Raw genomic sequence first — 72089 nt, 5'->3', positions numbered from 1 at the left:
CTATTAGAACACAAGCCTGACTTAATGCTTTGATAAGTCCCAAGGATGTTGCTACATTAGGTGCATACAAAAGCTTCCACAGCATTGCAACAATGGTTGGCACCTCTTCAACCAACCAAGGGGAATGTCAATGAACTCCACCCAAACAAGACACCTCTTTGAACAACCAAGGGGGAATGTCAGTGAGCTCCACTTGCTACATTAGGTGCACACAAAAGCTTCCACAGCATTGCAACAATGGTTAGAACCTCTTCAACCAACCAAGGGGAATGTCAGTGAACTCCACCCAAATAAGACACCTCTTTGAACAACCAAGGGGGAATGTCAGTGAACTCCACCCAAACAGGACACTCATGATTGAGGATGCTCTAAGGCAAGAAAGATGATGACTAGGGAATTGTGTAAGCTAGAGTTCCTTTATACTCGATAATAGAAGCAAGAAGCCAATCTCTCTCCACCTTCAAGCCCAAGATGGACAACCAACAAATTTGTACTGCACTTGAGCCACTTTGCCTTGATAGGTAAGGTTCGAACCAATGATAGAAATTGTCTTCGACAAGGGGCCTACCCATGAAATACAAATACACACCTATAGCAATAAGGATAGCATACATCTATTTGACTCTCTCATGAGAGAGTGCAACTGTTGCTCGGAGGATGCTTGATCCTTCATTGAACTTCAACTTACAAGCTTCATTGTGCTTATTCTCATCATTCCTTAAAGCTTTTTCTACTTCAACCATGTCCTGTCCATTGTGTTGCAGCACTTGTCCTACTACACTTGCTTGACAAGCTAACATATTCTCAATTCGTCCTCTTCCCTTGCATCTATTGCATGCAATCAAGACTACCGTGTGGGTCAGTTAATACTTCCAATCCCACATCAGGCCATAGCTCATTCCTTAATGGTGGATTGACAATAATTGAGACACTTAGTTTAGAACACATTTTTGGTAGGAATGCTTCAAAATTTTTAAAAACCGTTATGACTACAAGTTCTTCTAAATGTCTAGTCTGATGGGAACATAGAGCATGCAAACTTTGTTTTAGAGGATATCCAATCTCTGTGTGTGTGTGTGTGTGTGTGTGTGTGTGTGTGTGTGTGTGTGTGTGTGTGCGTGCGTGCGTGCGTGCGTGCGTGCGTGCGTGTGTGTGTGTGTGTGTGTGTGTGTGTGTGTGTGTGTGTGTGTGTGTGTGTGTGTGTGTGTGTGTGTGTGTGTGTGTGTGTGTGTGTGTTGGGGGGAGAGAGAGAGAGAGAGAGAGAGAGAGAGAGCTCCTTGAAGGAGCTACAAATAATCTATCGTCAAATAGAACAACTCAGCCTACTCATCACTCAACAAAAATCAGCTTTGTTTTAAACACAAATTACAGCCACATTATTTGTCTATGAAGTTGCATGCACCCATTCCCAATCTAACATGGTATGCCACTCGATAGCTACTACAAATCATCACATGCACATGTTCTCTATTTGATACAACTTACCAATTGATAGCTTGCCAATTGTCGCTTACATCTCCTACCCCCAATAGCTCAACATATAAATATCATTATTTTTAAATCTTAACCATTAATTATTTCAATATTCACTAGCCCTTGTTCATGCATAGCCCTTTGCATGCATAAAATTTGGGGGATTTTTCCATAAGACATCAATTTCTACTTCTTCAAAAAAAGGTAGGGCTTTTGCTCAAAACCTCCAAAATTCACAAAAATTTTGGGAATTTTTTGTTCAATGTGCAATATTGCCTAATTTCTAGTAAAAATTTTGGGACTTTTCACATTCAGCCCCAAACTTCACCAGATAAATTTGGGACTTTTGTGATATTTTTCCAAATTTATCAACAAACCAATTTCATCTTCATCGATGTTTGGGAATATTGGAGCCTTCTTGGTTGAAAATTTTTCTTCAACAATGTCAATCATGCATAAATTTGTAAGTTTTTTAAGCTTTTCCTTGTTATTTTATATTATTGCATGTTTAGGTACACATTTAGTTGTTGTTGTGGAAATGTACACAATGAGCAATGGAAGCCAAAATGACTTGTTTGGGGATTTCAACAAATTGGATGGCACAAATTATTCAATATGGACATACATGATGAAGCATGTTTTGGTTGCTAAACAACTTTGGGGCTATGTATCTAGTTTTGAGGATAGGCCTATAGGCCCAGTTGCATAAAATATTTCTGATTCATCCAGTTTATCCACTATCACAAGTGGACCTTCTGCTCTAGCTCCTATTGCACCTCCCATTACTAATTAGTTGAGATGGGATGGGAGAGATGCCTTGGCACATGCTTATTAAACTATCATGTATAGGACAAGTTGTTCCATACATTCTATCATTCACAATCCTAGGATAAGCCTACTTCTTTGTATCAAGCGTACAATGAGGCTCGTGTAGTCTACTTGCGGAAACAAGTTGAGATGGATCAATTGATGAGGTTGATTCTATGGATGCCTACATTACACATCTAAAGGATACAACAAAGGAGCTTGCAAATATTGCTAAGATTATTCATTATGCTTCCCTTGTTTCTACAATCTTGGCTAGCCTACCTAAGTCTTATCAAAGTTTTACTACTACACTTTGCTTGCTTGCAAAAGGATAACATTGATGCATGCACATTTGATGAGTTGGTGCTAGTGTTGTTGCAAGAAGAGTAATCATGAGTGAATCACTCCAACAAAAGTATGGAAATTCAAGCATTTGGAACTAGCCATAGGAATAAAGAAAAATCATGCTAGTTATCAAACTCAAAAGGCAAAAGCAAATCGGCCTCCTCCATGGACTCTTACAACACATGGCTTTTTAGTGGACCAACAACAACAATACATGGCATTTTCATAGTGGTACTTCTGAGCACAAAATGTCCTTTCATGACTTGTTTGTATCATATACAAATGTACAAAAGGGCTGATCAATTGTACATGCTAATGATGCTTTGTGTGCAATCCAAGGCATTACATAGACTCCCATTGTTGCAATAGATGGGAAAAATTATCATGCTTGAAAAGGTTTTGTATGAGCCTATCATCATAAAGAAGAACTTGCTTTCACTTTTAGCCATGGCATGTGTCAATTTGTGGTTAAATTCCACATGGATTGATGCAATGTTTATGACTACAGTGATGGAGATACCCTCGTTGTCACTAGCACATTATACAATGGCATATATTGACTTGATGTATACGAGAGGAGAGCATTAGATGATGCATTATATGTTGATGCTACCATTATGGATGACATTGAGTTGTGGCATGCTTGATTTGATCATCTCAATTATGTCATTTGTTTTATTTAAGAAGCAAAAATCTGGTGTTTGATCTTCCTCCTTGAAAGCACTTGCTCATAATGTATGTGAGAGTTGTACACTTGGCAAAATGCATCGTGCTTCATTTCCCAAAAGTTGTAATAACCCCCCCCCCCTCCCCCTTTGCATGTTCCATAAGAAACCCCCTCTATAACTTTCCACTAAAATTATTGCAAATTTTTTTATCTCCTCCCCCCTTGTCGACATCGAACAGGTGGGGGGAGGGGGGAAGAAGAGAAGATGACAATGATAATGATGAGGGGGAGGCCACGTGGCCTACCACCCCCTTGGCCATCTCACCCAGTCTGCAGCCATGTTGGGGGGCTAAGAACTCCCTAGAGCCATGCACAACACCGACAAGTGGTGGGTGGGGTGAGACACCACCACCACCACCCCATACCACCTTCCCCCACCTCCCCATTATAAAACCACTATCCCCCTTCCCCCCCCCCCCCCCCCAATCGCAATAGGAGGAAGACGCATGGGCATGTTGTCTCTCTGACGAGAGAGAGAGAGAGAGAGTTCTGGAAGGTTCCAGAATATCCCTTCCATAAGAGGGGTTCATACACACAAGCCCGTATTGCATATGTGCATATAGTCCCACCCTCCATCACTTGCTCTTGTTTGGGAGGCCTTAATTGCAGAATCCCTACTCCCACTTTGTGGAATTTCTTTGCAAGGATAGGAAGTCCAGTAAGGTCCCCTACCAAGGATGACACAACTAGGCAGTTTTTCCAACACGCCTCAATTTATCGATTGAGTCCTTGGAGAGATAGTACGAGGCTTCATCTTTAGTCAAGAGATTCCTAAGCTGAAAATATGGCTCCAAAACGAAAAGTGACACACACCAATGGAAATCCTGCATCCAACAATAGAGCCACCGGCTAGGGCATTGCAATTAATACAAATACAAGGTTGGGTATGGATAATTCGTCTCCAAATACCCACGTACTAATTGCCATCTCCTCTAATCATTGAGTCATAGATTGTATCGCCCTGGCATGTGCATGAATTCATTTAAATGAGTAGCTTGAATTTATTTTTTAATGGTTTATGAGCTCGTAGGGAATCATAGGATAATTTTTTTTCACATTAGGTCCTCCATAACCATAAATGACCTTGCATAGATTTGTGCATATGATGCATTGAAATTCTCACAAATCCTTGTATGAGATAAAATCATTGAAAGAGATAAACTTCATCTCAAATATTTGCAAGATTGAGTTTTCAAAATGCGTGTATCAAGAGGAGTTAATTGCATCTAGGTGCTATGCGATAAATTCATACATAGCATAAACATCATATAAGGTTCCAAAGTATTGCCAACTCCCCTTTCTTGCAAATAGTAGATATGTTTTTCACCACATTGAAGGTATATGTTGTAGCTTACACACCTAATGGATTGCATGGTAAGAAACCTAGTCTAAAAGAAATTCGTTTTTGAAACTCTAGATCTTTGCCCAAGCTCTTGCTAATATCATGAACTAATAGCTCAAGTTTAATAGTTTGGGAACTTGATGATGTGCGTAGTTAGTACAAGTAATGATCATAAGGATTAAAACTAAAATGCCTTGAGATTCGTCTGATAACTACTATTTTCATCAAGCCAATTCCTCTGATAACTAAGATGCCTTGAAACCCTAAGTCAAAGGAAAGACTAATACTTTTATCCTTGTTTGGGAAGAATGTTGGATTGATGATCAAAGTAAGTGATCAATAGAGCTTGCATCTTGTGTAGGTGTAAGAGACCTTAACATACGTCTTAGCCGAAGGAAGGGAGTGTTAAGTAAAATTTTGCATAGTATTCCTCTCGCATCCAAAGGGGGAGAGTGAACATGAGGAAAAAGTGATATTATACTTATTCACGTACCTTTTGAAAAAATGCAATGGTCTTGATAGTTGTACAAACATCTGTCAAAATAGTTGTCCTTCCAAACCAATTATTGGTTGCAGTTTTGGGCAATCGTTCAAGTGCTTGATTAGTTATATAATTTTGTGGCGGAGTCTGTGATGACAAATTTTCCATAGGGATAAAAGGATGCTTTTTCTTAAAGAAAATATTAGGGTTGAATGCCTTGATTGTGCTTGATTCTTAACTAAATTAACTAAGGAATGATATTTTGCACGGGTGGATCACCTCCATGATCACATCGCGGATCAACTCGAAAAGGGCACTACTCGATTCACGGGCCGAAGGTTGAGTGGTAAAAAGGCCAACCACAAGAATAATATTTTACTCCTAGGCAACTTGCAGGTCAGGGGAGCTCTGGACACCTCTTATCAAGACCGAAAATGAGTTGAAGACCTCCGTGGCCCCAATGTCTGTGGTGTTGGAAGATCCTATTCTAGATAAAGGATGGAAATTGTGATACCATGTGATTTGAACCAGTTACTTCTACAGGGAAAAAGGGACATGTAATTTCTCCTGCATGGGCAGGAGACAAAGATTAACTTGAAGATAAGTGAAGGAACTTGTTTGTCAAAAGGACTACTTGCTCTGTATTCATGTCTATACTATAAATTGTGCAAATGAACCCTGTTCCTTGAAAGGCTTAATTAAGGAAGCTAATTTTAAATGTCACACATAATTGTGGTAGGAGCTAATTAAATAACTAAAGAATGCCTATTGAGGGAAGTGGGTGGCAGAACCCTCGATGGGTCCTACCTTATGGCAAGGTGGTCCTAGAGAATTGGGACGCTTCTCACAAGGTTTTACCGATGTCCCGACCCTTAGAAGTTATTAGGTTAGAACCCCGATGCAATTTTAGGGGACCGGAATGAGATTTTGCCCTACAGGTAAAGAGGTCGAGCGACACATCCCTCTCGTTTCCCATTCTCTTTGAACCAAGTGTGGCATGGATGTACTTCGACCTGGTGTCTTTGTGTAAAGTAGAATATCCAAGATCCGACACCAGAATGCTGTCAGGAGACCTTGACCATAAGGAACCCAAATTTTAGGTCGATCCTAGTGGGTTCGGCTGTGAACGTTCCATTGCAAGGCAGACTCCAGAACCCTAGGTAACATTCCATGGGAGTGCCAGTCAGCGTCGCTTAGATACATCTCTCGATGGAATCCTAAAAACGTGCCCGGACAAAGGTACGTTACAAAAGTGAATCTATGTATGCTGATAAAAAATTGTAGCTTGGGAATAATGATGTTTGTGAATCCATGTGCATCAAATCCATTGAAGGGTACTTGTATTTTGTTACCTTCATTAATGATATGATTGGCCATTCTTGGACATATGCTTTGAGGCACAAATCAAAAGAGTTTGCATGCTTTAAAATCTTATTGGCCTTGGCTGAAAGATGGCAATGTGGATGCAAGTTGATTACTCTCCATATAGATCAAGGTGGAAAATCCATGTCATGAGAGTTTAACTCTTTTTTGGTAGAAAGGAGTATTAAACATCAGTATACTACACCTAACATACTACCTCAACAAAATGGCAGTATACTACACCTAGCATACCTCAACAAAATGGTGTGGCTAAAAGAAAGAATCTGACTCCAATGGAGATGGCACATTGTATGTTTTCACACAATAAGCTTCTCCCAAAGTTTTGGCTTGATGCTATTATGTGTGCAACATATATGTTGTAGCCCCACCAAACCATTGATTGAATGTATGGCTTCTGAGGCTTTACCAATGCTTTGGTACCATAGCCACAGAGGCATATGTTGTAAGATAAGGCTATCAATGCATTTTCATTAGTTACAATGTAGAAAGTAAAAGGGTGCCACTTGCACCAACACTCTACAAACAATATTTTCATCGGTAGAGATGTGGTATTTGCTACACATCCTGGGTAGCTCTCCATGGATTGCAAAAGTCGGCCCAATGTGGGGCTTGTGGATATGTTTGACAATTTGCAACAATTGTTTTAACAAACTATACTTGTGTTTGGTCAATTTCAACAACCTATAGAGGGCTAACAATAGTAAACACATGGTCAACAACCCTGATTTTTAGCCCATTGATTAGGGCACTATTGATGATGAAGTGAGAGGGCTATTATTCGAGAAGTTAAAACAATCCCTAGATGACTATTGGATAGCAAAAAATATTCTAGTTCTCCATAGATCTAGATAGCTAGTTGCCATGCACAAGGTAACTTGGTTGCACAAGCGCATTTAGGCATAGCATGCAACAAAAAATGACACATTGAAGGTATGTGACTTGGCTATGACAAGCATATTATTGGCAAAAAGTGGGTTTACAATTTGAAATACAAATTTGTTGGTAGCATTTATCGCTACAAGGCACGTCTTGTTTCTAAATGGTGTGCCCAATAGCATGGGATTGACTATGATGAAACATTTGCACTCACCTGATGTATGACCACCATCTATCGAGTCATTGCTTTGGCTACCCATTTTGTTTGGCATGTGCATCGGGTGAGTGTGAAGTTTGCTTTTCTAAATGGTGATATCCACGAGGAGGTTTATGCTACTCAATCTCCTTACTTTGTTCAAAAAGGCATATAGAGTAAAGTGTGCCCATTATTTAAGGCCCTCTATGGTTTAAAATAGGCACCTAAGGCATGGTACAATAAGACACATGCGTATTTGCTTACTCTTGGTTTCAATAATTCACACAATGAAAGCATGCTTTATGTCCACAAAGATGGAGATAATCTCTTGATTCTTGTTCTTTATGCAGATGATATGTTATCGACCAAGCCTCATGAGGCACTAGTTACAACCTTAAAGGCTAAATTGCAACATGCATTTGATGTCACTAATCTTGGCCACTTACACTCCTATCTTGGCATTCTATATACTATAGTTGATGCGGGCATTGTTATGTGACGATCTAAGTACATTGGGTTGCTCTTTTAGCATTTCAGATGCAAGACTACAAGCCTATGTCTACTCTAGTTGAGACATGCCACAAATTATGCCTAAGAATGCATGATATCCTTTTGATGCTTCTCTCTATCAATAGGATATTGAATGTCTATTTGATATGCATAATACATGGCTAGATATTGAAATTGTGGTCTCTTAATTGGCATGCTTTACACAAAGCCTTGAAACTATGCATTGGAAAGTATTCAAACATGTCTCTTACTAGTTTAAGGGCACTTAAACATCATGCCATCATAAAGACACTTCTCTTTGCTTGCATGCATTAACATACAATGACGGGCTAGATGTTTTGGCACATGGGTGTCAACTAGTGGTAATTGTTTCATGCTTGGTGATTCGTGTATCTCTTGGTTGAGCAAGAAGTCTACACTAATCACATATAGATAAGAAGTTGAATACATGGAAGCATTTATAGCTACATTGGGATGTGTGTGTCTCAAATACCTTTTGGTTGATCTTAGTGTGGGACAACAATCACTTACTCCTATATATAATAACAATTAGATAGCCATGGTAATTACAAGGAATCCAATTTTTCATGCTTGCACTAATAAATACATTGAGGTGCATTATCATTATGTTTGAGAGAGGCTCCATGCAAGAGAGATTGACTTGGTTTATGTCCATTCATATGACAACTTGGCATACATGTCTACAAAAAGCTCTCTCTAAGGAGGAGATTGAAGCTTTTCACAAGGCTTTAGGCTTACTATGATTTGGGGATTGATCTTCTAATTCTTGAATGCATTCATTTTATTCACTCAAGGGAGTTTGTTACACTCATCGTGTTTCTTTGTAGCTCTAGTGTGAATGCTCCCTTATCCACATGCACTTTTTACTTTCTAGCTAGAGAAGGGTTTTTTTTTCATGTGAATAGCATCAGTGAGTGTGATACTTTAGTACCTTAGGGATTGTACTTCCATTATCATTCTCACATATTGGATGTGACCTTCTAGCAACTCTATTCTCTCTTGCTATTCACTTGTTCGCTATGAGAGCTTACCCATGGTTTGGCCATTGTTCTTCCTAGTGGCCCTCATCTTTTGCCACTTAGTTATGTAGTATGTTGCTAGTGTGTGTTGTGGAATCCTAACCTAGCAACCTTCTTCCAATCCACACCACAATCTCTCCAATGTTAAGAAAAGGAGATATAAAAGAAGAAGGAGAAGAGCTTCTCCAAATAATTCCCTCGCTCTTCACACTCTCCAATGCTCAATCTCACACACATTCTCTCTTTGTCACTCTCAAGCAATGGAAGCAATAAGGAAGGAGAAAGGATAATGGAGAAGTGGTAGACTCAAAAGTTGCATACACAAGAATGAGCTCATTATTCAATACTACATACTATATACATTAAAATTAGGGTTCCACTTAGGGTGGGCACCTTCCACCCTTTTCCACTCATGATTACTCCTTCTCCTTTTACTTTCTACTTTAGGTATCATAGATACAAATTGGGCATTGTGGACATGATTTGAGAAAAAAAAAAAACTCTCACTAAAATTTTAGAAATGTATAACAAATTTTTATCCATTATACATTCAGTGCTTAAATTTTACTCAATTATGAAAATAAATTTCGATATTTTTCATTGATCTACTATGTGTTGAGAGACAAAGAGAAGGGTTTTGAGCAATAGAGAGGAGTAGTGTGCTCTCATCTTCTTTCCTTCATTATTCCATAACACATAACTGAAGTGAATACAACACACTAAAAGGTCTTACAGACCATTCATACACAACTTAAAGTCACAGACTTATTTAATGTCCCACACTTGCTGATACAACTGGACATATGACAGGTGACAAAGTGTCGGTTACATACATACTAAAGATAAAAGAGCTTGAAGTCTTAGCACTCCCCCTCAAGCTCAAGATAGCCTTTGCACACTAAGTAGTTGTCAAAAAACACTGAACTTATCTGTACCCAAAGACTTGGTAAAGATATCTACAACCTGTTCATCAGTCTTCACATGCATAAGATCTACTTTCCCTCCAAGAACCATCTCTCTGATAAAATGGTAGTGTACCTCAATGCGTTTAGTCCTAGCATGATAAATTGGATTTGTTGCCAGTACTACACTACTGAGATTGTCGCATAACAAGGTCATTGGAGCATCCACTTGTATGTCCAAATTAACCATAAGCTTGAGCAGCCATGCAATCTCACATGCTGCCAATGCAACACCCTTGTACACTTTGCCTCAATGCTAGACAATGCAATCGTAGGTTGCTTCTTGCTACTCTAGCTGATCATTCCACTTCAAATCCAAAGGCATAACCACTTGTAGATCTATGGTCATATGAGCATCCTGCCCAATCCGCATCCATGTATCCAACCAGTATCAAGGGCTTAGCTTCCACATAAAACATCCCATAATCTACGGTGGACTTTACATATCTCATAATCTGCCTAACAACATCCAAATGTGGCTTTTTGGGCTTCTGCATGAATTGACTTGTGAGCCCAACAACATAACTCAAGTTAGAGGCCTGGTGATGGTCAAGTAGATTAGACTTCCAACCATCAGCCTGTACATAGTCACATCATCAATTTCAACTCTAGTGCTAATGTCCAACTTGACATTTTGATCCATAGGTGTATCCAATGATTTACATTCAGCCATGCCATATTTATTTAGCATTTCCATGGCATAGTGTTTTTGCATCAGCCATAAACCATTTTCAGCCTTGATCACCTCAATACCCAAGAAATAATTCAGTTCACCTAAGTCTTTCATATCAATTTTAGATTTCAGCATCCGCATAACATGCCGTATCCCCAAATCATCATCACATGTGATGATCAAATCATCAACATAGATAACTAGCACTATCAAATCTTTGTCTGTCTTTTTCGTAAACAGACTATGATTAGCCGTGCCAATAGTGAATCCCAAACTTTGCAAAAGTAATTACTAATCCTTGCATGCTAGGCTCTCAAAGCCTGCTTCAGCCCATACAATGCTTTTTTCAACTTACATGCATAATGCTGAAAGTCAAGGTGTGCATACCCTTCAAACTGATCCATGTAAACATCCTCTGCTAAATCACCATCGAGAAATGCATTCTTCACATCTATCAGCTATAATTTCCAGCCTATAGCAATAGCTAATGTGATCATTGTTCGTATGGTTTCCATCTTGGCAATAGGGCTGAATGTTTCCTCATAGTCTAACCCATACTGCTGAGCATATCCTTTAGCGACCAACTTGGCTTTGTATCTCTCTACACTGCCATCCAACTTGCATTTAATCTTGTAGACCCATTTGCAACCAATTTTCTTCTTTCCTTTTGGCAGTGGTACAAGATCCCATGTTCTATTTTTAGCTAATGCAGATATTTCCTCATCCATAGATGTACACAAATTTTTATCCATCATTGCTTTAGCATATGTAGTAGGTTCTTTGACCTTCGTCACTTTTGTCATGTAAGCATAATGCTTCGCAGAGTAACCACTATAAGTCAACCTATCCCCACAAGGTACCTGACTCTCTGCAAGTGTCTAAGCTGCGGTGCACTACTTGATTCCCCTCTCTCATGAGGCGGTATACATGTTCTGCCTAGTGCCAGGTGTATACATAGTCAGAATACCAGGCTCGCTATCCTAGACTGTCGGCTGAGTCATAGCCTGAAGTCATCCTGCCATGTGTCATCACACTAGATGTATCATCAGAAGCTTGCTCTTTCCCTTTGTTGTCCACCACATCATATCTTCCCCTTACTGACATAGTGGTGTCAATGGACGGTGAGCCAGAGCTCTACAATCTCCTTGGCTATGGAGATACCATTGTACCACTAGGGCTTGTCAATGCAGTACTCTATTGCAAATCAACTGTAGAAACATGTGTAGAAGGCATATTCGATGGCACTACAGTAGGTGGTGCATACCAAGGTGCCATCTCATCAAAGATAGCATCTTTGCTCCACTAGTGTCTCCTGAGTAGAGGGATCATAGCATTTATGCCTTCTTCTCTTACGAATAACCAATAAAGACACACTTATGTGCTTTTGGATCTAGCTTCTTCCTCTTCTCATCAAGGATGTGCACATAAGCAAGATAGCCAAATACTTTCATGTTACTGATATCAGGCTTGTAGCCATACAACTTCTCAAATGGTGTCATATCATGAATACTTACAGTGGGAGTCATGCTCAAGATATACATGGCTGTCATAACAGCCTCAGCCCAATAATAGAGTGGCATCTTCTTCTCATTCATCATTGCATGAGTAGCTTCCATTAAGTCCCTATTCTTCCGTTCAACTACCCCATTTTGTTGTGGAGTGTAGCTACATGTAGGCTGCCTACATATACCATTTTCAACCAAAAAACTATCAAATTCATTTGACACATACTCCCCACCACTGTTTGATTTCAAACAAGAGATGTAGTAATCAAATTCCTTTTCAACTTGCTGCTTAAATTGCTGAAAAACAACAAACACCTCATCCTTTGTTTTCAATATATAAACCCAAGTATAGCGACTAAAGTCATCAATGAATATCACATAAAACTTAGAGCCTCCCATAGATGCATTATGGGCTAGCCCCCACACATTAGAGTGAACCAACTGCAATGATCACTTACTATTTCTTACATGCTTGACAAATGGCAACCTTGACTGTTTACCAAACTAATAAGCATCGCAAACATGACCAATATTTGTGTAGGCAAACTTGGGTAGACATGCAACAAGCTATATCTTCTACATGCAACCACGCTGAAAATTAACATGTCCCACTCTCTTATGCCATATTTCTAAATCTTTAACTATGCCAAAGCCATTGGGCAAACATGGCTGATTTCAACTGCGGCAAAGTGGCATCAAGAGTAAACATCTTGCCATACCTATGACCACAAGCAATCAATTTGCAACCATTACCAAGCTCCTCAAGGAAGTAGCCATGCTTATTAAACCTAACCTGCTAATTGTGCTCAGTCATCTGGCCCACAAATAATAGATTTTTAGTAATTGACGGGATATGCAATACATCATGTAAGTTCTTCTTCTTGCCATCATGGATTACAAAATACACTTTGCCTTTATGTTCAATGCTATGCCACGTGTCATCCCCTATGCATACATAGCCATTCCTCTCAGGCACCATGTCAATAAACGAGTCTAATCAATATACCAAACAACATCCTTAGTAGACTTCTCAGTAGCCCTATCTTTCATATATGTCATGGCAAATAGTCTATCCCCAGAAGCATCATCTGTTTGATTGGACGATGCATAATGTCCATGCTACTTGCCCTTTTGATTGCCCTGCTTCTTCCAATAGTCCTTGGCAATATGACTATACTTTCCATAGTTGTGACAATCCTTATCCTTATTAGGATTGTCAAATGGATGTTGATGTTTCCAGGAGTTTCCATAAGATACATTTTGTTGGCCTCCTATACCAGAACCATAACCTCTACCACGGTTGACACGGCTGCGTTGATGCAAATAAAATACATTTTGTTGGCCTCCTATACCAAACCCATAACCTCTACCACGGTTGACACGGCTGCGTTGATGCAAATAAAATATGGTATCCTTGCTCTTGGAGCTGCTAGAGCTTGTAGCTAAGCCAAGTTTAACTTCCTCATGAATAAGCAATGCAACCAACTCATTGAAATCCGGCATTTTAGCTCGCACAGATATGGAAGTATCAAGTGACTTATATTCATATCCCAAGCCATTTAATGTCACTGCGACCATGTCTTCATCCTCAACTTGTGTGCTAATGGATGCTAGTTGATCCGCAATAGTCTTAATATCTATGACATAATCCTATATAGATCTACTTTTTCTCTTCATATTGTTGAATTTCTACTTTAACTGTATCTTCATGCTGGCACTGGTAGTTGTGCCATAATACCTGATCAATATGTTCCATGCATCTGCTAGTGACTTGCAATTCGTGATTTGCATTACATAGCATTCGAGATACATAAAGATAACTAGTGTAGCACCTTGTGAGCTCTTTCCAACCAAGCTCGGTTCGCTCGTCTTTGATCAGATGTAGGATTCCTCTCTGAGATTTCAGATTCAGCTTCAACACCTATCACACGGAGTCCCAATATCCTTTACCTATCAAGAAGTTCTCCATGCAGAACTTCCATATGGCATAATTATTACTGTCAAGCTTTTTCCTCACTATCTGGGTTACGTTGTCGGTCCTGTTTGCATTTGCCATATTGTAACAAACAATGGCTAGTCAATGCATGCTGTGCTGATTTCCTGCAAGCCAACAAGTCTAATTGACCAACTCCAATATTTGATTGTTTGTGACAATTTTTTGCAACAAAATGTCTATTGTAATTAGGATATTTCAACCCATTATCTTCTCAAGACCATCCACAAACATGTGGCATAACTTGTAGGTACATTAGTCAACACATAGACCATGTAGTTGCTATAACTTAGTATCATGCAACCTCATTGCAGTTTGAAATATGTACACTATCAATGATCACCAGCTCTTTCAAGGCCAAAACTGAGATGTATACATGTCATACATTCTCCAAAAACTCTCAGACATATGCTAGTACATATAGGAGTCCATAAATGATCATGCGGGCACAGTTTAGTGCATATACATCAAGTACAAGTGTTAAATACATTGCTTGCAGGTTTCATTCAGCCAATACTCAGTAAAAATAGGTATATCCATCTCCAAAATGTCCTCAAAGTACTTCATACATGTGCTATCAAATGTAGGGGTCAATACATGACCATACAGACAACCATAGACACTCTGTCTTCAATAGACAATGTCATAGAATGCATTCCCTGTTTGTAACCAGCCAAAACAATATCAATGCATTTATTTTTAGCTTCAAACTTTGGCTTTCATGAGCATTCAATGCTCATCTTAGTCCTCTAGACATTCAGCAGACACATGCCATGTCATACATTTGACAGGAGTTAATCGATGGTATGTAATGCTTCAGGACCGATGAGTGCTTGTTGTCCATAGTTTTATGACAGTTTTTAGCATGTCCTACACTCTCAAATCTGAGTGTTTTGTCCAAGAAATTGCAACTCAAATGTATAAGACACAATATATATGTCTTCCAAGATGTATCTACACTTCAATGGAGCCAAGAATGCACGTCAGATAGCTTCAAGGGATTAAGCCAAATTGACGAGGATAGGGCTGCATTGCCCTGCCTACTAAATTTAGGAGACCAGTCAGATTGTGAGATGACGACTTGCCAGCTTCTTACTAAACTTTGGGATGTTGCTGATTGCAGGATGTGAATCATTTTCTGGTAATTACAGACCATGTCAGTCCAGACTACCCCAGTCCATGCTTGTTCAGCTTCCTTGGAGGCCGTGATCCATGTCTTCAATACTACTGGCCATGGTTGGTTGTCATTCAACCTTGTGAGTACTCTGAATGCCGGTCGATTGGCCTTGTCTGCTAGGGCTTCTATACCAACACCCCCTTCATCTCTTCTTGAGGTGATTAGGTCCCATGAGATTTGGTGCATTGCAGGGCCTTCCTTCTTCTTCCACAAAAATTGTCTGAGTATCTTTTCGACTTGCCCCCAGGCTGTCTTCCCAAACACAAGGAGGGATGCCATGTACACAGTATGTGAAGAGAGAACATTCTTGATCATGATGACTCGCCTCGCCAATGTCAAGGATGAATTCATCCACTCGGCCATTTTCTACTGAATCTTCTCCAAATACCATTTAAACCTTTGAGTAAGAGTTATGCCAACCCCTATTGGAGCTCCAAGGTAATGTACAATTTCCCCTGGATTAACCACCTTAAATCCATAATCAAGCATCCAATTTTGTGGGTCCCCCAGAGTAAGAGGGATGAGTTCAGTCTTGCTTCTGCTTATGACCGAAGAGCAAAGTAGTGCAAAGGCATCGAACGTGCCCATCAGTTCATCCATTGATCTTTTCTCTGTAGCCACCAGAGATCTGTGATCAATTGCAAAGAACTGAGATGGTGAGCATGATCTGTCAGGCAAGGGGATCCCTTGGATGGTACCATCCTGTACTTTCTTCTCTATGTTGTGAAGGAGTGGGCCAGTAACTAATGCAAACAAAAGCGGGGTCATAGGGCACCCTTGATGGATCAATCTCTTGAGGGAGAAAGGCCGAGTCACTGAGCCATTAATGCTGATGGAGGCCATAGCATTGGTGAACAGAGCAGTGATCATATAATTTGAAGATAACCCCAAATTTGAATGCTTCCATGACCTTCCTGATAGAATGCCAGTTGATTCAATCATATGCTTTGTCTAGGTCGATATTGATCAAGTCAGACTTGTGTGTCAAGGCCAGGTCCACTGAGAATAGAAGATTTACCATTGCATCCTGAATTTTCCTTCCATTCACAAACCCGTACTGCCTCGGGTGTACAATCTTACCCATTAGGTTTTTGACTCTAAGAGTAAGAGCTTCAGACATTATCTTATAGCTGAAATTAAGCATGGTGAGTGGGCACCAATTGTTTACCTTATTTCTCATAGAAGACTTAGGCACCAGCTTGATTAGGCCTTAATCAATTTCTTGGGTGACGCATCCAGACTTCTGGATGCTATTCATCATGTCTAGTAGGTCTTCCTCGCACGATGTCCAGAGGGCTTGGAAGAGCTCAGATGGTAGGCCATCAGGGCCAAGAGCTTTGCCCTTCTTCAAGATGGCTTGCTGGACTTCCTCCAGAGTGAACGACCTGTCTAAGGCAAGAGAGTCAGTTGATCTGATGGGGATCACAACTCCTTCTAGATATCTAGCAACCTGCTGATCATAGTCAGGTTCCGCCCCTACTATGGAGGACATATGCTTCTCGAAGAGTCTCGAGATGGTGTGCTCATCAGTGTGGAGTGTTCCATGCTCACCCTCAATCCCTGTGATGGTCTCTGTGATCTGCTTTGCTCTAAGTGATGCAAAGAAGAAAGCACTAGGTGCGTCGTCAAACCTTTCCCGTTGACCCTTGAGTAGGGTTTTGGTAGTCTGAACTGAGTAGTCCTCCTATGTTTTCAAGAAATGCTCTGTTTTCCTTAGGTGGCTCTGAGTGGTGAGGTCTCCAAGGACTATTGCTAGAACCCGCAGGAGGTGTTCTCTGGCATTTACAGCAGCTTGGATGTCCATCTGCCTTCTCGCTGTGATCATATGATCGTGCTCTTTCTCAGTTTTGATGGTAGCATTCATGCATTTTTGCCATCTAAACTCCAGTGCTAGGGAGGAGTCTTGGGCCATCTCCTAGGACTCTTGCAGTCTGCCCATAAAGGCTTTATCCTTCATAAATGATGTGTTGAAATGAAATGGCAACGGGCCATTCTGCATGTGCCCTCTTAGGACAAGACGGCAAGAGATTAGAATCGGAAGGTGGTCAGACGCTGTTATCTCGCTTAGCATGTGGTATTTAATTCTCCCACACATCCACCATGCGCCATGAGTGGCATAGAATCTATCAAGCCTGCATGCACACCACGTGTTGTTCTACATGGCGATTATGCCAAGTGTAGGGAACTTCAGTTGTGCCTAAGGCAAGTGTGGCCACATCTCTTAGCTCGCACGAGGTCTCAAGCATATGCCATGCTTCCAATTCCTCTTGGAGCATACACCGTATGCCATGAGAGCGGTCAGTGGGGAGGACCATCATATTCCAATCTCCAGCTAAAAGTGCAGGCACATCCCCAATATTCTCCTTCATTAGTCGCCAGTGCTTAGCATGCTGGGCAGAATCGTTGGCTGCATACAGAGCAATGAGTATGAGTTCAGTGCCATTGGTGTCTACTCTGGCTGCCACTGTGATTCTATCTCCGAGCTTCCATTCGTGTCGAGGTTTGAGTGAGTTGTGTATTAACATGATAGTACCACCTTTGCCTCTGCCTCTGAGGTCGTGCATGACAGTGAAATCATTGATAGACATAGCGCTGACAACCTCCTCATCCATTTTCACTTCCTGTAATGCTATCACATGCAATTTGTATTTTTTGATTATTCCATAGCACACTTGTTTGCGTAGGTCTGAACTGAAACCTCTTACATTCCAGGAGATCACTTTTAGCCTAGGTGACCACTTGCTCTGTTCAACACAATACATCATGGGAGTCCATGAGTTCATGGTCATCAATGGGAGCATAGAAGTTGGGATCCACCAGTGGCGAGCAAGCTGCTTATTAATGGAGGGTTTGCCATTCTTCTTGTTGTCGCCCTTCTTACTTGACAATAAGTTCTCCTTATTTTGTGTTGAGGAATGATTGATGGGTTTTGGTGCCGCCTTCGAGGAACTAGGCTTGTCCTTGCTAGGGGCCTGGGCACCAACAGGGGGCTCACCTTGCTTTTGCTTCCCTTTGCTAGGGATTGGACTTGAAGCTTTCCCTTTGCTGTCTGTTTGTGGCTGAGCATTGGGGTTTTGGGGTGAGCTATCCTTCTTTTCCTCCTCGCTTTTCTCGTCAGTATGAAGTTGGGGGCACATTTTGGCGAAGTGCCCGCTCCCATGACACAAACAACATGAGTCGGGGAATGCCGAGAACTTAAGTGCAAGGGTGATCTCCATTCCTGACGCATCTTGTAGCTGGAGAAACTCCGATGGAGGGTTTCTACGGTCCCACATGATGCAAAACCGATGGCCGTTGTGAAGGAGTCCCCATGCATTGGTAGTGGTTGGGGTGTAGAGCACCTTCCCAAGTGATGAGGCAATGGAAGCTAGTTCTTTATCTAGCCAAGGAAGTAGGTCCATACATTAACCCATATAGGGCATTCATGAAGAAGCACTCCTTCAAGGGAGAATGTGAGTGACCACGGTAGTGTGTAGACAAGGTTACCACGGTAGCCGACGGACGATGTAAGAAGCCAATCCCACTCTGACTTGGTGGCAAGGATGACAAGATAGAATCCTTTTCCAACGAAGCGGAACTGAAGGAGAGTGGCCTTACCTTGGTATGTGCCTTCAAACCATCGGGTGAACTCTTCCTCCATCAGGGGTCTCCCCAGAAAGTACAGGTAAGCAGCAATAGAAAGCACATCAGAGTACCTTTGCTTGATCTTGTCAAAGGACAGGGAGACGCTTGCTTTGTGGACTTTAGCTCCTTGTTCAATCTTAGCCTTACAATTAGCGCTTCTTTTGGACTGGTCATAGTGCAATGTCTTCTCCACTTCTGCCATATCCACCGCATTGGATTTCAGAGCCTGTCTGTAATCTTACTTCTCATTCTGCAAGTCTGAACTCATGTCCTTAGTTCGTTTGCGTTTTGCAGGTCCCTCCTGTATGCATGCAAGGTTAGCACGTGTCACATTCTTGCGCCATGATGAGGTAGTCGACGTGGTACCAGGCGTCTTAAAGATGAAAGGGAGTGCCAGTTCTCTCTCTCTTTTTTCCAACCATGTATTGGCACGAAGGAAGTTCACTTCCTTGGTGGTTGGAGCTCAATTCTTCTCTCATTGTTCTTCCATCTCTTTCCCCTCGAGAACCATTGTTACTTGGACTTTATGGACTCGTGCAACTTGAATGGTCCTTACGAGTTCCAATCACTACAAACATGTGCTCCACATAAAGAGCGGTCCGGTTGAGGTGGTTTTTTGATTTTGAAATTTGAAAGCGAAAAAAGGAAAGAGAAAAGGAGAAAGAAGGAAAAGGAAAAAAGAAAAAAACTCAGTGAGAGAGTCAATCGACTCATCATCTTCTTTGTGAGGAGCTTTCAATCTTCTCGGCAGCGCAGGGAAAACGGAAACACTATGCCACATTGCGCTCTTCAACGACCGCCAAGGCTTACTCTTAGCAGGAAAGGAGCGGACGAAGGAGGCCGAGAGGCAGAAGCAGTGAGACGAACAAGAGGAAGAGGAAGAAGTAGAACGGAGCACTAGCAATGAACCATACTGGACATACTGCTGCTGCTGCTGCCGCCGCCGCTCCTGTCACAAGAAGATTTTCCCTCCCAGACTCCATAAATGCGGACTCCTCGCCTTGCAGAAGAACTCCGATCTTCCTGAACGTTTACGACCTGACTCCCATCAACAACTACCTCTACTGGCTTGGCCTTGGCATCTTCCACACTGGCATTGAAGGTCACCTGAATTCTTCACTTTGTGATTAAGTTCCCGTTAATCGTTGAATCATTTCTTTTAATGCCTTTTCGAAATCCAGTCGCATTAGTGTCGAGCGATTCTATTTACGGCCCGAATCTTTATTAGCATGCGGAGTTTTCCATATGAAGTCTTCTACTCCCTCATTTTTTCGTAATACCGGTGTTAACCTCTGAGGTGACACTTTTCTTACACCCCGATGCAACTGGTATCTTTCTCTGAACGAGCTGGAGTAAGCTTTTTCGATCACTGTCAATTTCTGAGATAGCAGTTTTTTTGCACTGCGATGATTGTTATCTGGACAAATTTCCAAGTTTGCAGCAAGCTTTTTAGAGCAGTGTCAATCCATGAAGCAGCACCATGATGTTAATGGAATTCTTCTCTGAAAGTCGGAGGAAGCTTTTAGAGCTGCTGTGATGCGAAGGAGAAATCTGCTGGATATTGGATCCTTCTCCTTTGTAGGCTGAATACCTATGTTCACATGGTGTATTCATAGAAGTTTGGGCTTTTGTCCACTTGAACACTTGGTTGGTCCTTCTCCTTAATAGGGTTTTTAAGCATTGTACAATGTAGTTTGCTTAACAGTTTTATAGTGTCTTATTTTTGAGGCTTAAAATTTCAAGAAATTGAAAAGGACAAATACTTGAAACTAAATATGAAAATTATTCAAAAGTTCTTGACCATGGACACATAAAGGAGATTGAGATAAGTTGTGGGTGCAAAAAATGTATTCCTGCTCAACCTAAGTTTCTTAAGAATGGGCTTAGTTACAATTAGCTTGGGAGTAAGGAGAGGTATTTCTCATTCTCACAAGATCATGCATCTTAAAAAAGCTTGTCAACTAAGCTAAAGCAAACACTTACTTAAATGAGCCAAAGTGGATGTTACTATATTGTTCATTAAAAGAGAAGTCCATCACTGCAAAGTACTGCCCTCAAGGAAAGTTGCAGCCTTTTGCACTTTTGATGACTCCATAAAGTTACTCCCAAAATAAGCTGCATCAAACTACTAAATAGATGTCAATGCTTTCAGCTTAAAGTACCATTGCAAGTATTAAACTTTACATCTTTGTCCCTATATGTAAAGTCCTTAGCCTTGTCCTTAAGCACCAAGTTATCATAAATAGGTGGCTGCAAATATGGTGCATTTGTTGTTGTACCGCTTTGACCAACATTAAACTTGGCATTTTGTGGACCAGTCTCAATTCTGTGGACACCAAATATACTAGGGGCTCCATAAACATTGCCAAACATATTGGTTTGAATGCCATGTACCATGCCAGTGTAATTATACATGGGGATTTGCATATTGATTGCTACACCATGATATTGCTGTCCAAGAATTCAATGCATTCTTGGCTGAGCACCAAAAGCAGTAGTTCCATGCATTCCTAGTGAACCAATACCGTGACCAACCATGACATGAAATGGAGATGCACCGCTGAAGTATCTTGGGTGTTTGACATGTAACTTATTGAGACATAGGTTGCTGTTTCGAATGTTGTAGAGTATACATTTTCAAAATTTTCATGTATGTCTGGACCATGTCCCACAGCAAACATTTGCATCTTAGATGCATTTCGTGCTTCTTGAGGCCCTATCTCATTCACTTTCTACGTTACATGTTGTCCCCAAGCATCAAGAGGTCCTTCCCCTTTCCCCTTTTGATCCTTGCTGCCCATCTTTAATAATTGCATAAATTCAGCAAAATGTGGGCCTTTTCATAATCTAGGATGAGGTATCCACTACTCCCACAAGTTGGGCTTTGAATTGGGTATGTAAATTCTCTCTTGCTGATTTTTAGCATCTTGAGGCATTGAAGTTCCAACTTCATGAACCAAGTTAGTATTTTCAATGTGTTGCCCATCCTAGAGGTCCATTTCATAACTGGGCAATGCATTATGTCCATTGCCTTTTGATTCCTCAGGTAGAGAGGCATCATCATAACGAGATCCTTCATTGCTTGAAGACATAATTGCTGAATTCTGTGATAGTTGAGAAAAAATCCAGCAATTTGCTTGCAATTTGACTTGCAATCAAGTGCTATGGGTCCATCTACTCAAGGGACATGATGTGTCTTGGCAATAGAACCATGGAACTAGTCTTTCTTCTTGAGAAGGATGGTGAGACCTTGATTTTTCAAATGATTGCTGCAAGTAATTGTTACGTAAAATTAATACTTATTTGAAACACGATACTTCACTAACTTTGGGCTACACTGCCCTTATGAACTAAGGTGAGCTAACAACGATTGACCCCAAAACCTTGGTGCCCATTGTGATATTTATTTGATCTTGGTTCTAGATAGTACAAAAGAGAAAGGTTGAAGCTTTAAAAATGCAGGAGACTAAGTTGAGAACTCAAAATTCCTCCAAGTTCTAGCAATAGACATTTCCTTCAATTCCAACAAATCAAGGTTCAATCCTTGACAAAATCCAGATCAACTTGATGTACTTTGTACCTAGCAACCCAAATCCTCAATTTGCCCCTTGATTTGGATGCTTGGGGAGTAAATTGAGTTTCCTTCTATTGCATTTAATTTACTCTTGTTGTAGACCACCAGATATCTTTCAATTTTCAATCAATTGATTGAATTACAGCAACAACGCTTATGCATAACCCGTTAATACACAGTGATTTGGAATTAATGCATCCACCCCCAATCGGACTTGACTTGACAAAGGTCTTGATAATGGAGTTCACTTTTCTAAAAAGAAGGGAAATGGCCATTATTGCAAGATGCTTGGTTATTATATTGATGAGTGTCGAAAGAGATTGGCTAAGGAGAAGAAGAATGACTTCAATTTGGTTGTCCAAGAGGCATCAACCAACAAATCAAGAGATGGTGATGCTTTAGCCAACTTATTAGAGGAGGATTATGTATTTTTCACATGTAGTTATGATTCTTCTATGGATGATTCAGCATTTAATGTTTTTGAAATGCAACAAACGTGGTATTTTGATAGTGGTTCTTTAAAGCACATCACTTCCAGGAAGTGCATGTTTACTTCTTTGTATTCAATCCTTGTTGGGAAGCGTGTCACATGTGAACAACAACAATTATGATGTTTGTGGCATTGGGATAGTCACTATTATTGTTGTAGATGGTTTAGACTTCATGCTTCTAGTCTAGATGTATTATTTGTGCTTGGCATTACAAAGAACTTCTTGTCTATTTTTGCCTTCAATAAGCACGGCTTTTAGGTCATCTTTGAGGATGACAAATGTATTATCAGAGATAGAGAGATGGACTATGCAGTTAGGTTGTTTGATACCCTGTACAAGGGCTTATTCTTGTCAGACACTTATGACCAATAGTCTCATGATGCTTTGGCAGTCACTAGTCTTATGTCCTCTATGTAGAATGCGGAGCTTTGGCATGCTTATGGACATATGAGCTTTGGGAGTTTGATGACCTCTAGTGGAGACTCCATCTCCTCATGCATGTGAGGGATGTATTTTGGGCAAGATGCACATGTTTGTCTTAAAAAAGAATGGTACAGTGCGTGTTGTTCGAAAAATGCAACTTATTCACTATGATGTTTGTGGTCGCACGAGGACATGTGTACTTGGGGGTTATCTTTACTTTGTTACATTTATTGACGCCTGCTCGAGGTGTACATGGGTATATAGGTTGAAGGCTAAATTTGATGAAATCATGCATTTTAAACATCTTGTGGCAAAGCTTGAGGTTGAAATTGGTTTAAAAGTGCAGACACTTTGCATAGATAGAGGGGGGGGTGTACATGTCTTGTGCATTTGAGACATATTTGTTGGATTGTGGCATTATGCATCAAGTCGCTGTTAGAATGATTCCTCAGCAAAATGGAGTTGCTAAAGGAAGAATTACACTCTCATGGAAATGACTCGTTGTATGTTAAAAAGCAAGGGGCTGCCACATAAATTTTGGTTAGAAGGGCTTTAGTATGCCAATCATGTATTGAATAGGGCACCTACAAAGGCTTTGAAGACGATTACTCCATTTGAGGCTTGGCATGGAAAGAAACCCAAAGTTGATTAATTTCAAGTGTTTGGTTGCATAGCCTATGCACATATACTAAAAGAGCTTTGTGGGAAGCTTGATGATAAGGTTGTAAAATCCATTTTTATTGGCTACAGTTCGGAAAGCAAAGGCTATCGCATGTATGATCCACACATGAAGAAGTTGTTTGTTAGTAGGGATGTCATATTTGGTGAAAATGTAGCATTTTCTCATGAGCAATTTCAAATGCCAGCCATACATGACATTGGTGATGTTTTTGAAGGCCTTTTACCACATTCTTTGGTGTTTGTGCTTGCTGTAAATGGCAGGACATACCTATTACTGCAAGCTGTTGTTGCTCCATATACTCTCGAACAGCAAGGTACAGGTAGTGGAGGTAGCAATTCAGCATGAAAGGTTGCTATACATGCATCAAAAATAGTTCGGAGATGGCTGTTACAAACTCTCTAGAAGAGTAAAATGGATGCCCCATTACCTCAGCACACTAGAAGGGCTACCAGGCATGTAGCACATAATGCAGGGGGATACATTTGGCTGATATAACAGAAGTAGATGATTGTGATGAGCATGTGTTTATGAGCTCACTATTGGATGATGATGAGTCTACTTCCTTGGATGAAGCTCAACAAGATGTACATCGGATGCATGCTATTTAGGAGTTAGACTCCATTGCCACTAACTCTACATGGAATCTTGTGGATCTACCACCTGGCATAAAGGCCATCGGTATTAAGTTGGTTTTTAAACTCAAACAACGTAAAGCTGATGGTACAATTGATAAGTACAAGGCATGGTTGGTAGCAAAAGGCTATGCACAAAAGAAAGGAATAGATTATAAGGAAATCTTTGCTCCTACATCTCGTGTGAGTACAGTGAGATGTGTGAGTGCTATGGTTGCGAATTAGGGTTGGAAAGTATATCAGTTGGACATTATGACAACATTTTTGAATGGGGATTTGCATGAGGATGTTTATATGTCACAACCTCCAAGGTTTGTGGTTAAAGGGAAACAATACATGGTATGTAAGCTGCATAAGGCTCTTTATGGTCTCAAATAGAGTCCTTGTGCTTGGTACTCTAAAATTGATGCTTATTTGGTCAACAAAGGGCTAAAAAATAGTCTGACTGCTCCCACTCTTAAAAACGAAGTGAGAGACTTGTTGATTATCATTCTTTATGTAGATGACATGCTACTTGTTGGACATGTAGAGGAAAAAATTGCAAATTTTAAAGCTGAGTTGAAACATGCATTTGCTATGTTAAATATGGGTTGTCTACACTATTATTTGGGGATTCAATTCACCCAAAATCAATATGGTATTATCATGTCACAGTCATAGTACATGGATAAGCTGTTATATAGGTTTAATATGTAAGATTGTAAACCTATGTGCACTCCTATGGAGCCAGGCTTAAAGTTGTCTATGCATGATAGTGAAGAGATGTTTGATGTTGCAATTTACAACCAAGTTGTTGGTTGTCTTATTTATCTTTGCAACACATGCCTTGACATTTAGTATGCAATATCTCAAGTGAGTAGATATATGCATAGCCCACGGACCATGCATTGGCAAGCTGTTAAGTGGATTTTCGGATATTTGCAAGATACTTAGTCACATGTATTTTTATATCCTGGGGGGGGGGGGGGGGGGAGACTTGCATCTCTACAGGCTAACAATGATTCAAATTGGGTTGGTGATACAAACATTAGGTAGTCTACTAGTGGATATTGTTTCGTTTTAGGCCATTCATGCATTTCATGGCTAAGTAAGGAACAACATAGTGGCTATCTCTTGTGAGGTTGAGTATAGGGTAGCCTTCACCACAATAGTGGAATGTGTATGGCCGTATAGATTGTTGGTTGATCTACAGATTTCTTTGGAGAGTCCCACATCTATTCTGTTTGACAATCAGAGTGCTATTGCAGTGGCATGGAATCTTGTGTTTCATGCTTGCACGAAACATATTAAGATACATTACCATTATGTTAGACAGAGATGCTATGCATGAGAGATGAATTTGATGTATGTTCCTACACTGGCGAATGTTACAAGCATTTTCACCAAAGTACTTCCTTGTGAGAAGTTTGAGGCTTTTTGAAAGTTCTTGAACTTGCTACCCTTTGGTGATTGATTTTCTTGTACTTCCACCACATTGGTATTATAGGGGTGTCAGAACCCACCAATTCTGTGGACAGTGGCCAATGTTTCAGTTAGTTGGTTTGTAGCGTGAACACAACTACATTAATAAGTTGTGTCACCAGTTTTAGAATTAGTTATAGAGTTAAATTAACTCTAGTTGAGTTAGGGGTAGGTTTAACTTAAGACTTATTGTACTTTTATTCTATCATTTTGACACTTGCATCTTTGAGTGTGGAACTATTGCTTGTTCTTGCTAATTGTCTTGTGTTCTCTCTCTCTCTCTCTCTCTCTCTCTCTCTCCCCCCCCCTCTCTCTTTCTCCATTTTCAACAAAAAGCTCTTGCACATATTGTTATTGGGAGATAAAAATCCCTCTCAGGCGTTTATCAAGTCTCATAACATATTTGTTATCTCAAACACTTCGTGTAGTGCCTCCTTCGTCTACTTGACCTTTTGGGCATGGTCACATGTTAAGATGAGATCATCCACATAAAGCATGGACAATGCATGCCCTCTAGTTGAGATGTGGATATATGCTATTGGGTATTAGAAGTGAAAAGTTGATACCCTAACTTTTCTTGGAGTAAACAAGTTTATCTTCTCGTTCCAAGCACGTGGAGCTTGTTTGAGATTGTAAATGTCCTTCTTTAACTTGTACACTTGTCCGTCGGATGAGGAAAAACCAAGAGGTCACTCAACATAGATCTTGTCCTTTAAATCACCATTAAGAAAGTTAGACTTTACATCAGGTTGATAAATTGGCTGGCTAAGGCAAGAATGGCCCTCAAGGTAGCCATTCGAGCTATAGCTGCAAAGGTCTCATGGAAATCCACCCTTGGCCATTGTGGGAAGCCCTTTGCATCGATCCACGCCTTGTGCTTATCTAGAGTGCTATCACTATGATACTTGGTCTTAAAGATCCATTTGACTTCAGTCACCTTCTTACGAGTGGGTTGAGGCACAATATTTGGAGTGTTGTTCTACTCAATAGCATCCAACTCTTGTTCCATAGCTTTTTTCCAATGTTGTGACGATAAAGCTTCTTTTAAGGAGGTGGGCTTTCTATCATGCACGGCATGAGTCATCAAATAATAGTTAGTACAAATAAGCTTAATGGAGTGTGCGTGGTTTCTACAAGAGCGCCATGGGCCATCCTGTGGTGGTTGCCACTCCTCAGGGACTCTCTCAATCCTTGAATCACGGAGTTACGAGTATATTGTGTGTCCAATGAGGAGGAGGGCGATACTCCCCTCGTGGCTTTGCCTTTGCCAAAGTGTCTGGAAAATCCATTGGGGCCGACTCAACGGGTAAATCCAATGGTGAAGAAATCTTCTCCTCCACTAAGAGTGAAGCCTCAATAGGTAGGGACTCTAAAGGCATTGAAGCAGGGGCCCAATTGTCACTTGGATCTCCAAGGATAGGGTGCTCAACACCTCTCTCTATGGCTGGAAACTCCACGAATTGAACATCTCGACTCGTGTATACCTCTTGTGAAATAGGATCATAAAGCTTGTAGCCTTGGGTTGCAAGCTATAACTCATGAATATCTATTTCTTGGAAGCTGACTCAAATTTGTCTCTCTTCTTCCTCAGGATGTGAATATAAGCATCACACCCAAACACCTTGAAATAAGACACATGGCTTTTGATCAAAGTAAGTCTCAAAAGGTATCACACTAACCACGTCTAATGTAGGGGATTGACTAAGGATGTGGATAGCGGTGGCCATTGCTTTGGCCCATAGATACTGAGGTGCTTGGTGATGCTCCATCATTGCCCATGCCATATGGATGACACTCCGATTCTTCTGCTTCAATATGCCATTCTCTTGAGGTGTATGCGTGTTGGCAAACTCCAGGTGTATGCCACGATCTGCATCAAAACGAGTTAGCTCATGGGAGACAACCTCCTCTCCCTTGTGAGAATGCTTCTGACTTCAACTCCAAGAAGCATGCCCATGTCATGCTGCTAAAATCATTAACAATTAGCAATATAAACTCCCCTTAAGGGACTCTGTTCTTACGAGTCTACATAAGTCTATCGGAATAAGCTCTAAGGGCTCCTTAGGCCATCGTGAATCCTTGTTGAGAATAGCATCTCTATGTTGCTTGTCACGAATGCAAGATACACATGGCGGGAGACTCATCCCAATATTTGGCAATCCACGCACAATCTGACCAAAAGTTGCCTTCCTAGGCTACTCATAGTTGAGGTGGCCAAACTGAGCATGTTGTAGCTCAGTCCGAGTTTGAGAAGAAAGAAGAGAAGAATAGGCAGATGAAGACCATATCTTATAGACTCATTTTTTCTCATGACTTGTACAAAGAACCTGTTGAGTAGCTCCATTAAGAACTCAAAAGAAGTCCTTATCAAGCTCGATTGTTGAACCAATAGCACAAATCTTGTTCAATGAAAAAATATGATATCCTAAACCCAACACATAGAGAATCTTTGATGTGTTGGTACCATCTTGACCATCGAGAATTAGCATATATCATCTTTGCCTTTGATTAATACCGAAGAGCTGTCACCTATGACAATTTGCCCATGCATTGGACGCATATGGGCAAATACCATCTGAAGGAGTCATGTGGCAAGAAGTGCCGCTATTACAATCCACTCATGAGACTGTGGGGCCAACATTGTTGTATCAGTGGTTGTCACAGAAGCATCCTCTATCACCTCCAAATGGAGGAAGGCGGCCGATGAAGAAGTAGCCACTGCTCGAGTCCTTTGTAGCCTTCTTTTTCTTGGGGTCCTTCTTATCCTTGTTGGGGCAATTCTTTCTTCCAATGACTCATCTTGCAACAGATGTGGCAAGTAGACTCCTTGGCTTTGTCTTGCTTGGACTTCTCTTCCTTGTTGTTGTTTTCCTTCTATGGGGAGGACTGACTAGTGAAAGTCTTCGATTTGGAAGCCTTTTGACCTTTGAGTTGTTCCTCTTGGTCCAAGACCCTCAGAACCAACTCCACCTACTTAAGGGTCTTTGTTTGCTGTGAAGCAATCAAGGTGGAATAAAATGCATTAAATCATGGTGGTAATTGAGAAAGAAGAGCTATTGCCATGTGCTTCGAGGTAATCACCTTGTGTTCTGGACTTGCATCTGCAATTGCCAAAGTTTATTGATGTGCTATCTCATAGAAGAAGATTTGGTGGGACTCAAAGTCCACAATTGAACCTCCAGAGACTCCCATTTCATCACGGTCATTGTACATTTGATCTAACTCTAGCCATATCTCTTGAGCCACTGTCAAGTGCTTGATGTGAGCAATCAAAGCAGGAGTGCAAGAGAAAAAGAGAAGAGAATGGATGTGGACATTCAATTTGTCCCAATGTGCATGTGCCTTCATCAACTTGGCTTTCTTATTAGTAGAAAGCTTGGCGGGATCATAGATTGTAGGATGGTGTCATGAGGATATGTATTTTGAAACCTCACTTAACATGTGGATTAATTTCAATCACATGGTTAAGTAAATGTTGCACATGTGTGTTGTAACTGGGGTTAGAGTAAATTTACGAGCCCAAGTCTCGAGGAAATCATGGGATGTCAAAGGTAAAGTTACTATAAGCTATGATGCACATGTATTTGGTGGTATTTGATGCTAGTTGTGGCCTAGGTCATTCATTTGGCTATAAGTGTCATTTGGTGACTTTAGAGAAGTGATGTTTAATGGTACCTAACTCCAATCTGATAGTCAAAGATAATGTAGAGATACTCGAAAATGGAAGTTGCCTAGTCAATTTAATAATTGGCCAGTCAGATTATTTTTTTGGACATTGAAATAATTATTAGATAAATTTTTAGTATTTAAAGATTGAAAATTAATATTTAATTATGAATAATGCTAGAAAAACAATTTGGAAAGGTTGCCATTTGACAAACTTGCCCATGAAGGTTGATGGAAGGCTAAAGAAGAGGAAAAACATGACCATTATGTTGTTGTGAATGGTGGGGAGCTATTGGAGCTGATTGGAACTGTTTTTTCTCCATTTTCTAGTAGGAAAGAGCAGGTTGGCTGCAGGCAATAGCTCCTAAGGACCCCCAAATTGCAGGCAACAGCATTTGGGCTACTGGTGGCAGCATTTATTGTAGGTGATAAGAGGGAGAGGGTTCCCAACAGCAAGCAACAATATCTATAGGCTGTTGAAACAGGGCAACAACAGTAAATGATTGATTTTCTTCAGTTCTTCACGAAGAAAGTTTGAATTTTCTCTCTCCTCAGCATTCTCTCTCATCTCCCAACCTTTCTACAGTCTTGCTCCAAAGATTACAACATTGAGATCACCAAAGCTGAGAAATTTTAGATTTCTCTATTATAAATTCTAATCTGCAAAGTAGCAATTAGGGTTTAGCAATAGTCTCGGGAAGTGCGTCAGAAATTACAAGCTCCAAGACTTGGATTCAACAGGACTGAACCTGTTTTCAATCAAATTCAAGTGGAGGGACCAACAAATCAATGAATTTGGGGCATTTTTCATTTTCATCAAAGTGGGTAAAGACGAATGGATTGCCCGAATCAAGGGGCAAATCGGATTGAAGACTTGCTGGTCATTTTGAACAGTAAGGGGAGTTGGAATACCGAAAGGGATTGTGAAAATCCTATTGTACATTAACTTCTTCTTCAATTAAGTTAAAGAAATACCGAAAAGGGCGCCAGTTTTGGGGCCAATTGGGTGTCCATTGTCCAAGATTGTGAGTTAATTTGCATTTCTCAAATTTGTAATAAATGTTGTTGCTGTAATTATGTTGTAATCAAGGAATTACCATCCATCCACTGTTAGTTTTAGACGGTCTATAGCCTTGGTTATAATCTCCACCTAATCATAGCACTCAACAATGGCAAGCATCGCTACCCGCTAGATGTGGTAGTTTTCCCCATTGAGGTTTTGATCTGAAGGAGCAACTGGTAACATGAGGACCTTACGGTCCATCATAGCTTGAAACTCCGTGTCGTGCTTGGTAGACATTGTCAATGGAGTAGCATTCATAAAAACAAGGGCAATCCCCTTTGACTCTGCAAATGGTGCCTGTGCTTGCTAGGGCTTCCTTCACTCATCTTCAACAAGTTTCAATTGCTGGAGGCGATGAAAACTCAAGATTTGCTCCAAAAAGCTGAAAATGTAGGCTTTTCTCTTTCCCCGACAGCAAAATCCTGCAGAAAACAGTAAAGTTTTCTCCTTCCCTATGCTTCACTTGTTCGCCTCAGCCTCTAAATGCTGAAAATGCAAATTTTTGTCGTGAAGAATCCTTCGGATCAGGTCTGCCCATGATCAGTCAGCCCTTCTATGTTGCTTTGATACCTTGTCATAGTGCAATAAATGCAAAAGCATATGGACAAAACTGAAAGACAATGAACGCGAGAGAGGAGGGAGAGAGAAAAGAACAGAAGAATGCAGAAATCTGCAGTCAATGAATGCTGAAATGAAGAAGGTAGATATACAAAGGGGTTGTCGAAGTATCTCCTCGAGCCTCTCTCTCTCCACCACCTAAATGACAAGTGAAGTGGGCAGGCTGACTAGTGGCATGAATAGCATAAAAAGTAGGCATAAACTGATCAAGGCAGCCAGCAAAACTGGCCGACCAGCAGTTGACTTGCTGCAATAAATGCACCATAATGGTGATCTGCTACCGTAATGCCACATGGCATTGCCCTTGCTCGGTACAAGGTGCTTGCACTTGGTGACTGTTGACAAGTGCTTGAAAACCGACAGGAAATGCGTAAGTGTGCTTGAAAGAATTGATTGTACCAACTATAGCCTGAGAATGTGAGTCCAGGGGATGACTAATTCTCTAACAAGGATCTCTTGGACTAAATCTTACTTTTGCGTTTTCTTATTAATCTTTCATTGCACACTCATTAATTTATTCTTCATTTACTTTTGTGGCACCTATACTTGAATCCATTTTTTTACTTTATCAAAGTACCAAAAGCATCTCAATATGAAACAACTAGCATGTAGGTCTTGGTTTCTCTTTTGGTACTTACATTTTGGGTTTTGTATTTCAGTTCAAGTTTGACATAGTAGGTATCATCAATACTTTCCTTTAAATTCTCCTATATCTTTTGGCATTTTCAGCCCACCAAAATGACCCAAAAAGCATTTTAGCCATTTCATATGACATTATAGACAATGGTATGAGACTCTAGCCTAATCTTTTGGCTCCAACATGTTTTATAAAAGGGATTAAGTGTGCACATCACTTATCATCCTTGTGTATGCCATCATCTCTCCCTCAACCATAACCGTTTTGCTGCTGTTTGGAGGTTTTCTCACTCTTTTGCAGTTGCCATGATCTGGTTTATAAAATCCATCCACATCACCTCCAAATATTAGGTGACCTAAACTACTGCTGCTGCGACCTCGTTCTCAGCTAGGCGACCTGATTTGCAGCTGCTCCAACCTGTTTCCAGCCAAATGACATCTGTAGCAGCTGCATTTTAAATCTTCTTCACCAGCTGTGACCTGTTTTAAGCCAGGCGATTCCATCATGACTTGTGTTTTGATAATTAACAGCTGTGCTTTACATCACCAACTCCAGCCTGATTCACATTTTGCTCATCCAGTGGTCCTAATTAGATTTTAGGCATGCTTTACCAGTTTCGATACTCTGAGGCTGTTGCCAAGCTGTACGGTACTGTGTTTTGCTGTCCCAGCCCCAAAGATTGTTGAGGTTGGAAATTTGGCTTGTTGTCTTGCTGTTGTAGGTCGCAAGCCCTCTACATCATATTTTCTGCCATAGACATCATAGACTCTCCCTTGGCTGCTTGACATCACTCTCAGCTCTAGTTGGCTCCATCTACTCTAGATTTGGTGGTATTGTTGCAAGTGGGATCTGTTCTTGGAGGACAACCCTCTTTGGTACTCTCCCTCAATCTGTTTCTTTGAGAGACAATGATCGTTGGACATCTTTGCTCCTTGAGTCTTCATTCATTATATTCACGATCTTTTCTTATGTGTTTTTATTTGTGTTTATTTGTGTTTTAGTTATGTTCATACACTTTGAGTGTTTTCTTTGTGCAAAACCTAGCATATCTTCATATGCTGATGCCTTTGTCAAGATGAGATCTTCCATAAATAGGAAGTGGCTTTGTCACTTGATGAGGGTCCATTGAAAAAGACAATAGAAAATTAGAAGCAAATTACAGTAAGCTATTGGTTACCTAAGTTGGATCATTCCTCATCCTCTTCCTTGTCCTAACATCATAATAGGTAGACACCTATAATCCATCAAGATAGGAACACTCTTTTGTCATAGCAAACAAAGGGGCTAGTGTCCTCCTCGTTCTTTGTCAGTTTCTCAACATAATGGACCTTGGGAATTGAGTAACGATTGAGCTCAAAGGTTTAGAATTCTTGAAGGGTTTATTTCAGCTCTTTGTGCCATTTGTAGGGCAGCTAGAGTTCGTGGCTATCTTGGATAGTTGAAACTATGGTTATACTGTGGATAGCCAAAGTTGGGATTAGATTATGGGAGTTGTCATGTAGCATTTTTAGTCTTAATTCATGTGAGCTAGGGCTTAGCAATGAGGGGAAGTAGAGTAGCACAAGACAAGTGTCCTACCATGTCATGAAGTGGGACAAGTTGTGGGACATGTGGAAGCTTGTACGACAACTCTTGTGACATGTGTGTTCTTTATGGCTTTCTTTTTTTGATTGAGAATTGCCAAGAATTAGAGACAACCAAATTTAGTAAGAAGTATAAAAATATAAAGTTACTATTTTTAGAACACCATCCATGTTCTTAAGGATTAGCAGTTTTAGGCGAATCCAAGGCTCTTAAAATTGAGGGACCTCTAATATGTTTGCCATGTGAAAGCTCTTTTTGAGTAAATTATTAGTGACAATTCTAGAATTCTCATATGAGTTTTCTGCACAAACATATGTGTATTCTAAACTTTTAGGCCACATATGCACATTGTATAAACTTTTTCGTGATCATGCCATCTTCTCGATTGTAATTGTCTATTTTGGTGGATCTAGTCCACACAACAAGGCATTATTTCTTTTAGTATGCGAGTTTGACCTTGATTTGCTTGAATTTCAGTCATAGCCCAATTGGGCTGCCCAATTTGCCACACTCTGAGGCTTTATTTCTTTGTGTGTTGAGTTTGACTTTGGTATGCTTAAATCCCAATCATAGGTGTCCAATTGGGTCATATAGTGAAGTGTGCAATATCTTTCTTCTAACCCATTGCACGGGTCGACCATAACATGTGAGCACACATGAATGGCCAGATCTAATGTAGTTTTTTAGATATCTATTAATTACAAAGAAAACAAATTTAATAAATAAATGAATATGCAAGTTAATTAAAAAGGATACAAATTCTTTGTCTATGTTGTGACAAGGATTACCAAGGAAGAGGGTCCTTGCGCGATCAAGCTCCCTTCTTCAGTTGTCTCGTGAGCAATCCTATTTATGCATAGGAAAATGCTAGTATGGCTCTTGCCTGCTGTCGTTTTTTAATATTTGGAGGGGAGGCACCCCCCTTATGGGCGTTCCAGTGTCTCTTAGCTTGGAAAGAAAGAGAAGTGCTTCTTAACAATTATGACTAAGTTACGCAGTTACATGATATATGCTAATGTGATGTTAAGGCCGACATATTTTGATTGTGTATTCTACATTGGAGAATTCATTTTGCTATGCAACCTTTCTGATTTTGTAAGCAGCATATGCAGCTTTCTTACTGTTGCTTCCAGGCATGGTGCTGTATTTTGTTGTGCACTGATCTGCTATTCTATTTTGTTTCATTTGTGCTGCAGTTTATGATACTGAGTTCGCCTATGGTGCACATGATGCTCCCACATCAGGTATATTTGAGGTTGAACCTCGTAGTTGTCCAGGTTTTATATTCAGACGATCCATATCTCTGGGTACCACGGAGTTGGGGCCTCAAGAAGTTTGGGATTTGATGGAGGCAATGTCTGTTACTTATACTGGTGATTCATACAATCTCCTAACAAAGAATTGCAATCACTTTACCAATGAAGTGTGTATGAAGCTGATTGGAAGGTCTTCACCCGGCTGGGTGAATAGACTAGCACATCTGGGTAACCATCTAGCTTTTTTTTCCCCACTGTTGAGGGTGCTTGATGAAAGTAGAGGGAACTTGTCTTTTTGTAGAGGAGTGATTGCACATGGTAATAATCATTCTTGAGGGGTTCTTTCAAAGTAGAGGAAACTTGTCCTTTTGCATTGAAGTTGTTGCACTTGGTGAATTTGTAGAGTACTGGACAGGTAGTGTATGTTTGTGTTGGCTGGTAGTTGCAGCCCTCCACTGCACACTAAGAGATTATTTGGAAGATTACTGTCTTTTTTGTAGGTGTCAGCAGTATGGAAAATGCTTGTGATTAAATTAATTTTTTTTTTCACCTTCGATTTTCTAAACCCTATGGCTTTTTCAGGGACATTGTGCAGCTGTGTGCTGCCAGAGACTTTGCAAGTCTCTGCTGTACAACATTCTTCTGAATATCATTCTTCTGAAGGTAAGTTGATTGAAATCTTAAGTAACCTTTGGGTTATTACATCCATGGTTTTGATACTGATAGTAGTTTTGGTAAAAAGAGGGTAACCAGTGTAATGTAATGTAAAGGAATGATCTATGTAATCACATGCTTAAAGTGCAAAGCTATAGTGTTGATTGAAAGAAGCAAATTGTGAGGGGGGGAAGCTACCCTACAAAGAGGAACCTGAAAAGGGAAAGAGGGTGATCTAATAATTTTGAGCAAGCTAGGGAATGTTGATCAATGGTTTGTTTGGGGAATTTTTTGTGTGATCAGCTTAGATTTTCTGAAGTGACCATATGAAATTTCCCATTTTTCCTCTGCCTTGGTAAGGTTCCAGTACAAGAATCCCATCCATAAATATAGGTTGGCTGCATCTTCGATTGACATTGGGCTGGGATGAAGCAGTTTCAGGAATTCTGGAAGTCTGTGGATGGTTTGGGACTTTGCAGGTTTGCTTTTGTGCTGTTATGCATGACTAAATATGAATAACAAGCCAAGGGATTTGCAACACTGTAGCCATTGCTTGCACATTTATGAAACCCTGTTTAGGTGTGTGGTTGGCCCTGAAGTCAAAAGCTGGGTGGTTCCGTGGAACTAGATAAAAAGTGGAGCAGTTATTTTCTAGTTAACTGCATTAAGGCTATAGAAAATGTATTCAGCTCACAAAAGTCGATGGATCTTTTCATAGACAAATTGTACACGATCTCTTTCAAGCTCCAAATGTCCTCATCTTACCCAGACTGAGGCTCACTGGCAGGAGATGTTCAGACATGATTTGCTCCTAAGTGCTCCACTCATTGTTTGCTGGTTGGAATGGCTGGTTCTTGGTAGCATGGCAGCTAAGCAGCTTGCTCAACACTCATGTGCTAGGAGTGCTCAATTGGAGTGAGCTACAAGCCGTTTTGCAGGCTCAATAGGGTCAAAACTATGGTTGTCATGCAAGCTTTTTAAGCTTGCTATGAACTGCCCATAGTTAGTAATAAGCATCCAAGGTTAGTTCATGGCATGGAATCAATAGGGAAGAGGGCTTGCATAAGCTGTATGGAGGGCTTTTCCAATTTGCGTAAGAAGCATACCAACTCATGCTTGTGATTTGTCATGATTGAGTGCACCTTGAGCTTTTAAATGGATAGCTTTTGCAATAGGATATGCATTTAACTCAGTTCTCAATTGTAGAACCATTCTGGCTCACTCTAGATCTTGCAACTAGTTGCATGACTAAGCCTTGGCTTCTAAGCTTGATGCATTGACATCTTGTCACAAGGACTTAAAATTTTGATGCTTTGATTAGTATTTGATTAAGTGTTCATTAAATGTGTAAATGTAAGGTGAACATGTGATGTGCTAGGTAGTTCTTTCACAATGATCGGCCAAGGACCATTAGATGTCAGTGGGTGTCAAAGGCAAAAGCTATAAGTTGTGCTTGATAGGTAGTAGGTTGTATTTGGTGACAAGTTTTGGCCTAGATGATTTTACTAGCCATTAACATCAGCTGTGACATTAGGAACTAGGCATTAATTAATTAAGCAAAACTTGCCCATACAAGTGAGGGAAAAGCTATTGGAGGCCAGTAGAGTCTCATTTCAGCATGGTGGAGGCTAGGAGAGGAAGAGAGAGAGAGCTGGTATTGCAATTTTCTAGCCATTGGCGAATAGCCTAGCCATTAGAGGCTGTAAAAGAGCTGCCCCCACTTGATTAGGAGGCCATTGGAGGTTGGTGATAGCCCTTGTAGGCTATCTACAAGCAGGTGATAGCAGTTTGGGGCTCACAAGATCAAGTAATTGCACGTGGGGCTCTTCTTGATGGTGGGCTGTGGTAAATCAATCATTTACAATAGGGCAGCATTAAATTTCAACCAATTTCGGCAATGAAAACTGTGAGATTTCTCTCTCTCCAGTTTCCTTTTTCATTTTCTCAATCAATTTGTAGCTTCCCTTAAGAGATATTAGCCAAATTCAGTCCTAGGAGGGTGCTATTGAAGAATTATTCTCATTTATAGGAGAAATTAGGATTTACCAACCACCTTCAGAAGAGTGTTGAGAATTTAGGGCATAGTACTTGAAATTCAACAGCTGAAATATGGGTATTACAAAGAATTTCAAGAGGCCAGTCAAGCAATATTAAATCAGGGGCGGAATTTGATTTCTAAGAAGGAAATTGAAGGCCAATCCCCAAGCAAATCAAGGGGCAAATTGGTTTGGAGGCTTGTTGGTTGCTATGGACAGCAAGACATATTGAAGATTGAAGGAGATTAGAGAGGATCTTACAAGGGGTGCCAGTTTTGGTGCCAACTTGATGTCCAATATCGAATATTAAGCGGTAATTGCATTTTCGGTTTATGTGAATTTTATGCTTGTTGTAATTAGAGCTTAATCAAGTGATTTACTACCCTATCCGTGAAGGAAGGCTGGTTTCATATCCCATGCCACCAACTTGCACCCCTTGATTAGGTTTGGTACTAGTGGCATAGAAACAGGGAACGGCCATTCCGGCTTGTAGGAACAATCTAACGTGTTCCAAACCCTTTGAGGAGGTGAAACGGCCAGGGAATGCTCCTTGCCGTTCCCAGGGTTGTTCCCCTTGCCGTTCCCTATTTGAAACGGCCGTTCTAAGCCTATTGACTAAAAAATGACGTTTTTTTCAATTTTTTCTTTTTGCTTGTGTCACACTCCTACCACCACATGTTCACCCATCTCCATTGACCAATATGCACACACTACTCTCTCTCTCTCTCTTTGTGGTTGAAGATTCAAAGTGTCAAGACAACCCACAAGCCAATCAGGAGTCCATGCAAAGTTCAAATTTGATGCATTAGCAACTCTTACAAATCACAATTAAATTTCAGTCTATCCTTAATTCCAAGATATGTTAGCAGTCATGTTTGTCATGCCTTGTCATCTCCTGCCTGTGAGCCTCAGTCTGAGTCAGACGAGGACATTAGGAGCTCTGACATGTCTGTCATGTGTTATGATGGGGGAGGCTAGTCACTCTTGACTGGCTGTCTTAGGATGTGTATTTCTTTTTGGCCTCCAACAGCTGAGGCGTCACCTTCTGCACCATCTCCTTGATCAAGGCGGCCTGTTTTGGTGTCCATATATTTGCGTTTGCTGCTGGCGCTTCTCCAGTGGCTGCCACGTCATCACCCACCTCTTCCTGCTTGCGTTTTCAGCCTGGGCGGCCCTCCAACAGCTGGGCGACACTCCTCCAGCCTGTGCCTTACTGTTTTGGCGGTTGTTCCATCGTCCAGCGGCTCTTTTCCTGCTGGCGACCTATTCCCAGGCTGCGTTTTCAGGCGGGCGGCTGTTTTCTGTGGTGATTGCATCGTCAGCATTTGCGTTTGACATCATCCTTGCGTTCTGTGCAAGGCAGCCAGCTCAGGAGCTTCTGGTGCTTGTGTTTCGGCACCGGCAACCTTCCCTTGTTGTGTTTTGGTGTTTTGCAGATTGGAAGATGTCTTCTCATCAGTTACGGGCTTTGATGACTCCGATGACGAGCTTTTGTCTTGACACTCATCTAAACGGAGGCATGATTTCTATCACGAGGACCATCGTCCGGAGTCTATTCCTCTTTCCCGTCCCCCTTCTATTCATGTATCTCGGCGAGCCTCTTCTAGTGGGCCGAAGATGCAGCCTTTGGTACCCCCTGTACAGGTACCCGTACTTCCTCAGCTGCCCAAAGAGGACCGGTTGGATGGCTCCAACTTTTCTCTATGGTCCTGCAAGGTGGAGTGTATCTTGGACTCCTTCGATCTTTGGGAGCTTGTTTCTGTTCCTATTCCCCGGCCTCAGGTGGATCCCGCAGATGGGACATCTATGGATCGTGCAGCCTTATGGGATCGGCTCAATTCTAGAGCCAGATCTTTCCTCTTTCTGAGTTTGCAGGATTTTGTCCTTGTTCATGTTCACAGGTTGAAGACTGCAGTGGATGTGTGGAGAAAGCTCACATCTCTCTATCAATAGAAGACGTTTGCCCACCGGATATCTCTTGAAAAGCAATTGCGGATGCTCGCTATTGATGATAGTCCTTCCATGAAGGACCACATCAACAGATTACAGGATATGAGGGATGAGCTTGCATCCCTCGATCGGACGATATCTTCTGAAGACATGGCTATGATTCTTTTGACTCAGCTGCCATCGCCTCGATTTGATGTCTTCTACACCAGCCTTCTTACATCGAGGACCCGTGAGAAGCTTCTATGGGAGGAGCTATCCCCGCTTGTCTTGGAGCATGACGAGCGACTCAGAGAGGTTAGTGCTAGTGGATCCGACTCCACTAGAGCCTTTGTTGCAGGTTCGGGAGGACAGAAGAAGAAGAAGAAGTCAAAGGCTAAGAAGAAGGACAGTTCTTCAGGCTCTGACACAGATTCAGAGAGATCGAAGTGCCCACACTGTGGGAAAGGAACACATCCCGAGGAGAAAAGCTGGAAGAAGTACCCTCACCTTCATCCGGGAGCAAAGGGTGGATCTACATCGGAGCCTTCTTCTACCTCTACACCAGTTGTTACCCATGAGTCAGTGTTTCTTCATATCCATGCTTTGGAGGAGGATCCTTCTTCCGTGGCTGCAGTGTCTTTTGCGCAGCCTTGGTTAGTGGACAGTGGTGCTTCGAGTCATATGACTCCCCGAGGTGATTTGTTACAGGATCTCCGTCCATCAGAGGGTTCAGTCATTGTTGGTGACATTTTATCGGTGCCTATTAGTGGTGTTGACACATTGCCTTTGTTTACCGACCGACCTTCGAGCTCCTTTTCACAGGCCCTACATGTTCCGGATTTGGGCCTTTCCCTCCTCTCAGTTTATGGCCTTACGAGGCTTGGCACACGAGTAATCTTCACTGAGCATGCCGTTGTTATTGAGGATTCTTCTACAGGAGTTGTCTTATCTACAAGTTGGTAGGAGAGCGGGCTTTACAGGCTCCATTCCCCTTCTTTGATGCAAGGTCCTCCGAGGCAGTCTATTGCTATACCTGTTCCTGCTTGTGCACCTTCTATTCCACAGGTTCCTTCCCATCCTCCACCTTCTCCTCCGGTGGTTCCCTCGTACCCCCCATCCCTTTCAGAGGCGGACGATCTCGGTGATGCGGCTGTGGATTCCCTGGCCCCTAGTGTTTTAGAGGGGGATTCCCAGGATTGTGAGGAGCTCCTTCAGCGGCAGTCTACATCGACGGACTTCATCGACCTTGGCATTCCTCTTGCCACCCCAGGATCCGTTTCTCCCTTGGCCTTCAGCCACATCCAGGATCTGAGAGGGGGTGTTAGCAATCATGTTTGTCATGCCTTGTCATCTCCTGCCTGTGAGCCTTAGTCTGAGTCAGACGAGGACATTAGGAGCTGTGACATGTCTGTCATGTGTTATGATGGGGGAGGCTAGTCACTCTTGACTGGCTGTCTTAGGATGTGTATTTCTTTTTGGCCTATTTTAGTGAGCAGCCACTGGCTGCCCGGCCACTTTTTGGTCACTGTTGTGGGGCGCCCATTTTAGGGCACTTTTAGGGTTTGCGCCCATTTTAGGGTTAGGGTTAGGGTTTGTCCTTTTGCCTATTTATTGGCAGCCCCCCTCCCCACTTGGTCACTTGTCTTCTTGCAGATTCCGACACTCCTCCTCTCCTGTGGTGGTGCTGCCATCATCATCAGCCTGATCTGGTGCCCTCATTGACGTTGTGGGCTGCGTGCAGGGATTGATCAGTCCATTTCAGTGTATTCAGCATTCATTTCAGTCAGTGCAGATTTCTCTTCCTTATTTTCTGCTTTCTCTCTCTCTCTCCCTCCGTGTTCGTATTCCCTCTTCCGCAGCGCACTCTCACAAGATAATCATCCATTGATATTGTCTAATTTCAAGGGAAATTGGGTAATTGGGGCAATTTGAAGCTATGGGGGTAATCAAGTCAATTTTGGGACATTTGGGACAATTTGGAGCATTGAAGGGTATTGGGGCAATTAGAGGGACATTCTTTGGGGCAATTTGGGTCATGTAGGGCATATTTGGGGCACTTAAGACATGTGCCGTTCCCCCCCCGTTCCCGTTCCCCGACCTTGGACGTTCCCTCAGTTCCAAGGGGTCCCATTCCCATTCTTGTTCCCCGTTCCAAGTAACTATGACTAGTGGTCCTCTTTATTATCTTCCTTTATGTTTTCAACTCAACATCTTCATCTTAACCTCTCCTATTTTTGACACCTTCCATTGACTGGTTCTCAATTGCTAGGGAATCCTAAAACTAGGATATAGGGAAAAACCCTCTTCATCTTAACCTCTTCAATTTTCAGCACCTTCCTTCCATTGACAATGGTTCTCAATTGCTAGGGAAGCCTAAATCTAGGGCATGGCGGTAAAACATGTGCCTTGATCAAAGGCACTTCATGGGGACTTCTCCTTGATATAGAATGAGCAACCAAGTGGATCTATGCTTGTTGGTGGGAAAGGTGCTTAAGGAAGTTTGAGGAGTGGGTGTTTGCCTTAAGAAATTGTGGCTTGGGAGGTGGATGGTATGGAGGAAGTGTAGTTATTGTCGCCTAAAACCAACCCTACAATCCTAAAAAAATGGTTGGATAGGGCAATGCACATGGCCCAAAAAGGAGCTACATTGAGGGCGATGCCCTTAGTCGAAGAAGAGGCCACATGAAGGGCCATGCCCTCAACAACAAAAGTGAGGTCTAAGCCCAAAAGGGCATTCAAGGGATGGACCATTGCTAGTAAAGAATGAAGGGGCATGCACCCAAGCGCAAAAGGACAACAAAAACCGTAGTTGTCTAGATCTTGAGATAGGAGCATTAGATGCGGTATCTTTACCCACAAGGTGGCGTTTCTATTCTACAAAGGTTACATGCATTTGGAAACAAGTAGAATAATTATCATGAGTGTACTAGTAGTGTAGGGACGGATTAGGCATGGAGATCGGGGGAGACAGTCGTTACGCGCAGTGAGAGGCAAAGAGAGTGAGAGAGAGCAGAGTAGAGAGTGAGCACGTTTTCAGGTACAATGACGAGTGTACCTTTAGATTTTTAGATAGATATATATGTGTAAGTACAAGTGCTAAGGGTGTGTTCACACCCGAGCACATTTAAAAGGCACGAGGCCTTTATTTCTAACAACCTCCCACCTAAAGGCAATGTGCCTTAAGAGGAGAAAAGAATTAGCTAAGTCTAGGCATGTATAAAGCTGAAATACATATATCTATCCAACTCCCATCATCTGTCAGCAATGAGCAAACCTCTTTGCTAGAAGACCCTTCGTGAGAAGGTCTGTAGGGTTATCATCTGTGCACTTTGATAAGCTCAATGCTCTTGCTGTCAAGTACATCTCTAATGAAGTGGTATTTTACCTGTATGTGCTTTGTCTTTGCATGAAAGACAGGATTCCGTGCTAGCATGATAGTGTTAGCAGATCAGATCTTGGTCAGTTGGACTGACTAGTCGGATTGCCACGTGGCAGTCCGACCTGGTATTGCACCACCGACCTGCTTGTTTTTTCGCCCAGTTTTTGGCTATTTATAGCCGATTTTTCCAGTAGTCTCCTACACTTTTCTGCTCGCAGATTACAGACTGGTGGCACGCACAGGTTCCGTCTCTGTTCGTAGATTTCTGACAGGAGATAGTGCAGACTGTAGCGGACTTCGAGGTGAACAGCAGGTTGCATCGTCGAGGTGGAGACACGCAGTCCAGCGCACTGCGCCCGTGTACATATCTGCATAGCTTTTTATGCAGCACACTTTATACAGTAGATCTTCATCTTTCACTGTCTCTTTCTCTCTCCTCTCTCTTTGTGTTCTCTCTCTCTCAGTCCTACACTTCTTCACCGTTGCACTCTGACATGGTATCAGAGCAGTGTAGAAGGGCTGACTGAGTGTAGAACCAACCTGAAGAGGAGTTTCTATCGCGACACAAGGCTGCATTTTCAGCGTTTGAGGGTAGGCAGGAGGGCTGCGCCTCGGAACAAGGCTGAAGCGAGCGTGGGCGCGTGGGAAAGAAGTCCAGGTGGTGGATTTGCTGCTGTTTGACGAGGAGAAAGTTTAAGTTTTCAGCTTTCAAGTGCAAGTTTTGCTTTTTCATTGCCTCGGGCGGGTGAAGAAGTTTCAGGACGCGGAAGAGCCCTAGCAGGCTGAGTTTTCACAGTCAGAGGGGGCTGCTTTTGCGTTTGTGAAGGCATTATAGGTGAAGATGTCTACAGAGATTGACTTGGAGTTCCAGATGATTATGGACCGGAAGATGCCTGTCTTACCGGCTCTTCCCACAGATCAGAAGCTCGATGGCGACAATTATTGCATCTGGCGCGTCATGATGTTGGCCATTCTTGAGTTTTATGATTTGACAAGGCTTGTACAGGAGGAAATCGACCCGCCCTCGGTGAGAGATGAGTCCAAACTCTCTTCTGATGCTCGTGCGGAGTTGGCCAAGGCACAGTCTCACTGGGACAAACTGAATGCCAGGATTCGTTCCTTTCTTTTTCTGTCTTGTACTACAGCCGTGATAGCTCACATCGAGCACTTGACGGTGGCTCGGGAGATATGGCTGGAGCTTGATCAGATGTATAACCGGATGACCCTAATGAAGCGGGTTTCTTTGGAGGTTCAGATGCGGACCTTGTCCGTGAACAAGTCTTCTTTGTTGCGGGAGCACATCAAGCTTAGATAGCTTCAGATGCAGGTTCAGAATGCGGAGAAGCCGATTTCCTCCGAAGACATGGCGATCACACTCTTGTCCCAGTTGCTGTTAAGATTCGGTGCTTTCTACTCCGCCCTTATTGCTTCGAGACGGGAGTCCACTCTTCGGTGGAAAGAGTTGGTTCCTATGGTCTTGGACCAAGAGGAACAATTGAAGGGACAGAATGCTTCCAAGTTGGAGGCACTGACAGGTCAAGCCTCTCAGAAGAAGGGGAAGGACCAAAAGAAGAAGAAGGGGGATAACAAGTCAAAGAAGGACAAGGACAAGGACAAGGACAAAGAATCCACATGCCGTATTTGTGGAAAGACTCGCCATTGGAAGAAGAATTGCCCTGACAAAGACAAGAAGGACACCAACAAGAAGGATATGAAGGATTCTGGAGCAGTGGTTGCACCCTCATCACTTGCATTTCTTCATCTAGCTGTCATTGAGGACTCTACACCGAATGCTTCTGTTGCTGCGATGACGGCTCCCCAGGCTCGAGAGTGGATCGTTGACAGTGGTGCCTCTCGGCACATGACTCCTTCATCAAATGGTGTTGCCCAGATGCGACCCTCGCGTGGGCAGATTCTCATTGGAGATAGCTCTTCCGTGTCTATTGCAGGACGGTGTCAAAGAGATCGTGCAAGAGCTGCAAAACACAGGGTTCAAGATACAGCAAAGAAAGAGGCTAACAAGAAGATCTCAATTTTTGATACCAAAGAACACTATATTTCTTATCAAGTTTGTAGAGTTACAACAAAGAAACTGCCGACAAACAAATTTTGTTCAAGTCCTTCAGCATGTAACTTTTGGCTTTACTCCAAGGCTCTTAAGCAATCTCAAACTTTTAGGCCGCTAACAAAGGTAGACAGCAGAAGGTTCACAATTAGTCTTCAAGCCCATGTATAAATCAAAGCAACATCAAGGCCACCTGTACCTCAGCATTACTGAACTCCCATAAACCTGGGTGAAATTTTATTCATGTATTTCATGCAGAAGTGTGTCGTCAATAGGTGCTACTTTGTTCCATCTCCAAACAGCTGTAACAAACACTTGAAAGGGCTTCCACCAGGGGTACGTATAAGTGTGCGTGGCTTATCAAGTTGTTTTATTCATGTAAAAAAAAGACATATAAGTCTACATGGTCCACAGCTCGTAAACAGTCGTTCATTTTAAGCAGCAGAAGTAAAACTCGTGGCAACCTTCCAAGAAGCCCCAAATCTTAGAAACATATTTCGATGCATACATCTGGATCTCAACCTTTGTATGGATGGTTTTTTATGGCTGCCTTACAGTAGGCTTCCTTCAGCTCATCCTGGGAGCAGAATTTTGAGACGCCTAGGATGTCATATTACTTGCTATTTTCCCTTCTGCGGCTGAGGTGCCTACCGAACATGGCAGCGGATTGAAGGCACAATCAGGACAAGTGTCAGCATCCGAACAGACCATCTTATAAAGTTCTTCTTGATCATTGACTACAAGCAATGCTATAGCTTCAGCTGCTTGAGACTCTCACGCTTTTTGGGTGAAAGTGCAATTTCCTGGGGTAGCCAAAGCAGCATATCCTGTAATCTGGGTAGAGAAATTTGAACAGCTATCTACAGGATTTGCCAACACCAAAAATGCAGTTGTTGCCTCTGCTTTGCTTTTAGCCAATGTAGCATCAAACTGTGGATTCAATTCTTCCTCTCCACTCGACATTCTCTGTCCAGGATAGCATCGACCTCATGCTCGGCTTCACGAATAAACACGTCCAGAAAGGAAGAGCTCTGTCATCTTTGAAGTGTTCACGCAGAGCAACAGAACAATGTTATGACAGCTGTCTACGTGCAACAGCAACACACAATGTCGAGGCAGCACTCGCAAGTTTCATAACAGCAGAAGCAACAGCAAAGAGTGAAGAGGCATGTGTACAGACATCCCTTCTCCTCGCTGCGCTTCGAGATATGATCCGTGTAGGACATTTCTTGTCCACCGGGAGGATACATCTTCACAGACGTTTAGATAGCTTCGAAGGATGCGATTGTCAAGCAGGGTCCAAGGTCTCACCGCCGTAGGGTGTGTAGCCTCGATTCTTCTTGTTGCGTAAGACCTTCATCTTCTTCTCTCGGCTGAGGGAGAAAAACCGCCTGCTCTGCCTAAAAGCATCGTTCCACTCATCGACGCCATGGCTGATGAAGTCCAGGACAATGTATTTGTGGCTCGAAGACACGCCAGTCCTGACTCCCAAAATCTCATGATTTGATCCAATCAACCGACGCCTCCTTCCCATGGAATCCGATCAACTCCTCAACGGAGGTGTTCCCCATGTGCAGAGACTCCGACATAATTAAAGACCGAAGCCCACCCATTACTCAAGCGATTCCATAATTGTTGTTGATTGTTTTCTTCGTCTAAACAGAGCTTCAGCGCCTCTCCAGAAGTGGATCAATCCTCCAAAGCAACAGCAAAAATATTCGGAATTGTACTCATCGGTGGGAGCATCAATCTCCTTCTCGTCAGAATTTTTTTAGATCTCTGTCGGGCGCACTCGATGATGTACTCATGATCGCCTCTGCTCCATGACCACCGCTAATTCCGGTCATTTCCAAAATAGCCTATTCTTTTCCCTCCAAAAGCAGTTTAAAACCTGAATATAGGTTTTTCCTCTTCCTCCTTTTTCACCTTTAGCTATAACGTTAATCTCCAATTCTGCCCATGTAAAACATAACCTGTAATAAGGGCATTCCAAGCTATTGCATTCCGGACAAGAAGCTCCAACACTCCCTATGCTTTTCCAAATGCACCACACTTGGCATACATATCCACCACAGCAGTCCCAAGTGCTGTACATACCCAGCAATAAGTGCATTCCAAGAGTCTACATCTCGACAAGGGAACCGTTCAGTACTCCTTAAGCTTTGCCCATTACACATGATATTCCTGAATTTACACCTTTGTCTTCATAGCTTAAATGTCAGCTTCTATAAAGCTTCCTTTGATTCCACGGTATCCTGCACTTTTCTTCGAGTTTATCATTAAAATTATCAGCTGGATAATGTCCTTTGGCATCAGTTTTTAATATTTTTCTAATACACGCACATCATGCATCCAAACAAAATCATGCGCATGCACTAAGGGAATATATACATTGGATGCGGATTATTAAAATGCATCACACAAACAATGAATCACACGCAGAAATTAACACAAATGCACAACAAAAGAAATGGAGGTGTATACGACTCGGATGCGCAGCATCACGACATCCACCCCCTCTAAACCTGCGCATCCTCCGGATGTGCCAACTAACCAGGATCATTCAACTCCACAAACAGGTCGAGTCCATCTTCTGATTCTAGTAGACCTGTTTCTCCATCGGCTTCATCATCTATGTCTTCTGCTTGTCTTTCTCCTATCTGCTCTTCTTCTGTCAATGCTTCAAGTGCATATTCTTCATCTTCTCTTCTCTTGAAAATCTTGACTCGTTTTCCAGCAATAGGCACCCTCAATATTGTTCCATCTAATTCAGCCAGCTCATAGGTACCATTGTCAAAAACCTTTTTCACTTCATACGGTCCAAACTATCTTTGAACCATTTTTCTCATGCTACTATACTGATTTTCTAGACTACTGTCATAGACTAGAACCCAATCTCCTTCTTTTATGGCTCTAGGCCTCAAGCGATGCCTTAAATCAAACCTGTCCTTATTTCTGAGACGGGCTGCCTTCAAACGATTAATAGCTAGCTGCACATCTTCTGTCCTTCTCTCTAGTTGACGAATCCGAAGGGCTAACAACTCTTCCCTTGATAAATTCTCATGCCACGGAAGAACACTCCAAGTGAGAGCACAAATTTCAGTTGGCATGACAGGTTTTTGCCCATACATCAACTCCGTAGGCATGTATCCAGTAGTCACACTATGTGTAGAGCGATCAGCCCACAATGCAAAAGGTAGTAATCTCGGCCAATCTCCAATCCGACCTCTACAAGCTTTTGCCAATGCTTTAACTATTGGCGGATGTCCTCTTTCACTTTTGCCATTTCCCTCTGGATTATAGGCAGTAGTAAGAGCCAATTTATCCCAAGCCGTGAGAAGAATTCTCTAGCTTCATCAGCATCTAGCTCTCCACGATCAGCTGTAATCTTGCCTATACATCCATACCTGCAAAATATTTCTTCCAACAAGAATTTACATACTGTAGTGGTGGTCTTCGTCCGCAATGGTCTACCTTCAACATAGTTTGTAAGATCCTCCCTAGCCAAGACAAGATATCTCATCTGCCAAAGTTCCACTGGCAAAGTAACCAAGTCTACCACCCACTTGTAATGCATACATAGTGGATAAGTCGGATGCAACTCATCACGATGTCGCACTAAAGAGTAAAGTTGGCAGTCCCTGCAAGTCTCCACAAAGTGAGAAACATCTTTATACATCCCTTTCCACTAGTATCTTTCTTTGATTTTCTCATAGGTAGCCCACACACCTCTATGTCCAGCCCATGAGCTCTCATGAAACTCTCGCATAATCTGTATTTGCATCGCTACATCACAAACTACTCTCAAGGGCAAGCCTCCTCTCTTTCTTGGATGCTTCCAAAGAAAACCATCTTTCAAGAAATACCCATAAGCCTTCCTTCTGATTTTCTTGAATTCATCATCTGTCCAATCAGCTCTTCGAGTCAATGAACTTAGATACTGTCCAATTTGTAGCCACTCATCAACATAAAGTTCTTCAATAAAGGCTTCAACAGTAGATACATGACAATCATGAATAAGGACAGAAGTAGCAAACTCTGTCTCATCATCTTCTGCAAGCATTGACTCCTCATCCTCATATCTCGCTCTAGAAAGCATGTCAGCAACTGGATTATCTTTCCCTGCTATGTGTCGAAATTCTGGATTCAATGATTTGATATAGGCAATCCACCGAAGTATCGCTATATCTGGAGTCGAGCAACTAGTAATCATGCCAAGCAAAGGCAAGCAATCTGTTTCCACAATAACTGAAGCTCCAATAAAATATCCTTTGTCACACTTCAGTGCAGTGACTACTCCCCACAACTCTCTTTTAATCTGCGGATATCTCCTTTGTCGCTCATTAAGAACTTTAGCTCCAAAGCGGATTGCATACCTATTTCCATCAGCATCATCCTGTCCCACAGTCCAACCTATGCCAATAGGGCTAGTATCAACTGTCAACATGATCGGCCGTCCACACTGATAATCCGCCTTGCGTAGAGTAGGAGCTGATTGCAACAGCTTCTTGAGCTTACGCATGGCTTTTGAATGCTTCTCATCCCAATGAAATTTCTACCCCTTTCGAAGCAGCTGATAGAGAACATCTGCAATATGAGCAAAATGAGGAATCCAAATCATGTAAAATACACAAGCTCCCACAAATCTCCGCACCTCTGAAGTAGTCGAGCAATACTCTGCAATCCTGTTTATGGCATCCACCTTTGCAGGAGAAGGCTTTCTACCATAATATCCAACCATATGCCCAACTATGATGACTTCATTAACAGCAAAGACAGATTTCAGCCCTGAAAGTGTCAAATTTACCTCTTCTAATCGTGTCAATATTTGCTCACAAGCAATCAAGTGGTCAGCCACAAACTGTCTACATCCACGCAAATCAAGACTTTCATTCTTTCCTTCTTTTGCACAACCCTTAATAGGCACATCATCTAGAAAAGGCATGGTATACTGCGGAATATAGTCTCGAAGAACTCTATGCATAGCATTCATCATATGAGCAACTGAGTTTGTAGCACCTTGTGGCAAGGTACACATCCTCACAAGACCAATAGGTGTCCGCATAGTAGTAATATCCCTGCTTTTCAAGGCAAGCTGAAACTGATCATAACCTGAATACAAGTCACCTAGAGAATAGATGGCTCGTCCTGCAAAAGCCTCAGCAAATTCATCCACAACTGGACCTGTTCCCACATTCCTGATTGTCACTTTGTTCACGGGCTGCATATCCTGAATAAATCTCAAAGTACCATTCTTCTTTGGTACAGTAAACCACCTGTTAGAATAGGGTGCAGAAGAGGGTTCCAAAATTCCCATTTTAATCTTCTCATTTAGCAACTCTATCAACTTTGGCAAGTGTGCTTTAGGCACAGGTATAGGACGTATATTCCATGGTACATGAGGAACAGTGAAGATGACCATAGGTGCAACCAATTCGGGACTAATGCAGCCAATTTCATGTGGAAAGAAAGCAAATGCCTTACCATGACGTCCAAGCATCTCTCTAAAACATTCTTTTTCCACTGGAAGCAAAAAATCATCATTTCCAATCTTCAATTTTGTAAGAGGTTCAGCTGTAAACTTATGTCCAATATTTGCAGGATCCCTCAACATAGGCTGCTTCATAGCTTTTTCAATCTGTTCATCACTATCAGAAGGAAGCGGGCCTGCAAACGGCTTAACCTTCTTATCAACTGTTTTATATTTTGTGTCAACCTTGGCATCATTCAAGCACTCTTTTCTTTGCTGCAATTTCTGCAAATTTTTAGCATCTTTCAACTCTGCTGGCTGAAAAATTTCAGCCTTTAGCTCTATGGACTGCATGGGTGCAGTCCGAAACTCTGTATGCAGAAATTTTTCTGCATTCAACTCTGTTGGCTGAATGGATTTAGCCCTCGGCTCTATGGACTGCATAGATGCATCCTGAAACTCTGTATGCAGAAATTTTTCTGCATTCAACTTTGTTGGCTGAATGGATTCAGCCCTCTGCAATTCTATTAGCTGATCAAGATCAGCCATAAATTCAGTTTGCTGAGTTTTCTCAGCCTCTAACTCTGTTTGCAGCATAAAACCAGAAATTTCTTGAAACATATCCAAGGTTTGCACAGGTATGATCTTTGAACCCTTGCATACATCAGTTTTCAGCATTGCTCTCATCTCAAACAATGTATCTGCATAAGACATCCCTTCATACAATCCATCCACATGCTCTTCTGCTTGCAAAATACCTGCATTCTTCAACTCTTTCTCCTTACGACCAATGTACTGCCTGGCAGCTCTAGGCAAATCTGAAATTTTCTGATAACTTACTGAACTATCTGAAGTAAACCCAACAAAGTTATTGGAGAAAGACTGGCTGCCAGGAGGCGAGATCTCCTCTTTTCTCCGCTCCGTACCACTGGCGTCTCGCAAGACAGCGGTACCTAATGAAAATCCAACTCTTTCGCAGGTAGTGGTGCCTCACGCAAGGAGTCCCTGTTTCTCGGATGATTTACCCTAACAGTCATAAACTGAACAGCTCGCATACCATCTTTACTGCGCATCCGCGCATAAGCTGACCCATCATCCATCACTTTTGTTTCCATTCTTGCTTCTGTAATGAAAGGCTGTCCAAGAATAATCGGATAAGAGCATGAATCCTGAACAAAGCAATGATAATCTTCTTCAACATTACCAATAGAAATTCTGATACTCGGACAAGCAGCATACATATCACCAGAAGTATTATTGGCGGCTCTCATGCGCCAGCCATGCTCTACATCCATAGGCCACTTGCCACTCTCATAAACACCTCGAGCAATAAGATTAATCTCAGAACCATGATCAACTAAAGCGATCAAGGGAATTTGTTTCTCTCCAATACTTACCACTGTCTCAGTGGTTGCTCTAGCCCAATGACTTCGTGAAAAATGGCTGCGAGGAATGAGAATAGGGGTCTCATCATCTTCATACTGCATAGGCTGCACTATTTTCTCCAATTGCGGATTAACAGAAGCATTCTTAACCATCACTGCATCATCATGCTCTTCCCCAAGAGCTCCATGCCACAATCCCTGTAAAGCAGGTCCTTTCATCACATGTCGTTTCCTCCGCAAAAGATCCTGCATCTGATCTTGTATTTCTCTTCTAGCAATCCCAAGAGCCTCTCCAACAGTAAAAGTGACTTCACTATTCAAAATTCTTTCATGAAAAATCTTACTCATATCCGTTTGCATATCAAGGTCCGACAATAGCTTGAATCCTGGCTCTTTTCTTGGTTGCCTCTTTTCTTTCTGCTTGTCTCCCATTGGTTGATCAGAACCTGTTTGAGCTGGAGAATTTGACATAGGTGGAGCTGTAACAGGTGGTGAAACAAAGTCACTCTCTCTAGTCTTTTTGGAGGAGCTAGGACCCTCCTCATCTCTTCTTCTCTTTTCCTCAACCATGGCATCTAAACCTTGCGTTTTAATCATATAAGCAAAAATAGAATACCTGTTAACAGGAGAATCCCATCCTGTTTCTCCTCGGATGCTAGAGCCCACACAAGTCATAGTAGAAGTTTGAACTTTCCCTCTTCTCGCTATCTCCAAGGCAGAAGACCATAAAGCAGAGTCTCTATCAGATTTCTGCTCAAGCTGGACTCCAAAAGCTGAAGCATCTTCTCTAACACTCACATAAGTTGATCGCGCAGCCATATCATCAACAAGCTTCTTCATACCTCCCTTACCGAAGTTCGTGTCAAGAGGAGCGCCAGTCTCTATCAGCCATATCTTCCCATCTTGTCCCCAGAACACTACATTCTTCTTACGTGCTTCCTGAAAAGCATCACAATCTCTGCAGTGTTGGTGCTTTGTACTATCACACCAAATACATCGTTGTCCTTTTCTTTGACTAGCTGGAAAAGCAGTCACTGGAGCAGGTGCTACAGCAGGTACTGACATAAGTTGCTCCTTTAACTTACCAACTTCAGCTTTGACTGCTTCAATTGTCAAATCCGCCAAGCCTTTAATAACATCATCTACAGATAAGGGCACTGGAGCAGAAGGAACTGGTGGATTCACAACAGGAGGAGTAGGCTTAGGCAAAGAAGTTGCAGCAGGGGTAGAAGAAGAAGTCTCCAAAGATTTCTCAGGAACTGATCCTGTATTTCGATGCAATCTGACTCTCCTGCGCTGCTTCTTGACAAGAGCATTCACAGCATCAATGACATGTCTCCACTCAGTCTTTAAACCTGAATCAGTAGCTTGATCTTCCAAAAGATCATCCAACTTTTCCTGTAAATCAGCATCTGCAGCTTGCAAAAATAACTCCACTTTTTGCATCTCCAAAGCTTGCTGTTCAGTCCCATCCAACTGATCATAACGGCTTTCAAACTCTCGCAGAAGAGCAGTAATAGAAAGTCCCTTATTAGGCGTAGAAACCCATGCTAAAAAATTCCTGCGATTCATAAGACCTGTATCCTCCAGGAAATATTCATCTTTTAATGCCTTTTTAAATTCAGCCCAACCTGCATGTGCTTCTTGAATTTCTGCAATTCGACCTTCAAGAGCGCGCACCACGATCCGCAAGAAGTAGCGGCTCCAAACATCTTGAGAAACCCCCCAAAAAACTTCATCTTTTCTTCATATAAATGCAGGTAAGTTGACACTTGCTGGCCATTAAACTGCTTCATCTCCTGTTGGACAGCTTTCAAAGCATCCATAGCATCACTGTCTCGTTTTGCATGAGCTTGCTGCTGCATATACATGGTAAATGACTGAAACAGGTTCTTCATGACATTATCATCTGTCATCTCTTCTTGCGAGTCTCCCATCTTGCTGATGACGCAGCACTTTCACGTCGGGTTCACCAGAAATGTCAAAGAGATCGTGCAAGAGCTGCAAAACACGGGGTTCAAGATACAGCAAAGAAAGAGGCTAACAAGAAGATCTCAATTTTTGATACCAAAGAACACTATATTTCTTATCAAGTTTGTAGAGTTACAACAAAGAAACTGCCAACAAACAAATTTTGTTCAAGTCCTTCAGCATGTAACTTTTGGCTTTACTCCAAGGCTCTTAAGCAAGCTCAAACTTTTAGGCCGCTAACAAAGGTAGACAGCAGAAGGTTCACAATTAGTCTTCAAGCCCATGTATAAATCAAAGCAACATCAAGGCCACCTGTACCTCAGCATTACTGAACTCCCATAAACCTGGGTGAAATTTTATTCATGTATTTCATGCAGAAGTGTGTCGTCAATAGGTGCTACTTTGTTCCATCTCCAAACAGCTGTAACAAACACTTGAAAGGGCTTCCACCAGGGGTACGTATAAGTGTGCGTGGCTTATCAAGTTGTTTTATTCATGTAAAAAAAAGACATATAAGTCTACACGGTCCACAGCTCGTAAACAGTCGTTCATTTTAAGCAGTAGAAGTAAAACTCGTGGCAACCTTCCAAGAAGCCCCAAATCTTAGAAACATATTTCGATGAATACATCTGGATCTCAACCTTTGTATGGATGGTTTTTTATGGCTGCCTTACAGTAGGCTTCCTTCAGCTCATCCTGGGAGCAGAATTTTGAGACGCCTAGGATGTCATATTACTTGCTATTTTCCCTTCTGCGGCTGAGGTGCCTACCGAACATGGCAGCGGATTGAAGGCACAATCAGGACAAGTGTCAGCATCCGAACAGACCATCTTATAAAGTTCTTCTTGATCATTGACTACAAGCAATGCTATAGCTTCAGCTGCTTGAGACTCTCACGCTTTTTGGGTGAAAGTGCAATTTCCTGGGGTAGCCAAAGCAGCATATCCTGTAATCTGGGTAGAGAAATTTGAACAGCTATCTACAGGATTTGCCAACACCAAAAATGCAGTTGTTGCCTCTGCTTTGCTTTTAGCCAATGTAGCATCAAACTGTGGATTCAATTCTTCCTCTCCACTCGACATTCTCTGTCCAGGATAGCATCGACCTCATGCTCGGCTTCACGAATAAACACGTCCAGAAAGGAAGAGCTCTGTCATCTTTGAAGTGTTCACGCAGAGCAACAGAACAATGTTATGACAGCTGTCTACGTGCAACAGCAACACACAATGTCGAGGCAGCACTCGCAAGTTTCATAACAGCAGAAGCAACAGCAAAGAGTGAAGAGGCATGTGTACAGACATCCCTTCTCCTCGCTGCGCTTCGAGATATGATCCGTGTAGGACATTTCTTGTCCACCGGGAGGATACATCTTCACAGACGTTTAGATAGCTTCGAAGGATGCGATTGTCAAGCAGGGTCCAAGGTCTCACCGCCGTAGGGTGTGTAGCCTCGATTCTTCTTGTTGCGTAAGACCTTCATCTTCTTCTCTCCGCTGAGGGAGAAAAACCGCCTGCTCTGCCTAAAAGCTTCGTTCCACTCATCGACGCCATGGCTGATGAAGTCCAGGACAATGTATTTGTGGCTCGAAGACACGCCAGTCCTGACTCCCAAAATCTCATGATTTGACCCAATCAACCGACGCCTCCTTCCCATGGAATCCGATCAACTCCTCAACGGAGGTGTTCCCCATGTGCAGAGACTCCGACATAATTAAAGACCGAAGCCCACCCATTACTCAAGCGATTCCATAATTGTTGTTGATTGTTTTCTTCGTCTAAACAGAGCTTCAGCGCCTCTCCAGAAGTGGATCAATCCTCCAAAGCAACAGCAAAAATATTCGGAATTGTACTCATCGCTGGGAGCATCAATCTCCTTCTCGTCAGAATTTTTTTTAGATCTCTGTCGGGCGCACTCGATGATGTACTCATGATCGCCTCTGCTCCATGACCACCGCTAATTCCGGTCATTTCCAAAATAGCCTATTCTTTTCCCTCCAAAAGCAGTTTAAAACCTGAATATAGGTTTTTCCTCTTCCTCCTTTTTCACCTTTAGCTATAACGTTAATCTCCAATTCTGCCCATGTAAAACATAACCTGTAATAAGGGCATTCCAAGCTATTGCATTCCGGACAAGAAGCTCCAACACTCCCTATGCTTTTCCAAATGCACCACACTTGGCATACATATCCACCACAGCAGTCCCAAGTGCTGTACATACCCAGCAATAAGTGCATTCCAAGAGTCTACATCTCGACAAGGGAACCGTTCAGTACTCCTTAAGCTTTGCCCATTACACATGATATTCCTGAATTTACACCTTTGTCTTCATAGCTTAAATGTCAGCTTCTATAAAGCTTCCTTTGATTCCACGGTATCCTGCACTTTTCTTCGAGTTTATCATTAAAATTATCAGCTGGATAATGTCCTTTGGCATCAGTTTTTAATATTTTTCTAATACACGCACATCATGCATCCAAACAAAATCATGCGCATGCACTAAGGGAATATATACATTGGATGCGGATTATTAAAATGCATCACACAAACAATGAATCACACGCAGAAATTAACACAAATGCACAACAAAAGAAATGGAGGTGTATACGACTCGGATGCGCAACATCACGACAACGGGGTGAGATGCAGCTTATTCCAGATGGACGTGGTGGTACCCATACCTCAGAGGTCTTGCATGTACCAGGTTTAGGGTATCATCTACTGTCAGTTCATAAGATTTGCTCCCTTGGACTTTTGGTGGAGTTTGACAGTGATTCGGTGCGCGTCCTTGATCGTGGGTCAAGGAAGGTTCTATCATCCGGATATGAGGAGAACGGCATCTATAAATTGAAGTCTTCCACCGTCCTCTCTACTCTTTTTCTTACCTCTCAGACATAGTCAGAGTTATGGCATGCTCGGTTTGGTCACCTCAACTATGATTATCTTCGGAGGGCGTCACGTGGACAGCTTGTTCCAGGGTTGCCGGATATAGTGGTGAGCCAACAGCCATGTGTCTCCTGCATTCGTGGGAAGCAGCATAGGAATGCCATTCCCCACACAGCTTAGCGGCGGTCTACTTCATCGATGGAGCTTGTATCTACGGATCTTTGTGGCCCTATGAGGAACGAGTCCTTGCGAGGAAGCTCGTACTTCATGTTGATCGTAGATGACTACAGCAGGATGACATGGGCCTATTTCTTGGCATTGAAGTCAGAAGCTTTCTCCCACTTCAAGGATTGGCTTCTCGTTGAGGAGAACCGATCGGGCCGGAGATTGAAGACCTTGCGATCCGACAAGGGTGGTGAATTTGTTTCTAATGAGTTTGCTCGTTTTTGTGCAGATAAAGGTATTCACCAGGAGTTTGCTAATACCAACACTCCTCAAGAAAATGGCATTCTTGAACGGAAGAATCGCAGTGTGATCGAGATGGCGCGCACCATGCTGGAGCATCGACAGACACCTCAGTTTCTGTGGGCCGAGGCTATGGCTATTGCAGTCCACATTCTTAACCGATCCCCCACTTCGGCCGTTGATGGGATGACACCTTTTGAGGCTTACTTTGGGACTAAGCCCGATGTTTTTTATTTTAGGGTCTTTGGGTGTGATGCCTATGTTCACATTTCCAAGGCTCATCGTGATAAATTTGAAGCAGCTTCCCGAAGACAGGTATTTGTTGGCTACAGCTCCCAGTTCCAACGCTATCGTTTGTATGATCCCGTCAAGCGGGATGTGTACACCAGTCGAGATGTGCGGTCTGTGGAGGTTCCGGCCCTACCAGCGGGTGAGGAGCATCCCGTTCTTGGAGATCCAGGGGAGAGTTGGGCTCCCGCTACAGTTCCTTTGGAGCCCGTGCCTTTTGATTCTGATTTTGTTTCTAACACAGAGTCTACTGTTCCACCGGTCACCCCCGAGGAATTACCATCGGCAGATATCCTAGCGTCTTCAGCTGATGGAGAGAGACGAGGGGAGGTCCATCGGCCTCCTCCTCGTTGGGCCCGTGACACACTCCGTGATTCAGGGATCGAGGGGGTCCCTGAGGAGTGGGGACCGCAGGATGGTCCGCAGTGGTCACGGCGGCACCAGGCACGTTCTACGGAGCTTGTTTGCTCTAACTATTGTTTGATGACCTGTGTTATGTAGGATCGAGATCCCACCTCCGTGAAGGAGGCTTTATAGTTCGCACCATGGAATAAAGCTATGGAAGCCGAGTTGGAGGCTATTGAGAGGAATGGCACTTGGTCACTCGTGCCACGTCCCCCGAATAAGAAGGTGATTGGCGTCAAATGGGTCTTCAAGACCAAGTACCTTAGCGATGGTTCTTTGGACAAGCACAAGGCTCGCCTTGTTGCTAAAGGTTTTGCATAGCGCCCAGGGATTGATTGTCATGATACTTTTGCCCCCACTGCTCGTATGGCGACTATTCGAGCTGTTCTTGCCTTGGCTGGCCATGGGAGATGGCTTGTCTACCAGTTGGATGTGAAGTTGGTCTTCCTCAATGGTGATTTGAAGGAGGAGATCTATGTCGAGCAGCCTCCTGGCTTTGGATCTTCAGATGGGAAAGTCTATAGGTTGAAGAAGGCCTTGTATGGTCTCAAGCAGACTCCGCGTGCATGGAACGAGAAGATTGATTCGTTCCTTCAGTCATAGTTGGGATATCGGCATTCTAAGACCGATCTGCAGCTTTATGTTCACACTTCTGAGGATGGTTGTGTGCTTTTTGTGTTGTATGTTAATGATTTGATTGTCACAGGTGAATCATGCACAGAAGGTCCAAGAGACGAAGGTAGCTTTACATCGGACGTTCGAGATGACGGACTTGGGTCTACTCCATTTCTTTTTGGGCCATGAGATTTATCAGTCTCAGAGGGGGATCTTCATCTCTCAGCAGAGATATGTACAGGAGCTCTTGGTTTCTTTTGCGATGGAGGATTGTCGGACCCTTTCTACTCCTATGGAGCCGAACTGGAAGGCCTCTTCCCATTCAGCTTCTCCCATGGCGGATGCTTCCCGCTATCGTCAGTTGATTGGATCATTGATTTGGCTCCTCAACACTCGTGTTGATCTTTGTTTTGCTGTTGGGCTCTTGGCAGGGTTCATGAGTGAACCTCAGACGTTGCATTGGCAGGCTGCTCAGAGGATACTTCGGTATTTGAGGGGGACGTCTGATTTAGGGATTCATTATCCAGCAGGCACAGATGGTTCAGATCTTGTACTTGCAGGTTGGAGTGACTCGGATTGGGCCAGTGATTTGGACCACAGGCGGTCAACTACAGGTTACTGTTTTACCTTGGGTGCAGGTGTTATCTCATGGAGTAGCAAGAAGCAGCCCACGGTAGCCCTTTCGTTTACTGAGGCGGAGTATCGGGCCGTGTCTTCCACCACATGTGAAGCTGTGTGGCTTCGGCGATTATTAGAGGAGCTTGGCTGCCCCCAGACACGTCCTACTTTGTTGCAATGCGACAATGAGAGTTGTATTGCCTTGGCACAGAATCTTGTTTTTCATGCCCGGACGAAGCACATAGAGATCGAGTACCACTTCATCCGAGAGAAGCTTCTGGATGAGACCATCACTGTGGAGTACTGCAAGACGGAGGACAATCTTGCAGATTTGTTTACGAAGGCACTTCCCCAGGCTCTACTTCAAGGACATTCCAGATCCCTCAGGCTTTTGCCCTGCCCAGGCTCTGAGAGGGGGTGTTAGCAGATCAGATCCTGGTTAGTCGTGGCAGTCTGACCTGGTATTGCACCAGTCGGCTGCATTTAATGCAGCCGACCTGCCTGTTTTTTCGCCCAGTTTTTGGCTATTTATAACCGATTTTTCCAGCAGTCTCCTACACTTTTCTGCTCGCAGATTACAGACTGGTGGCACGCGCAGATTTCGTCTCTGTTCGCAGATTTTTGATAGGAGACAATGCAGACTGCAGCGGACTTCAAGGTGAACAGTAGGTTGCATCGTGGAGGTGGAGACACGCAGTCCAGCGCACTGCGCCCGTGTACATATCTGCATATCTTTGTATACAGCACACTTTATACAGTAGATCTTCATCTTCCACTGTCTCTTTCTCTCTCCTCTCTCTCTCTCTCTCTGTGCGTTCTCTCTCTCTTAGTCCTACGCTTCCGCACCGTTGCACTCTGACAGATAGCACTCTGACTATCACAATGGAGAAAAGGTAACTTTGAGATGCCAAGCTCTGAAAGCCATAAAGCCTCCTTGCATGCCTCAGTGGCAGCCACATACTCTGCCTCTGTAGTAGATAATGCAACACACTTTTGTAGCCTGGAGATCCAAGAGACTGCTCCTCTTGTGAAAGTAAACACATATCCAGAAGTGGACTTCTTGCAATCCGCATGACCAGCATAGTCTGCTTCCATAAAGCCGACAACAGATGCTTTCTGTTTTCCGAAGCAAATGCATAACTTCTTTGTGCTTTTGAGGTATCTCATGATACCTTTCACTGCATCCCAATGCTTCTTGTTAGGGGTTGCCATATATCTGCTAACCACTCCCATTGCAAAGGCAATGTCAGGACATGTAGCAACCATAGCATACATTAAATTGCCAACAACTGAAGCATATGGTATCTTGGCCATTTCAGTCTTCTCATCATCAGATGTAGGGCTGTCCTTTGCACTAAGTTTCACATATGGAGGCAATGGAATCCCAATTGTTTTTCCCCCCTCCATATTGAGACGTTGCAAAACTTTGGAGACATACTTCCGCTGAGATAGATAGAGTAAGCCTTTTGATCTATCTCTGATTATTCGCATGCCAAGAATGTGATTTGCATCACCAAGACCCTTCATGCCAAAGCTGCCATGAAGACTTTGCTTCAATGAATCCAAGGCATGAGTATCCTTACCAGCAATCAGCATATCATCAATATACAAAACCAAGATAATCAGGCTGTCATCTGCTGCCTTTTTGGTGTATAAGTAATCACGTGATCCACTTGACTTCTATGAAAGCCTTGGGATTGCATGAATGTATCAAACTTATGATACCATTCTCTTGGTGCTTGTTTCAGCCCATACAAACTCCTTTTGAGTTTACATACCATTTTTTCCTTCCCTTGTTCAACAAAACCTTCAAGCTGCTGCATATATGTCTTCATGTAGATCACCATGTAAAAACGCAGTCTTTACATCCATCTTTATGAGCTTCATATCCTCGACTGCAACCAAGCCCAAAATGGTTCTCAATGTAGTCATCTTGACTACAGGAGAGAAAATCTCATCAAAGTTAATTCCATGCTCTTGCTTGTATCCCTTTGTAACCAATCTTGCTTTGTACTTTGGTGAGGAACCATGAGTGACCTCCATCTTGTAAACCCATTTGCATGGAAGGGTTTTTTTCCCTTTAGGCAATTGCACTAAGTTCCAAGTGCCATTTTTTTCAAGAGATTCCATCTTTGACAGCATGGCTTTATACCATTTCTTGCTGTCCTGTTTGTCCATTGCTTCCTTGAAGTAAGACGGTTCACCACAGTTTGTCAACATGACATATTCAGCCACATTAATTGCACCATGAACAAACCTGTCAGGTTGTCTAGTAGCCCTAGACGATCTCCTAGTATGAGACAGTATCGTATGGACCTTATCCTGTATGGTTCAATTCATACGCTTTGCAACTCTATTTTGGGGCAGATTATGAGGGGCAGTGAGCTTCCTCTTTATCCCTTTGCTGCCACAAAATGCGTGAAAGGCCTTAAACACATATTCCCCACCATTGTCAGAGCGAAGACACTTAAGTGTCTTATTTGTCTGATTTTTAGCCAATGCCAAGAATTTTTTAAACTTGTCAAGCACTTCATTCTTGCTACGAATAGTGTAAACCCATACTTTCCGTGTAGTATCATCGACAAAGGTGACAAAATATTTATTTCCCCCTAAAGATAATCCTGGCATTTGACATACATCGAATGTACTAACTCTAGAGGAGAAGATTTCAAAGAAAGAGACTTTTTGTGAGACGTCTGTGCATGTTTGTCATAAATGCAATGATCACAATGCTCAAAATCAGCATAACGAAGACAAGGCAAGTAACCTAAACGAGAAAGCACTTTCATTCCTATTTGACTCATGTGTCCCAACCGGCCATGCCACAAAGAAACGCTTGGCTGCTCGGTTACGACAACAACATGGTCACGTACACTAGATATATGAAGTGGATACAAAGTATCACTCTTGCAACCTCTGGCAATAACCCTAGATCCCTTACAAATCTTCCATTTTCCATCACCAAAGGTGGTATAAAAACCATCATCAACTAGCTGCCTTGTGCTAATCAAGCTCTACTTGAGTTGAGGTACATGCCGTACATGCTGAAGTGTAAAGAGAGAGCCATACTGAAACTGTAACTGCACACTGCCAATACCTGCAATCTCACATGCATAGTTGTCTCCAAGATGGACAACACTATGTCGATTCCTTGTATAAGTGGAAAACCACTCATGATGAGGGGTGACATGAAAGGAAGCACCTGAATCAAGAATCTAGGTATGCATGTCATCATCTGTATCTGCAAGTAAAGCATGTGTACCAAAGTGTGAAGAGACAAAGAGTATGTCACTCTCACTGTCAATGTCATAAGTGACTACATTCACCTCTTCAATTTTTACACCGCTCTTGTTAGGTTGACTATCCTTATTCTCTTCCTTGCTATCATTTGTTTTCTTGCCTTTTCCTTTCTCTTTTTTCCATTTGTAGTAGTCACGTTTAAAGTGACCCTTCTTGCCACAATGATAACATTTAACATCTTTGCCACGTGATTTACTGCGTCCCTTGCCATCATATTTGCCCTTTTGTTGTGATTTGCCCCTAGTATGCAAAGCATTGTAAGACTTACTGGATGCATTGTTCTGCCGATTCATCTCTTCCATAAGTAGAGCACTCTCTACATCAGCATACAAAAGGATCCCAACTCTTTGGTAGAGTGTAAAGCAAGAAAGTAGCCTTAAATTTCTCATCAATCATGAACTTGCAACCATCTGGTTGAAAATGGAGTTAAACTCACTCAAGTGAGTAGACATTGTTGTATCCTCTTTCATACGTAGATCCATAAGCTTTTTCAACCAATACACTTTGCTTGCATCTCTCTTTTGTGCATATAGTTCTTCCAGTCTAGTCCATATATCATATGCAGTATCCAAACCTTCAATGTTGAAGAGCAAGGTATTAGAAATCGATAGCTCTATGGTTGAGCGTGCAAGCTCATTTAACTCATCCCAATCATCCTGATCCATGTCCGCGGGCTATGCCCCTTTGGTTTTTATCGGCTTTGCTTCCTTCTTTTGTAACAGGATATTGTAGCACTGCTTTTGCCAAACTGCAAAATTGTGTGCGTCTTCAAGCTTTTTTATGTGCATCAGATTACCGCTGTAATTGCTGCCAGCCATGATTTTCAGCCCAAATGTGACAAAAAAAAACCAGCAAATGCAGGCTCAAACTGTCACCCAAGTGACCAAGGTACAAACAAGTACCAATCAACAATAAATGACCACGCAGAAGCACAGATTTCAGATCTGTAATTAAATTTTTAGAAGCACCAAACCATGTGCAACAACATTATCCAACTGATTACAGCTGTTCCAAGGGCATGTGCATCACATTACATGAGGAATCCCAAAATTTCAGTTGCAATTTCTGTTGTACATGTACCCACGGGCATAAAATTTGACACGAATGGTCAAAAGCCCCAAAATTTTGTGCTCAAAGCATCAATCACACATCTGCATTTTCTCTGTCATGCATAGCACATATCAGTTTTTCCAAAATAGAGCAATTTCAGCAAAACCCCCAAATTTTACCAAGTGTTGATGTCCAAATTGTGTGGAATTCAACCCGCATGTACATAAAATGACCAAATGTTGCACAAATTTTGCCCAAACTGCAAAAGCCCCAAATAGCACGGGGTCCAATGTGCCTCAATGTCGAGAAATTGGGTTAATTTCAGCCCAATTTGTGCATGTACATTAAAAGCCCCAAATGTCGGGGACAAAATGTTACAAATTCTTGTAATTCTGAGACAGATATCACTGTTGCATCTTGCTCGCACCAAATCTTGACAAATCCCCAAATTTTCCAAGTCTTGTGTGCACTAATTTTAGTGAAATTGAAAGAATTTCACTAAAATGTGAAAAGCCCCAATATTCCTGGGCAAATGTGCACCGACTTTGCAATTTCCGAGTTAGATTGTCCAATTCTGTGTTGAGATCCCCAAATTGGAGAAAAGCCCCAAATTTCTGGGCCAATTTTGCATAGATCTGAGATTTTGTGCTTGCGCGCGCGAAACCCCGTCAAGAAAGGGGTAGAATCTGATTTTTCCTTTGAAAAAAAAGAAAAAAAAGGAACGTGACAGGGGGTCCGTTGACCCATGTCCACGTCAGGCGTCACGTCGCCTACCCGACCGCTGTCTCGTTGGTTGCACTGATCAGCGCCCGCCCGCTGGTCCTGCCTGATTCAGACGACTGCTGCTCCTGCTGTGGCTTTGTCTCCAGCCTGTCGCCTGTTGACTATGCCTGCAGCTGTCCACGATGCCTGATGACCTGCTTGTAGACTGGTCCTGTCAGGCAGGTTGCGTTTGCCTGCAGCCTGTTAAGTCTTCGGATTGTTGCCCGCCAGAGACTCCTGCTCGCACCTGACTGCCTATTGACGCTCATCGAGTCCACTTGGGACTCCTGCAACACCTGAGCTGTCTCTTGCCCGCTCGGATACCAGTTTGTGGGGACTGATTAGGCACGGAGATCGAGGCAGACAGTCGATATGCGCAGTGAGAGACAGAGAGAGTGAGAGAGAGTAGAGTAGAGAGTGAGCACGTCTTCAGGTACAATGATGAGTGTGTACCTTTAGGTTTTTAGATAGATATATACGTGTAAGTACAAGTGCTAAGGGTGTGTTCACACCTGAGCACATTTAAAAGGCACAAGGCATTTATTCCCAACAAGTGGTAGTATCAATTCACCCCAGCCAAGTTGGCTCTGATTGTTTGCACTGATGGCTCCACCAAATTTCTTCATTTGTAGAAGAATTTGAAGCCGAGCAAGTAGGGCCCACGTACCTGCAGAACATATCAACAACCAAACATTGGGTAAATAACATTGCAAAATAATGGAGTGTGCGTGGGGCCAGACAGAAAGGCAAGTGGCTCCTGTGGTGGTCTTTTAGAGCAGAGATTATGTTATTGTGTGCACTGGCCAAATAGGCATGCCAAATAGTTCTAAAGTTGGCCCAAGGATGAGCTGCAACCCCCTTTATTACATAGGCTCTGCTGATTTAAGGTTCAACTGTTGTGCCAATATGAGTAATGCCATACATCAATGAGAGAATAAACCATAAATCAAAGAGTCAGTGCAAATGCTTGGAAATAACATATGGAACAAGGAAGGAATGTGATTTTATAGCAAGTAGCTGCTCCAAATCTGGCTGAGCATCGCACTGGACCTGCAGAGCTCTGACATATGCTGCTGTGCATTAGATAACTGGTCATGTGAATCCTGCTGCATGCTGCTGTGTGGCTGCTGTCTTATCGCTGAATGTTGCTCAGATTGTGTGCTCTGATTGTTTCAAATAATGATCTGAAGACCGAATACTGGTTATATCTTTGGACTTTGATTGCTTGAAATAAAAATTTGAAGGGCCTGATATGTTGGGTCCTTTATGACAGCCTTTTAATAGAAGTTACAGGGTATGGAACATCAAGTTTACGACCAGCTCATAATTGATGAAAGGGATACAGCTTTCAAGTGAAATGAGAATACATTGTTGCACTTCAACAACTAAGTGTCAAACTTCGAGGACCGCATGAAATTCACTAGGCATGTGTAGTGTATATCATTAAAACGTAAGGGAAAAGAAGAGAGAGATTGAGTTGCAAAGTTTACATACGCAGTGATGTCATTTCCTGGATCTGTTAATTCTTGCAGGCTATTCTGTATGTCCTTACTGACTATCTCCTCTTTCCTCTTCTTTCTCGCTCTAGTTTTGACTCGGTATGTTCCTGTGCAGAATTTCAAGGTGCTGTGACAGAACCAGAGTGGTCCGATGTTTCGGATGAAGACAGGCGTTTGCTGACACGAGCAAATGCTGGCATCCAAGTGGTTGGTCAAGGTACTCATTGATTGATTTTTGGGCATATATTGCTGCTGACAGACAAGCTTTAAAAGGGTAGGTGACATTTGGCTAACCCTTACGAAGGTTCTCATTTTTCTCAGCCTCTCTCCTTGCTCAAGGAAGCCTTATTTGCTCTCATAGCCCCAATGCTTCTATTTCAGAAACCCACATTCATTTCCTTGGTTGTAAGTCGGGAGCTGCCTTTGTTCTCATCTTGTTCGGCACTTACAATGACTACACACGTATACTAAAAGGGAAAACCATAGTGATTCAACTTCGGCGTGCAATAATGTCTCTAATTTTGATAGAAGATTTCATTGCAGTAGCTTAAAAGTTGTACGTCTTGTTCCTCCTATAAATCTGGTGTTTCAAGGTTTTTTCTCAAACAGTATCAGATGCAACTTGATTGCCTGCCTTTTAAAGCTATTGAGGCAAGCCATGACGACCCATGGCATATTGTTGGAGCATATGCCTATGCTGCTGCAATGGTACAAGGGTTTGAAAAATCACCCATAGCTTAGTGGCCCACTTTTAGGAATGAATATTATCAAGATGATTCTTCATTGAAAAATTACCCCTAGAAAAAGAATTCTAATAATAAAAGGCCAGTGCTCTTGTACATGCTCATGAACCCTTGTTTACTTGTCCTAGATAGTGGTTTATCATATACAATCAAAGTTAATATGAGAGAATGTCCTTTTCTTTATTCCAAAACTCTAGATGTAAGGTTATTCTATTCTCTCCATTGTCCCCTTTCAAGCCTTGTAGCTGTGCTAGAGTTTGCTACATGTAGCTATTGGTTTTAGTCACCTTTCTACTAAGATGATTATCTTTTGTTAGGTCCTCACTCAATCTCCTATATTCATTTAGATAGGTTTATTGGGATTTGAGAAAAGTGCTAGGTTGAAGGGCCAACATCACCTTAGTATTTTGGGGTGTAGATGGTTAGGTCGTCTCGAAAACTTTCTAGTTAAACATGCTTTAGCCCCAAGAAGACTAGATGGTTGACTCCAAATAAGGTATCATAGCCTAAGTTGTAGACATTGGTGCTAGGACCCCAAAAGAAATGTGTTCAAGGTGCTATCTCCTAGTGTGCAAATTGTGGGGTTTGAATATAAATTCTAAAGCAAAAGGTGTAGGCTAGAAGTCCATTGCCTCAATGTATGTGGTCTAGATGGTCAAAGCATTTGGACAAACATGTTGATTGTGTGGTGGTGCTAACAAAGGTGACATTTGTGATATCTTGGGAAGGGGAGGTGATTGAACAATGATGTGATTTCTAATAAGGTATCAAAGCCCGAGTTTCAAAATTGGGTGTAATGCTATCCACAGTTTAGATAGAACCATCTCTTAGTAAGGATTTGGGGTCTAAATGCTTATTCTATCTATGGAGAGTTGGCAATTAAATATGTGTGGTAACAAAAGGGAAATGGTGACATGTCCAAAGGAGTTGCTTGCATCGCAATCTCATTTGTAACAACCACACGGTTTGTATAGCTAAGTTTTTTAGACTAAAGCAATGGTATTAATTGAGGGTGGTGCGACCTAACCCTCAATGTTAGCTCATCAATGATACAATGGGATAAGGTGTATGAATATGTTCATTATTGTTTTGTTATTAGTATTTTGAAGGTGTCAAAGTTGCAAGGGATACTTTATGTTATTATAGGTCTCAAGGAGATCAAGGCAACTTCTTGTTTAAAAGGTGGAGAAGATAGCACCATCTAATCTACCTAGTTGCTTAGTTTTGTTTATTTGTCCTTTCTTTTGGTTTTTTGAATTTTAACCAATTGCTTGTTTGTCAAACGGAAAGTGAAGTTGGTTTATGCTTTATGAGTTGTTATGGTGTAGAGCATTAGTTTTGATAAGATATTTACTCTCACGTACATATTTTGCAACATTTCACAATTCTTGTTGCTTGAAGTGTGCATATAGTCCAGTAAATTTAAATGAGTAACAAGAAGAGGGCAAATGAAGTTTTTTTGAGGAGTGAAAGTAGGAGAATGTGGCCAGGGAATGTTAGTGATGAAAGGACGTGGAAAATAGTGTACTTGGTGTGTCGCATGGTGAGGTTGCATACATGCATGTGAAGCTAAGAGGGAAGAGGTCTTCTTGTGGGTTAGGTGTAATGTATTGCTTGAATTTTTGCAAGTGTAGGGTTCCTCAATTGGCTTTGAACTCATTGTTGAGGTGCAGTTCTCACAATTTCCAAATATGTGCCATCATTGTAAAGAAAACGGATACTTGACGGTCCTACCCTAATGAATCCATACAACCAATTGTAGAGAAAGCTAAGATAGAGAAAAAGCAAGTGGAGAAGATAAAAAACGGCCACGTGTAACAAAAGATTAAAAATGGTGACATGCAAGAGAAGGGTAAAACCTTTGTTGAATCAACCTTGTAGAGCATAAAATAGTCTTAGCTTAAGGTTGGAAGAGGTGAACGGCAAGAGCTAGCACCAAAGCAACCATAATAGAAAGGTAAATAACAAAGCAACACCAAAGACTAAACAAAATGGATCCCAAATGTAGATGTTGATTAAGAAGCATACCAAACATGAGAAGATGACTCTCAAGAGAATGGCCAAATTGCTTTGATGGGTTGGAAATATCTTTGCTTCTATTGATGGTTGTGATGAAGCATTTAAGGATGCACATGGTCTTTGTTAAGAGCAATGTGACCAAGAGTTGTGTCATCTTTGAAAATATTTGTAATTGTGGGTTCAAAATGAGGAAGCAAGTTTGCTACAATATTGTAACATGCCACTAGCTTGGGATCATTGTTCTATACGAGATCAGGTTGGGCGACCAAGGGGATCTCATATGATAGGTACATACTCTTCCCTAAGATCTTAGGTGAGGAAGGAACAATTCTTTGCTGATACTTAAAGAAGATTATGTTCCCTCCTTGCATCAAGAAATGGGCACAATAGTTGTGTGGCGGTCAATGTGATGGTGGGTGTTGAGCCATTCATTGTTGCATCATTTTATGCCTCCAATACTTCAACAATCGAGGTTGCTCTATTGGATCTCATCAAAGGTTACTTTTTGACTTGATTGATTGGTGATAGAAATGTGATTTGTCTTTAGAGGAGACAGGTCACATGGGGAAGGTAGCATGATAAAGGAAGGAAAAGAAGCATGGGGTGGCTTAGTTTGCACTCATTAGCTCATTTTGTAGCTAACTAGGTAGGAAAGGTTTAAGATCTATTGTTGGCACAACAAATGCTTAGGCAATTCTAGGAGACCAAAAGAGCTAGTAGGAATGATAAGATGCATGTCAATAATGGTGTTTGGTGGATTAATGGAGAGGCAAGGATGAGGGCCTTACTTGATGTCACAAACTCAGATCATATCATTGTCCTCTATACATTTCAATGACTCACATTAGGTATAACAATGAATGGCCCACCGCCATTTAGACTTAATGTGTGTTGTCTTAAAAATCTAAATTTTATGGATATGCTTAAAAGGGCTTGGTGCAATGCAAGGGTTTGTAATGTCTCTCTTGATTTTGGTTCGTGTGGCAACAATGGCTATTGCAACAAAGAAACATGAAAGAATTTAGGTAGGTTGAAAGAGGAATTGTGAAGCAACAATCCAATACAAAGAGGCACTACTTAGAGTCTCAATTGTTATTCCTAATGATTTTTATGTTCATAGCTTGTTCCATGAAGTGAATTTTACATTAGGCATTAAGAAAATTGTGTATAAGCCACAAAGTCCAGCTAAAGGGAGATTAGGAGCTCTTGTGAGACACCCCAATGGTGTTTTGAATGAACATAAATCACAAGGATGTGGTACCTTTCATTAATGACAATGCATGGGCCATCATTAAAGATGATGAGGAGATGGGTGTTGTGGTTGGAGGCCATGTTACCTCATATGTTGCGGGTAAGCCTTGAGCATTGATTTACTAAGAGGAGAAATTGTAAGATTTGTCAAAGATGTGGTTCTTTCAATTAGGAGTGAGGATGGCTTGGTCATTGAAAAACCCTTAGTGATTGAAGAGATCAAGTTGGTGGCTGCCCTAATGGTATGTAAATGGAGGTTTTTCTAGTACATGGTTGATATGCCATGGTGTTGGGGAACAAGAGCCTCTTTGGAAGAGAGGGTTGTGCTTGAACCTTCAAAGGGAAGACGTGGTAAGAAATGGTAGCACAACGATCAAAATTAAGCATTTGGAAGTTGCACAAATGCTTGTTAAAGCTTCCTTCTAGATTTCGAAGAAGTCCTACTAAATTGGTGGCCAAGATTTGAGTTGGGCAAGTCCACGACACTTATAACCTTCCAATTGTCCCAACCTTGGAGGATGGAAAGGTTGCTAAGATGTTGCCTTCTAAAGGGATGAGAAAGTGATTGGATATCTAGGACTTGGAAAAGAAGCAAAGCTTGAAGAGGGATGACCCATTGTGACATAAGTGAGGAACTTCAGTTGGCCAAGTTCATGGTAGCTTCAAGTGGGAAGCTTCTATGCTCTTTCTTGCAAGTTGCTGGTAAGCTAAAACTTGAATTGGCACAATTTGCGGAATTGGAAACTGTGGCCCCACGAGTAGGGTATCCCAATATTCATGGATCAAGTAACGTAAAGATTTTCCTCATACACAAGAACATGAATCAATACTCCAAGGGTTTGAAAGCTACACCATTAGTTGGAAAAGCCTCTTTTCATGGAAGCTAATAGTACACAACCACTTAGGAGGCATCTTGTCCAAAGATTCCTTGTTTCTCCCTCTATGCAAGAAAGAAGAGGACATTGAAACTCGTATTTTGGAACTTGTCCAATTCACACCAATACAAAGTTGTCTTGAGAAATGGTTGAAGTGCGCAAATTTACAAGATGATTTTGGCAAGAAAATTGCTAGGAGGATTAGACGAAGAAAGCTAGAAGCTGGTCAACACTCTTTAAGCCTTGACTTTGAAGTTCATATGGAAGAGAGGAATGTAGCAATCTTTGGGAGGAATGGACAAAAAACTTCCATGGATGACATCTCTAGTCTCTATCTAGATTGCATGTCATTTACTAGGAAATTTAATCCCAAGCTTTGATATGTAAGGAGATCTTTTGTAAAAAGTTAGCTAAAATTGGTTGTTAGGCTTATGCCTTGATGCATTTTACCACAATCTTGTACATGTTTACCATTTCTTGGTTAATGTAATGACCAACATTTCTACAATATAATCCCTTTTCAAAGGGTAACGTTTTATGATGTCTATAGTATCTTATAATGAATGGCCTTTTGAGTTATATGACATATAGACAAATGACTGTCTTACACAATTAGGACAATTGTGTTGTGTGCGTGGAATATGATTGTAACACCTCATATTGAGGTGCTTCACGCACACGCACGCACGCGCGCGCGCACACACACACACACACACACGCACGCACGCACGCACGCACGCACGCACGCACGCACGCACGCACACACACACACACACACACACACACAATAAGGGGCCTTTTTTTGGGCAATATTTGAATACTTTTCAATGAATAATATATTAAACAAGTGTTTAGTATACATGTGTGTACATGTGCACATGTGCACATGTATATGTACAAAGCATACATGTGCATGTGCATTTGTATGTAATAATGTGTAGGATATTATCATTGGAGTGGTCTTAATGGGCTTGTTATTCAATATATATTTTGCTCAATGTATTTCTAGTTCTTGAAAATAATAGCTATAATGTGAAGGAATGTGAAATTGGAGCAACATGCTTCTATACAATTTCCTATGGAGAGTGTTTTCCCACCTTCACGGGTCTAATATGCTAGTTTCCTTAGGACTATTGCATGTTAGAATAAATTGGTGATTTCCTTTTGCATTTAGATAATGCAAATATTCTTGATTTGATATTCTCATATGTAAAGCATTAGAATGGT

At 42.1% G+C, this 72089-nt stretch overlaps 1 protein-coding gene and 1 long non-coding RNA gene across 3 annotated transcripts; one reads left to right on the top strand and one right to left on the bottom strand.

The window, feature by feature from the left end:
- Window positions 1–19798: 19798 nt before the first annotated feature.
- LOC148035270 (deSI-like protein At4g17486) lies at window positions 19799–66761 on the top strand. Of its 2 annotated transcripts, XM_087680269.1 has the most exons (5): window positions 19799–20216; window positions 35142–35429; window positions 35784–35864; window positions 66090–66248; window positions 66356–66761. In XM_087680269.1, exons 1-4 carry the CDS (start codon window positions 20018–20020, stop codon window positions 66200–66202), a joined length of 681 nt encoding a protein of 226 aa, XP_087536395.1. In that variant the 5' UTR covers window positions 19799–20017; the 3' UTR covers window positions 66203–66248; window positions 66356–66761. The 2 variants fall into 2 exon arrangements, with proteins under 2 accessions (XP_087536395.1, XP_087536394.1); XM_087680268.1 differs by having other exon boundaries at window positions 66090–66755.
- On the bottom strand, window positions 64129–66228 carry LOC148035271 (uncharacterized). Its single transcript, XR_015691179.1, has 2 exons — window positions 65970–66228; window positions 64129–65142 (listed from the first exon to the last, which is right to left on the bottom strand). It is a non-coding gene; the product is annotated as an uncharacterized LOC148035271 (long non-coding RNA).
- Window positions 66762–72089: the final 5328 nt, after the last annotated feature.

This window comes from Lygodium microphyllum, chromosome 6 (assembly GCF_053477565.2).
Source record: "Lygodium microphyllum isolate KBCC chromosome 6, Lygodium_microphyllum_v1.1.10, whole genome shotgun sequence".
NCBI classification, from domain to species: domain Eukaryota; kingdom Viridiplantae; phylum Streptophyta; class Polypodiopsida; order Schizaeales; family Lygodiaceae; genus Lygodium; species Lygodium microphyllum.
The sequence above is the reverse complement of the archived record's forward strand: the minus strand, read 5'-3'. Positions and strand labels throughout refer to the sequence as shown.

Bases quoted from the DNA above. Each gene is read 5' to 3' on its own strand.
- LOC148035270 (XM_087680269.1), top strand. From the start codon at position 20,018: ATGAACCATACTGGACATACTGCTGCTGCTGCTGCCGCCGCCGCTCCT. The intron at 35,430-35,783 runs GTAACCATCTAG...TGGCTTTTTCAG, and splicing joins GAATAGACTAGCACATCTGG to GGACATTGTGCAGCTGTGTG. The intron at 35,865-66,089 runs GTAAGTTGATTG...GTTCCTGTGCAG, and splicing joins TGAATATCATTCTTCTGAAG to AATTTCAAGGTGCTGTGACA.